The sequence below is a fragment of the Idiotropiscis lumnitzeri genome, chromosome 13 (assembly GCF_059441095.1).
Source record: "Idiotropiscis lumnitzeri isolate Australia: NSW breed Sydney's pygmy pipehorse chromosome 13, RoL_Ilum_1.0, whole genome shotgun sequence".
Taxonomy (NCBI): Eukaryota; Metazoa; Chordata; class Actinopteri; order Syngnathiformes; family Syngnathidae; genus Idiotropiscis; species Idiotropiscis lumnitzeri.
Genome location: NC_142403.1, coordinates 2,199,797 through 2,271,885, shown reverse-complemented (window position 1 = coordinate 2,271,885; position 72,089 = coordinate 2,199,797). Strand labels below are relative to the sequence as shown.

General features: G+C 42.7%; 2 protein-coding genes across 4 annotated transcripts; one reads left to right on the top strand and one right to left on the bottom strand.

Annotated features, from left to right (window-relative positions):
- Nucleotides 1-19,620: 19,620 nt before the first annotated feature.
- On the top strand, nucleotides 19,621-56,266 carry eeig2b (EEIG family member 2b). 3 transcript variants are annotated; one of them, XM_088312945.1, is made up of 11 exons: nucleotides 19,621-19,883; nucleotides 28,257-28,377; nucleotides 36,230-36,259; nucleotides 37,676-37,792; nucleotides 38,459-38,505; nucleotides 39,264-39,334; nucleotides 43,002-43,103; nucleotides 44,131-44,365; nucleotides 45,580-45,716; nucleotides 47,669-47,738; nucleotides 52,393-56,266. In XM_088312945.1, the coding sequence occupies exons 1-11, from the start codon at nucleotides 19,738-19,740 to the stop codon at nucleotides 52,433-52,435; spliced, it is 1,119 nt and encodes a 372-aa protein (XP_088169071.1). In that variant the 5' UTR covers nucleotides 19,621-19,737; the 3' UTR covers nucleotides 52,436-56,266. The 3 variants fall into 3 exon arrangements, with proteins under 3 accessions (XP_088169071.1, XP_088169070.1, XP_088169069.1); XM_088312944.1 differs by having other exon boundaries at nucleotides 39,264-39,358; nucleotides 43,005-43,103; XM_088312943.1 differs by having other exon boundaries at nucleotides 39,264-39,358.
- A 2-nt stretch (nucleotides 56,267-56,268) lies between these two features.
- henmt1 (HEN methyltransferase 1) lies at nucleotides 56,269-60,276 on the bottom strand. The gene is made up of 9 exons (XM_088312942.1): nucleotides 60,079-60,276; nucleotides 59,811-59,923; nucleotides 59,332-59,466; nucleotides 59,015-59,197; nucleotides 57,688-57,871; nucleotides 57,458-57,575; nucleotides 57,084-57,192; nucleotides 56,618-56,775; nucleotides 56,269-56,492 (listed from the first exon to the last, which is right to left on the bottom strand). Exons 1-9 carry the CDS (start codon nucleotides 60,160-60,162, stop codon nucleotides 56,422-56,424), a joined length of 1,155 nt encoding a protein of 384 aa, XP_088169068.1. The 5' UTR covers nucleotides 60,163-60,276; the 3' UTR covers nucleotides 56,269-56,421.
- Nucleotides 60,277-72,089: the final 11,813 nt, after the last annotated feature.

Sequence of the window (72,089 nt, the reverse complement as noted above, 5' to 3'; positions counted from 1 at the left end):
CCACCCCCCTTCCAAGCATAGGGGTGAGCTCGCCAGTCACTGTTCGAAGCTTGACTGAGGTAGATTCCAATTGTGCCCCGGCTGGGAATACATCAGGCCTCAACAGTGTTGCAGTGGAGCCGGTGTCGACAAGGGCTACACAAGAAGACCCTCCAAGCAAAATGGAAACATGACAGAAATCCCCCGCATGGGTCCAGCCAACCACCCTCACAGACTCTGCAGTATCATCTGCTTCTGGGGAAAATGGAGCCATCTTTGTGGTTGGGTTCCGTCTCCAGGAAACAACGCTTGTTGGGACACAGGTGCAGGGGTCTGTGGTGTCCACTCTACACAGACCCCGGCCCGTTTCCCTGACCATCTGCCTTCTTGGGGCACCGCACGCTAATGTGCCCAGGCTGGCCAAACACCCAACAAACTGGAGTGCCCCGTCGGGAACGAGCACCACTGCGTGGCGACTGCAGTGTGCTAGTGCGAATAAGCTCAGTCAGCTCATCCACCCACGATGGTTTCTCTTGGATTTGGTTCACCGGTGTGGCAGAGCGCACAACATGGCCGTCAACATGGTCAATCCGTGTGGCGTCTCCTATGACCTCTCTCTCCACGGCCAGCTCCAGTGCCTCCTGAAGAGTACAGGGATGCGCCAATTGAGTCTGTATGCGCAGTTCTCTTGGGGTAATGGCCCGGATAAACTGGTCCCTGGCCAGCTCACTCTGCACATCAATCGGCATATGGGCATATGCACGCCTTGACAGGGTTTCAATGTCATTCGCTAATACACGCAGTGGCTCACCAGCCCGTCTTTGCCTGTTAGAGAGCTCCGAGCGTCGAACATTAGGTTGACTGCATTGTCCAAAACGCCGTCTTAGGGCACCAACCAAAGCGCCATTGTCATCTCTTTCGGCTGGGCTGAGCAATAACAAGCAGGACAAAGCTTCCTCCGTAAGACACATGGCCAGCTGCAGTGCTTTATCCTTCTCAGTCCAGCCAGCAGCCCGTGCCAAAAGTTCAAATTGGGCATGGAAAGCCTCCCAGTCTGCCCTACCGGAGTATTTTGGAGTCTTGACAGGCTGATGACGACAATGGCGGCCGTCAACGTCGTTCGCGCTTGTTCCTCCCCCAGCGTTCAATGAGCCGAAACCAGCATCGAACGCCAGCTTCCTCGCTGTCCGCCTCAGGTGGTTAACATGCTCCGAAAAACTTTCGGGCTTCATATCACGGCCGCATGCGCCATCGTAAGAATCGTCCACCACCTCCTCCTTGACTCGCGGGCGGCCGCCGTAACTTTCTTTACTCGTTGCCATACTTTCGTTTTCACTTCTGACACCAGTGTAACGTTGTATAATAAATCAGGCCAATTTGTCCATCAGCGAACGCTTTTATTATTAAGCCAAAAACGGCTGCTGTTGGCCGCAACCACGCCGATCAGAGAGAGCGCAACACAACGACAACAACATAACGTTCACTCCCCTGCTGCCTTCTCAGCCTCAACAGAAAAGAGGAAAACACAGAACCCTTGAACTATTTACAAAGTCGCTACAATAGTTTATTTTTGAGTACCATTGAAGACCATTTTTTTAAAGAGATGATCACTTTGAGCAATAAAACAGCAATGATAACTGATAACTTTGACATTAACCCGTAGTATTTCTGCATACTACTATCACTAACATTGATGCTGATTGCTAGAAGGTGCACGCACCCCTCTGCAAAAAGTAAAAAAAAACAAGAAATTAAATATCCAGAATAAGTGTCACACTTATACATAACTGTCCAAATGACATTCAGCATCACACACACAGACCAGATGTCATGACCCGTGTCGGGCATGTCTGTGTTTTTGTTGTTGTTTTCTTCCCTCCTTCCTGCCATGTGCCTTTTTGTTCTTGTTTTGTCAGCTGTGTAGGGGCGTTTCCCTCTCAGCCGTCTCGTCCTCACCAGCCACGCACCTGTTCCCCGTTATCATTAGCGCACCTGACTCCCATCTGCTCCCCTAATCAATGGGCTATGTAAGCACCCCTTGCCGACAGCTCTGCGTCGGAACATTTCTCCTGCTACTCCCTTTACGGACTGTCACGACCGCTCCCTGATCTCGTTCACGCTCATGTTCTCGCTCTCGCTCCCGCTCATGTCCCTGGTTTTTGTCACTGTCTTTATTCCTCGGCTTTTGTTCTGTTTAGTCACTGTTGGAATTTAGCTTTATATCAATGTTAGAATTTAACTTTAACCCAATGTAAACTCAAATTAGTAATCTGACTCCAATTCGCGACCTTACCCAACTCTCACTCATCCAACAATATGCGCGCTCGTTCTGCAATAGAAAGGTATCAGGAAGCCGGCATTTTCACGCACAAGTGGGTTTATTCCCAATACACAGATTTCTACATGGCACCTGGGTCTCGGGTCCCTCTCAATACAACTCTACACCTCTCTTGCCACCAGTGAATGTGTTCTACCTCCGAGTTGCCCAGTAATGATTCATACTATACAACATGCAAATGGCACAGAGACAAAGGCATCCTGGCATGATTCTATTGGCTATGTGTATTGCAGTTAACTTTAGCTCGCTCTCATTGGTCTTTCTCCTCCCGCCGAATCCCGTGGCTCCTCCTGCGTGCGATCCCCCGATGGCCGCTCCTTCCCGGAGTCATCTCGTCTCGCTCAGCACCTTCTGCTTCTAAAACATTCCATTCTTGCACAACCCCCGCAACCAGTTTCGCTTCACCAGTCACACTCTCAGCATTTTACAATATCACATTTTCATACATTGGATGCACCAACATCTAATGAACTATGTTAAGCTCAAACTCTTATATTCCTTTAATAGTCAAATGTATGAAATCCTTTAAGTGTAACCGAAGTTTAGACCATGCTAATGACCAGACCCTCAGGAGAGGAATGCAGGAAGATTGGATCACAGCTGCACCACAGGAGGTGTGAACGAGACCCCTCTGAAACAATGGACTTCCATGCCAGGATCACAAAAGTGGCTCCGAGCAGTCTACCCTTTGTTCTGTTTTAGATTGACTGCCATTTACATTATCCTTTATCACGTTTAGTTCGTCTTCGTCATTTTTGCACCCAGCCACGTTTGTTTGCCCCAGTACCTTGTTTGCCTTTTGGTTTTGTTTTGTTAAATAAATTCCCTTTAAGTTACCCTTATCCCTGCTTCCTCACATTTTGGGTCCCCCTCCTCTTCGCCGAACGGCGAACCCTGACAGAATGTTCCGACCACATCCGGACTCAGCGGGAGGCTCTCGGCGGCGTCGCCGTCGTCGTCGCTCCGACTATACCCCTCCGTCATGCCTCCTCCCGTGCAACTCGACTCGGATTCAGACGACGACTCCGAGTCGGAATTCATTAATGACTCTCCCTCGGACGATGACTTCTGGGCACCCCTTCGGGTTGACCCTTTCTCCCCTTCTGCCACCGCGAGCCCTTACTGGGGCACCCGGTTGGCCTTCCGGGCACCCCCACGTGGCGGCCAACGATGGCGCCTCAGTGGGGGTTCGGCTACTCCCCACGGTACCACGCGCACTTCACTCCCCGAGTCGCGCAAGTCACAGCCACGTCGTTCACCTCTTCCCCCGTCAAATTCTGCACCTAGTCACGTTCCCGTTGCGTCTCACAGTTCACGTACACCTCGTCCCCCATCGGTTTCAGCACCTGGTCACGTTCCCGTTTCGTCTCATAGCTCACGTTCACCAGCACCCCTAGTCTCGGTCCCTCGCGTCTCCCATTCCCCTGATCCCCTATGGCGGCAGGCGGATAGGGATCAGGTTCCCCGTCTCGGCTGCGCCCGGCCCGCCTGCTGCGCCCGGCCCGCCGCAGCCTCCCCGTCAGCGGCACAGACCATGCCGCCTCCATGTCAGCGGCGGCAGACCACGCCGCCTCCACGTCAGCTGCAGCCACCCACGCCGCCTCCATGTCAGCTGCTGCAGACCACGCCGCCTCCACGTCAGCTGCTGCAGGCTACGCCGCCTCCTCGCCAGCTGCTGAGCCTCGTCCCGGCTCCTCGCCAGCTGCTGAGCCCCGTCCCGGCTCCTCGCCAGCTGCTGAGCCCCGTCCCGGCTCCCCGCCAGCTGCTGAGCCCCGTCCCGGCTCCCCGCCAGCTGCTGAGCCCCGTCCCGGCTCCCCGCCAGCTGCTGAGCCCCGTCCCGGCTCCCCGCCAGCTGCTGAGCCCCGTCCCGGCTCCCCGCCAGCTGCTGAGCCCCGTCCCGGCTCCCCGCCAGCTGCTGAGCCCCGTCTCGGCTCCCCGCCAGCTGCTGCGTCCCGTTCCGGCTCCTCGCCAGCTGCTGAGCCCCGTTCCGGCGCTTCAAGTCCCTGTTCCGGCGGCGCATGTCCCGCGTCCGCCCCAAGTCCACGTTCAGGCGGAGCAGACCCTGCGTCCGCCCCAAGTCCACGTTCAGGCGGAGCGGACCCTGCGTCCGTCCCAAGTCCTCGTTCAGGCGGAGCACGTCGTGCGTCCGTCCCAAGTTCACGTTCCGGCGGAGCACGTCGTGCGTCCGTCCCAAGTTCACGTTCCGGCGGAGCACGTCGTGCGTCCGTCCCCAGTTCACGTTCAGGCGGAGCACGTTGTGCGTCCGTCCCAAGCTCACGTCCAGGCGGAGCACGTTGTGCGTCCGTCCCAAGCTCACGTTTCGGCGGAGCCCGTCCGGCGTCCGCCCCAAGTCTATGTTCCGGCGGTGCACGTCGTGCGTCCGCCCCAAGTCCACGTTCAGGCGGAGCAGACCCTGCGTCCGCCCCAAGTCCACGTTCAGGCGGAGCGGACCCTGCGTCCGTCCCAAGTCCTCGTTCAGGCGGAGCACGTCGTGCGTCCGTCCCAAGTTCACGTTCCGGCGGAGCACGTCGTGCGTCCGTCCCAAGTTCACGTTCCGGCGGAGCACGTCGTGCGTCCGTCCCCAGTTCACGTTCAGGCGGAGCACGTTGTGCGTCCGTCCCAAGCTCACGTCCAGGCGGAGCACGTTGTGCGTCCGTCCCAAGCTCACGTTTCGGCGGAGCCCGTCCGGCGTCCGCCCCAAGTCTATGTTCCGGCGGTGCGCGTCGTGCGTTCGCCCCAAGTCCAGGTCCCGGCGGTGCACGTCCTGCGCCCGCCCCAAGTCCATGTTGCGGCGGAGCACGTTCCGCGCCCGACCCTATTCCATGTTCCGGCGGAGCCAGTAGGGCGTCCGTCCCAAGCCCTTGATCCGACAGCGCTTTTCCTGCTCCACGTTCCTGTCTCGGCGGGGCTCGACGACCAGCCGCCGCTCCACGTTCCTGTCTCGGCGGGGCTCGACGACCAGCCGCCGCTCCACGTTCCCGTCTCGGCGGGGCTCGACGACCAGCCGCCGCTCCACGTTCCCGTCTCGGCGGGGCTCTACGACCAGCCGCCGCTCCACGTTCCCGTCTCGGCGGGGCTCGACGACCAGCCGCCGCTCCACGTTCCCGTCTCGGCGGGGCTCGACGACCAGCCGCCGCTCCACGTTCCGGTCTCGGCGGGTCTCGACGACCAGCCGCCGCTCCACGTCACTGTCTCGGCGGGGCTCGACGACCAGCCGCCGCTCCACGTCCCTGTCTCGGCGGGGCTCGACGACCAGCCGCCGCTCCACGTTCCTGTCTCGGCGGGTCTCGACGACCAGCCGCCGCTCCACGTTCCTGTCTCGGCGGGGTTCGACGACCAGCCGCCGCTCCACGTTCCTGTCTCGGCGGGGTTCGACGACCAGCCCTCGCTCCACGTTCCTGTCCCAGGTGCGCCCGGACGTCCGCCTGAATGGCCACGGGTGGACTCATGGATCTGGCCTCCCGGACGTCCGCCCGAATGGCCACAACGGGACTCGCTGGTCTGGCCTCCCGGACATCCGCCAGACCGGTCTCGAACTCGGGTGGTGGTCCCACCTCCCGACCCCTTCCGCCCACCCTCGTTCTTGGACTGTGTATTTGTGTTTTTTGGGACGTCTGGAATCCGTCCCTTGAGGGGGGGGTACTGTCATGACCCGTGTCGGGCATGTCTGTGTTTTTGTTGTTGTTTTCTTCCCTCCTTCCTGCCATGTGCCTTTTTGTTATTGTTTTGTCAGCTGTGTAGGGGCGTTTCCCTCTCAGCCGTCTCGTCCTCACCAGCCACGCACCTGTTCCCCGTTATCATTAGCGCACCTGACTCCCATCTGCTCCCCTAATCAATGGACTATGTAAGCACCCCTTGCCGACAGCTCTGCGTCGGAACATTTCTCCTGCTACTCCCTTTACGGACTGTCACAACCGCTCCCTGATCTCGTTCACGCTCATGTTCTCGCTCTCGCTCTCGCTCCCGCTCTCGCTCCCGCTCATGTCCCTGGTTTTTGTCACTGTCTTTATTCCTCGGCTTTTGTTCTGTTTAGTCACGTTTAGTTCGTCTTTGTCATTTTTGCACCCAGCCACGTTTGTTTGCCCCAGTACCTTGTTTGCCTTTTGGTTTTGTTTTGTTAAATAAATTCCCTTTAAGTTACCCTTATCCCTGCTTCCTCGCATTTTGGGTCCCCCTCCTCTTCGCCGAACGGCGAACCCTGACACCAGACAGCTATCAGCAGCATTTCTATAACCTGGTTCGAGTTGCTATTTTTAGGACTTGCGTCTTGCTTGCCAGAAACATGGCAATGATTCGTCTTGGAACTTGGTATCTCATGACTCGACCCGACTTGACTGAGACTAGAGCTACATGACTGACAAGTCATCTTGTTAAGAGTTTTAAATGTGAATTTTAACACCATTTGCCTTTTTAGCAAAGAAAGAACGAAAGAAAGAAAAAAGAGGGGTTTTGTTCATTCACGCCAGCCTGGCAACCCAGTCAGTGTAAAAATCAACAGCGTCAGAGCAACTCAGAGGATTGTTTACTTTAATAAATTGATTATTTTGTCCATGACATTGACACACGCCTCACAGAATGAAGACAACGACATCTAACTTCACCCATCATTACAAAACCCACACAAAGTTAACGCCACTGTTTAGCTAGCAATACCAACACTGGTTTGGGGGTAATATATATATAAAAAAAATGGGATTGTGAACATTTATGTGGTGTTTTATTTTGGCGGGGACTGGCTCCTGTGCTCCACCTTGTCTGTAGGGCTTCACGTTTCCGGTTGGGCGTGGCTCTTTCCGGAGGCCATTCACACCTGCATGCGATCCTCAATTAACATTGTTTAAGAGCCAGCTGGACCAGCCTTCAGGTGCCAGATGATTCCTGCTCTCAAAGTGGTACCTTGGCCGACACTACCGTCCTTGCTATTCAGTATTTTGAATATCTACCTCCCTTGTCTTGAATTTGCTCTCCCCCTCACAGTGCAGATCACTAGATAATTCAGGAAGCGCTCCTTTTCCAGCCTCTCTCACCACGCCATTGCAAGGCCGACTCGTCTTCTAAGGATCCCTTGGGTCACCCCTCAAGTCGTCATGGGATTGCCGCCTCCCAACCACTCCGGAACTCCACCAACTCCTACCTGGTTTTGGATTCACAATTGATCACAGCTATTGGACCATTTAAAAACCATTAAATCTTATCCCAACTTTCTCCCGGTCTCCTACTCGCACTTGGGTCCAACTTGGCACATTTCTAGCAAGATACAGCTCAGTAACAGAACTCAGTTGGGATGGTTTGTGAAAACAGGTTTTCATTGCTTTTAAAACAAAAAAATAAACTTCTGAAAAACTCACATTCAATCCCCTGTGAAATTAGGCCAGGACTTCAAATTGCAGTCTGTGCAAACTCTACACCAGACTGAGGGGAAATTCAAGGTTAACGTGCATGAGGTTCTTTAGTTTAATATGAAACAATTAAAAACGGTACTTAGTGCAAATTACAATAGTCACTGATATTGCAGTCAGTGAGTTCTGGTTGTAGTCACTTTTCACTTCATCAGATGCGATAGGCTCTAGCTCCCCCACAAACGCTGATTAAGCTAAGCAGTACACAAGAAGAGATAGATAGATGATAGTAAATGTAACAATATCATATGCATCAGTTTAGAAAATAATTTGCACAAAATTTTGATTTCCAGAATGTTATTTTATTGTCTAAATTGGTAAACCACAATGAGAAATTAGAACTGGACAGCAGCATGTATTTTTATGCCAATATTTTTATATCCTCAAAACCCGAGATGGGGAATTGACAAAATTTTGCCGGTCCACCATTTGTCTGCGGTCTGTTCTCCTGTCCATTTTTCCAAGCTGAAACAAACTGTAATCGTCAGTCCGTTATCTCATTGTAACCGTCATCGCTAAGTAACAGCTAATCACTGTCAGGATCTCTTTCCGGCTGTTAGGGGTATTTCCCGGCGACCGCTGGGAAATACAAGGTGGACCCCAGAATCGCAGACACAGGGAGATATAATTTAACAATGTATTAATTATTATAATAGAGAGAACAAGTCAATCATTAACAATAAGCGCCGACAAATAGCAACGGAAAACGCTGGTGGACAAACTCACACCAGGAAAAGGAAAAACAGGCGGCGGAACAGAAAACGCTTGCAAAAGGCAAGGAACGGGAGTAACTTAAATCGCCTACCACGGAGGGGCAAGGAGAAAGCCATTTCGGCGAACGAAAACAGAAACGACAAAGCCTTAGCTAGATCAAAAACGAGGAACAGAAAAGCGTCAAATGCAAAGTGCAGAGCGACAAGGTAAATACAATTGGTAGCAAGGGTACATGAACGTGAGCGAGGCAGGAGAATATTCCGACGCCGAGTAGTCCGCGTCGCCGCCTTAAGTAGTCCCGTAATCATGGGGCTGACGAGCGTCAGGTGCGCGGCCGGTGGACGCATCTTTCCAGGCATGACGGCCAGAGTCGGGAAACGAGTTGCTGAAGGGAACCCCCACTCAGCTGGGAAAACAATAACAAAACAAGGCATGCCAGAACGGATCATGACACCGGCCTCGGCCGGAAAGCGGAGGGTGGACTCTTAAAACGCTGACAATGGAAAGTGGCTTTAACAAGGTATTTATTGGGACCGTCAGCTAAACAATCAATCCACATCAATATGAAGATATGAATAACTAGGGAGTATAAATGGAGTCAGGTATCTATAATTACAGCCGTCGCAGGGACGAGAACGAAAAACGCTGGTGGAGACAATCACACCAGGAAAGGAAAACGACGAGTAAACTTAAAGCGCTTGCACAGCAAGGGATACGAAAAAACGAGAATGGCTTACCACCAAAGGATAAGGGAAATCCAAACAGCGAAAACGAGAACGAAAAGCGAGCCGAGAAATAGCTGAGGCAAAAAACACAAAACGCAATAATCAACACACGGAACAAGAAGGGCAAAAGCTAGAGCAAGGAACATGAGCGTGAGCATCGCAGGATAATAATCCGACGCGGGCTGGTCCACGGCAGTGGCTTAAGTAGCCCGTAATCAAGAGCGCGATGAGGTTCAGCTGCGCGGCTCGTGGGCGCGTCTTTCCCTGCCAGGTGACGTGCGACGGGAACGAGCGCGGGAGGAACGCCCATTCGGCTGAAACACAAACAGACCGATCGTGACAATCACAGTAATTGAGGACCGTCACGCAGTCCATCATTGTTATTATAACCGTACTTTAACCGTTTGTTACAGCTAATATTAAAGTTCGTCGCTGCTCCCACTAATATTTACAACATGTTAAGCAGGATATCTACTGTTGGAATGAAACACGCCAGGTACCGCTAAAACCTAGAAAAAAAGAAGATTGTCCTACTTATGTCAAAAAGGTATTTATGACCCATGATTTATGTCCCCTATGATTTACGAACCCCAATAAAAGTGTTTATGACCCCAATAAAAGGTGTTAATGACCCCATGATTTATGACCCCTATGACGCTTTTTTCATAATTTTAATGTGATGTGTAAAAGTGTGTATGAAAGCTTTTCAGTAATATGTATGAGACCATTTTCAGAGAAATAATAATGTTTTGATTTTTATGATGTTTGAGGTATTCTGACTGAAATGCAGTGGAATTGAGGTCACCAGTAGTCATTTCCATTACCTGTAATTGTAAATTTGAATGTGAGTTACTATTGCAGTCAGATGCAGATGAGACGTCATTTAGTTGGCACGATTTTGATCGCCACTGTTTTGCTTGTTGAATAACAAATGAAAAATGAGTCATACATGGCATTTCAAAAGATAATTGTCAATGTTTTATTAAATGAAATTGCAACCTAAAATTGTGTAATATTGTATTATTATCTAAAATGGTTCTACATCAATTTATTTTGCAGACAAATATATTTTTTTCTAAAGAAATGAGACGAAAAACAAATGTCTTAGTAAAAATAAATAAATAATTATAATAATAAACAGGTCATGTCTTATGGAAGCATTAAAACCTCATTGAAGATTCCTGTGCATTGATGGCGAGCCTCCCAGCGTAAAGAACCAAGCACCATGGTCATTGAGGAAACTCGACGGTGTGGTAGGAGACTTTTTTTTTGGAATGTGGGAGGAAACCAGAGGACCCGGAGAGGACCCATGCAGGCATGGAAGAACATGCAAACTCCACACAGGATGGCCGGAGCCCCGATTGGAATCCTGGATCTCTGCACTGTGAGGCAGACGTGCCAACCAATCGATCGCTGTGGCGCCCATCCATTAGATGTTAAATAAATTTACATTTTTTTAAATGTTGGATTGGTAAGCGAGCTTGTCATAGTGTTTGTTTGTATGAGCACATTTCACCCATGTGTATGAGCGCATTTCACCTATGTGTATGAGTGAAATTTCACCTATGTGTATGAGTGAAATTTCACCTATGTGTATGAGCGACAACATTTTCACCCATGTGTATGAGCGCATTTCAGTAATGTGTTTGAGCGCAATTCACGATGTGTTTGAGCGCAATTCACAAGTGTGTATGAGCGAAAACATTTCACCTATGTGTATGAGTGCATTCTACTAGTGAGTATGAGAGCTATTCCTGAATTATGTCCCGAACGGCGCCTCATACTTTTTAGCGCGCGTATACGCACCAGAGACAGAGAGACACACCCTTCAGCGGGAGCTCGACCGCCTTACGTACTGCTGAGTGGGTATGGAGGACTGAAAGCGCCAACATTAAATAAATAAATACACCATGAAATGTTTCACTAAAATTGTCATTAATTAATTGTTTCATTCTGTCATTATATATGGAGTTAAATAAATCAGATAAATACATAAATGGCCCATCAATTAATTAACTAAAAGAGTCATTAATTAAATATTTAATTTATTAATTAAATATGGAATTAAATAAATGCACGTGCCCTTACTAATTGCATCACTAATGATAATATCTAAAAAATATGTATAATTATTTCTGTATTTAATTAATTATTTCATGGTCAGTGTCATGTCATTATCCACACCACTTATCCTGTACAGGGTCTCGGGAGGGTGCTGGAGCCTATCCCAGATGACGAGCAAAAGGCACACTACACCCTGTACTGGTCGACAGCCAGTCACAGGGCAGACATAAACACAGTCACTGAACCCTCGCTGCCCGCACACAACTCAGGCGAGTGTACCATTACACCATTAGTGATGGTTAGTGTTTACGGGTGCTTGGAGCCTATCCCAGCTATCTTCATGCAGTAGGCGGGAGACACCCTGAACTGGTTGCCAGCCAAATGCAGGGCACACGGATACGAACAACCATTCACGCTCACACTCATAGGGGCAATTTAGAGTGTTCAATCGACATGCCATGCATGTCGCATGCATTTTTTGGGAGGGATGTGGGAGGAAACCGCAGTACCCAGAGGAAGCCCAAGCAGGCACGGGGAGAACATGCAAACTCCACACAGCAAGGCCGGTGCTGGGATTGAACCCACGTCTCTCACTGGGAGGCCATCGTGCTAACCAGTCAGGCCACTGTGCCGCCCTCGTGTCTGGGCTGGGAACCTGGACTGGGCGATGGGGGGCAGGCGCGGGGACCGGGCGGCGCCCGCGGGAGACGGCCTCCCGTGGGGTTACCCTGGGCGGCAACCCTACTCGTCCACTGGCGGGGCGGGCGGGGGGACCAGGCGGCTCCCGCGGGAGATGGCCTCCCGTGGGGTTACCCCCGGCGGCACCCCAACCCCTCGTTATAAATGAAACATTTAATTAATTAATGACAATTTTAATTAAACATTTCATGGTGTATTTATTTATCTAATTTTGGCACTTTCAGTAGTCCATAGGTGGCTGGCTACTATTTGAAAACAATTAAGGGAAGACATTAAATATTTACATCATACCAATTTAAAATGACAAAATCATTCAGTGCACCATGGCAAGAATTCTCAAAAGGACAAAAATTTCCACACAACAAATTTTCAATATGTTCACCTTTAAAAATCCCATAAAATGTTCATCATCCAAATTCATTCATTCCTAATGACACGTTCAGCCTAACAGATTAACATCACCCACATTTGAATTTTCATCCTGCCACAAATTCCGACTGACAAAATAATTCAAGAGTTTTATCATTAAACTCACCAAACAAGAAAACCCTTTTCATTCCCAATGACACATTCAGCAGTGTTACCTTCCTCGATTAGGTTTGTGTCAGTCTTCTCAGCTCTAAACTGTGGTGAGGGTCAACTGACAGGAGCCAGCGCGGTGAACACGACACAGACGATGAAGCGTCAATTCGCTTAGCAAACGGGTTTATTATAAATTGTCATCTCTCCTTTCATACAACACACCTCTGTCTTCCGGATCCTTCCTCCCGCCACCAACGCACATCACACGCCACATTTCTGTCCCAGGCTAAGCCTTGTAACAGCAGTCACAGCAGTCCTTTTTGAAATTCAAACATTCGGCTTATTCCATTGGCCTTGGGAATGATTTTCAAAATGCCCCAAATTGTCATTTACCAAATTCAACATTTTCAAAATTCAAAATCCCTCCAAATATTCATTCCATTCACAATGAGATGTTCAACATAATCGATTGACATTGTTCCCATTAAAAATTCAACACATTAATCTCATTCAATTCACCTTGGGAACAATTTTCAACATGTCTAAAGTTCACATTTACCAAAAATTCAACATTTTTATACCACTAAGATTCCCACAAAATAGTCTGTATTAAATCCCAATGACTCATTCAACAAAACAAATTTGCATTATTCCCGTTCTGTATGGTACATGTTCATCTTATTCAATTCATATTGTGAATTTCAGCAGTTTGTTAATTTTCTGAGTGCCACTCAAAGATAAGTCTGCATCATTTTGTCAGAACCATCAACAACCAAATGAAAGCATGGCAAAGTAGTAACCTAACCTTTGTCAGTCACAAATGGTTCTTGGAGAGACTCTCATTACTCCATACAGGCATCTTATCTGAAACCATGCACTGATGACATTATTTTCAGCGAAAAAAAAACATTTGTCAATTTCAATGGCAACATAGGATGGCTGCCTTCTGGCTTCAGCCGTGAGGTGGCCTGTGACCAAACCACACCATTTTCTTTTGCTTTTCCACTTCCCCCAAGCCGCCAGACAGCATGGGGGCAGGATTAACTCTCGCAGTGAGTGGGGTTCTTCCGTACCATTTCCCAAGCGGCCTGTATTAGCCACTGTTTTTGCGGCAATTCAAAATATGAATACATCATGCAAGGGCAATTTGTATTATGACTTCCCGTTGCATGATGTGGCAACGTCACAAAGTACTGAATAGCACATCAAATGCTTTGAAGCTTTCACAAACAAAAAATCTATTTTGGGATTCAAGCCAGCGGGGACACAGCCGTCCCCCCACAAGGTGGCACTGCAGGAGCACAACTTCCCATCTACACGCACAAACAAACCACAACAATGCGTCATATCAAGTGCATTGTAAAATAATTTAAAAAAAAGAAAGCTGACTACTTCGCGGATTTCACCTATCGCGGGTTATTTTTGGGACGTATCCACCACGAGAAAAGAGGGATTACTGTACAAATATTCTCTTGAATGAATGTCAACAGAATGATACACAAGTTAATTTATTAATTATTTTGTCAGAGCCTGTGCGGTAGTTTGAAATCACAAAAATAATAGCTGGTCAAGGTAAGGAAAGAATTTAGTGTGAACTACCTCAGCCTCTCTTAAACCCAAATGGAATGTAACTGTCTGTGTCTTCCTCTTAATTCATCTACCCATTCATCCATATTCCTGTCATCATCGGGCCTAACCCAGCAAGCCAATTTGGGGCAAGAGTAGGGTTGGGGTACATGCTGTAACCTAACCTAGCTGACATTTGGCGTACCCTGGTCAAGTCACTAGTCACATATAAACGAGAAACATATAAACAACAATTTCACCTCACCTTCAAATAATCTAACATGTGCAGAATGAGGGGGGAAATACAGGTAAAATATGCAAAGGGTACACAGAGAGAGAAACTTTAGAACTGGGGTCAGTTCTGATAAAATATTCCAGCGCATTTTAAGATTTAGCTGGAATATTATTTGTAATCCATCATTTTAGTTTTGTGACTCGTAGGCAGGAATCTGACAGTTGGTCTTCGCTATATATAGACCTAGGCTACCCAAATGTTGTAATTGAGGGGATCTGTCAGGGGATGCTGGGTGGGCTGTCGCAGTGAATGGTAAATTTTAATAACAGTGCCTGAATTATGTGGCGCTACATTTTATTCCATTACTTCTTAATTCCTACTTTTTTGGTGTTTAACCTTGTTGACATCCATTGTGATGCATAACCTCCACCTGTCGATTTCCATGCTCACCACTGAGCAATTATAATCTGCTCTCTAAGTATCAATTTTACCCGCAATTCTATTTTCGTAAATAAGTCCTCTGGACCTCATACAATTGAATCATAATTACTAACTTAAAGTATGTGTCCAGCCAAACTGGCCTATTCTTCACTAACAAGGTCAGTGTATATATTTTTTTATATTGTTTTTAGGCCGTGTCAATTTGTCGTGAGTCTCATAAAAAACAAAAAAATTAAATAAAAAACTAAAAAAAAACCTTAAATCACTACACAATGTTTTGGACAGGGGGGCATTTTAGTACTGACGTCATTTTTACATGCAAAACCAGTGCCAATTTTAAGATCATCCAAGTGTCCCGTTAAAATCAAGGTAGTTCTTTCAACCACATTAGGTATTATTCCTTGTATTTTTTTTTAAGTCCTTTTCATGTCAAATCAAGTCAAGCCAAATGTATTTATATAGCCCTTAATCTCAAGAAATTCTCAAAGCGCTTCACATGCTCACAGTCAACATCCCCTAATCTTAATCCCCAGGAGGAGAAGGAAAAATTTAAAACCCCATCTGGGGAAAAATGAGAAACCTGGAGAAGGGACCACAGATGAGGGAATCCTCCTTCCAGGATGATCAGGCTGCAATGGATGCCAAACAGGCAAGATTTACACATATTATGATGCTGCACAATGTTAGTTGATATAATGTGAAAGTCAATCAAATGGAGTTCTGCAGGAAGATGATTTCAGTGGAGTGCGTCCGCACCCAGAGGACAGAAGTAGTATACTGGCCAACAAATAATTCAACTAAAAGCTGAAGTATGTAAATAAGTAAATCAGGAAGACGACTTTGTTGGCGTAGGTCCCTGCCCAGTTGGCCAATATCTTAAGCTCCATAGCGGGTCACAATCACCTAATTCCAGAGTTGGGGAAGAGGGCGCAGAAAATAGAACAGACGTGTCAGTAAACAGAGCAACTAATAGTTCAAATAACTGCAGAAGTAATAAATAAGTCTTTAGACGTGTTTTGAACCTTTCTACTGAGGCAGCGCCAATAATAGTGTCCAAATAGAAAACACTCTAGAACCTGCGGACTTCTTTATGGCTCTTGGGATCACTAAAAGACCAGCATTTTGTGAACGAAGGTTCCGGGACGGAACATATGGTACCACGAGGTCAACGAGATAGGAAAGTGCTGAGCCGTGCAATATTCTAGGTTATTATTATAAGTAGCAAAACTTTGAAAATGCATCTCAATGCAAATTGGCAAGTATCAGGATGATATCATCGAACTTTATCGTCCTTTTCAGGAGTCCAGCTGCCACACTTTAAACTAGCTGCAGACTTTTAATACTAGACATGGGGAGACCAGAGGGCAAAACCGTTACAATAATTGAGGCGAGCCGTAACAAACGCATGGATTATGATTTCTGCGTCACTGGCAGATATAATTGTACGGATTTTAGCAATAGCGCAGTTGAAAAATAAACGCAGTTCTAGTAACATTTTTAATGTGCATTTGAAAAGACATAGTTGTGGCAAATGTAACACTGAGATTTTTTTGGGCTGGATCGCTCTAGAATCACGCAAAAGTACATTTATAAAGACTTTGAATGGTGACTAAAAATAGGTGCCGATGGCAAGCTGGACCAATGATAAGCATCTCGGTTTTATCTGTGTTAAGAAGCAAAAAATTTGGAGACATCATTGTTAATCTCGGCAAGGCATGCCTATAGATTCCAGCAATTATGCTGGTTTGTTATTAAACAAATTTTATATTTACGTATAATATCACAAAGCCGTAGTGTAGATGTAGATGCAGATGCTAAAAAATAAAGGTCCTAGTACTGATCCCTGTGGAACTCCACATGTACCATTACAAAACTCAGAAGTTGCATTGCCGTGAATTACACAGTACGTCTTCTGCAAGAGCTGAGAATTAAACCAAGGACGTTCTGAGCCTGAAATGCCGACACACTTGTCAAGGCGTTTTAAGAGTATGTTATAATCGACGGTGTTAAAAGCGGCACTATGATCGTGTAAGAGTAATATTGATGAGGTATCGACGTCCGTAGCCAGGAGAAGTTCGTTAGTCACTTTAGCAAGGGCCGTCTCAGTAAAGTGGTGGGCTCTAAATCATGATTGAAGAAGTTCAAATCGATTATTTCAAGAATTTTCGCAATAAATTGGAGATTTGAAACCGGCCTATAATTATTCAGCTTCTAAGGGTCGAGGTTTGGTTGTTGAAGTATGGGTCGAATAACAAAAAAAAAAAAAGCTGCTAGTACTGTGCCAGTGGTGAGCGATAACTTAATTATATTCAAGACAAAGGGCCTAGGATCATAAATAATTCTATCATAAATTTGCCAGGAAGCGGATTGAGCACACAAGACACGCACGAACCAGTTTTGTTAGGCGAGAGATCGCCTCTTTATCAAATATATATTTAGGGTTGTTTTTATTTAGTACAATTAATCAAGAGAAATAATTAGTTCAAACTACATGGAGTGCTTCTTTGTATATTTATATATTAGTAAGCTATCGCACCATGCCTGACGGAAGACCTCAAGTTTAGTTGCACGCCATTTGCATTTAAGCTTCCTTACATGAATGTTAAAGTATTTGCCTTTCTTCTGTAAACCACAGAGTACCACACTTTGGCCAAGTTTTAAAGGTGCTACCGAGTCAACGGAACAATAATGAACTGGAGCAGACTCACGTCTATGGCCCTTCCGACTACCACAAAACATTCATTTGTAGCACTTTTTACAACAACTGCAATTTTTTCTGCTCTATATTTCACTTGTTGGGTACAATTAATCACTTCAGCAATAAAATACAGAAAGTTGACCTTATTCACAATCATCTGTCACTTTATCAACTTCTTTCCAATTTCCTGATCTTGCTTGTTGTCACTTTGCATTTCTCGCACCATCTTCGCTGCCTCTGCGAAAGATATTTTTCCTTCATTTTGATTTGCTGTATTAATGTAGCCTATTTCTACCACTTCACATTCTCTAGGATTGACCCTCTGGTGCCCTCCACAATTCACACATCTCACCTTGCCTTCATGTGCAAAGTTGCCAAATGTATGCTCTCCTCCACTTACCTCACAGGTTTGTCTTTCTCTACATTAAGCCGCTATGTAACCACACTTTAGTCAACTAGTACCTAAGCTGCGGGGTGACACACTGCACAATACAGCTGAGTTTACTTTGTCTTTAGGGGAGCTGTTGCACTCACGAACCACCAGGGAGAGACAGAATGACTTGGCGGGCTTATCAAATCAAGTTGAGTGAGCCAGCAAGCACATCCGTTTTGTCATTTGTCTCAACAAAATAAAGGCACGATCGAAGTTAAACGTTCAAAATATAGTGTATACAATACAATACATTACAATTTTATTTATATAGCGCATTTCACAACAGTTGGAGCTGTAACAAAGCGCAAAGGCGTCATATAAATTAGCAGGTAATTAGAACACAAATATATATATATATATATATATATATATATATATATATATCACATTTTGTACTTAATACTTGGCCAAAATTGTCTTGAAGCATATCCAGTTATCCTCTGTCATTTATATATTTGTACACGAGCGAGCATACAGCCGTAGTGTAAAGCAGGGGCGTGGTAGCCATAGGATATTTTGGGAGATTCCCAAACGGCTAGTCCATTTTAGGGTCGGTCGACATCCTTCTGCCCCCGTCCAGCACCCAACCACCCTTCGATGACGACTATGTTTCTCTGCTTGTTGGTAGCTGAAGCACTGTGCCCACTAGAGATGGAATTGAAAACCGGTTCCCTGAATTTGAAGTTCTTGGCATAGTTTGCCAATTTTCTAAATGATTCCCTTAACTTTGACATGCACATTACGTACGCACATTTACTCACACAGATAGCAAGAAACAGTTTGTTTGCTTTTTACATGATACCAACGGGAAAACTAGCAAATGATATGAATATTTCATCAAAGGGAGGAAACACAAAAAAATATGCTAAAGCATTTGCACACACAGACAACTTTTAGATTCTTGTTGTGCTTTTGATCTTTTCCGGAGTGCTCAACCCAACAGTAGCAGCAACGTAACCCCGTCCTTAATTGGCACAGAATAGTCTTGCTTGTATTTGGTGAATTTAAAATGATTGTAAGGTCATGCTTTGATGTATCTTGTTTACAGATATTATTAAGACATAAAACAAAGGGAATGCGAATCTACTCATTTAGTCTTCATTTTTACAAAAAGTATCAAGAAGATCGTCAATAAAGAAGTGAATAGTTAAACAGAATTGATAATGGCGGCGACTATATCTGGGGCCTAATTTTGATCACACTACATCCCTGGTATACTTAAACAGTAGTTCCACATATGGGCCTTCAGTGAAGTCCTACTTAGTCCTACTTGAATAAATCCCCCTCATAATACCATAATTTATGTCACCACGGCTGGACAAATAATATACAGAAACACACACCGTACTGTGAAGAATATGATAATTTTTTTATAGATTATGTTAGGGCAGCAGGGAAGGCCGTGATGAAGGCCTTGTCCGCCGACCAACTGTGTAGTTTGAAAAAGCCTTCCTTGGCAAACATTTTCTTTTTTGTTTTCATTGTCTTCATTTTATTATCTCTGGTGTACATTGAGCAACCCCGCTGCTATTTTGTGCATTATGTATTTCGCAACTTTTTTTGTTTTATTTCAATGTTCATTATAGCTCCTTTCATTGCACTTTGGGAAATGCATTTTACAAAACATAAAAAAAAATCAGCTATTTAAAAATGCGGCTGTATCGAAGACATTCTCAAAAGAATTGGACATTAACGGAAATATGGTTTCCAATTAAGATTTAATAGACAATTTCGTGTATACCATTTTATTTTATTTTGAAAAGTCAACGAGGAAGTGCTTTGTGTGCATCTTTTAGTACCTGGCGACTGTTGCGAGCGCTGAGCAGCTTCCCCATCCTCCCACAACACATCACTGTGTTGTTACCTCTGCACAATGGACGGCAGACGACATTAAACAATCATCTCAACACTATCGAGCCCGTGTATGGATTTAATGATGATGAAAAAGAAGAAATTCAAATTTAAGGTGGATTTTGAGCTGGACGAGCTCTCGTCGGTTCCATTTGTCAATGGGGTCCTCTTTTGTAAAGTCAGACTCCTGGACGGCGGATTCTCCGAGGAATCTTCGAGGTGAGATATTTGGTGTTATTCTGGTTAACTGCGCTGAATGGACCTTTTATTTACACTACCTAGACTTTGGCCCAATTAGCTCAAAGGCTAACGATACCAACTTAAACGAAATGGTTTCCTCACGAAATGCACTTTAAGCAACGAGGCTTAAGTAAGTAACCAAGACGTAGGTAAGGGTTATGTAACTAAGTGCTATCTATGTAAGATGGTGACAGGTCAACCCTCTCCTGGCTGCCACCCAGCTGCAAAACTAACCATATGAAATTTCAGAATAGAATAATAATTAAGTTTGAGACAATATGAACAGTGGGGTTTTTATTATTGCGTACAAGTATTATTAGTTCATTTTATAGACCAAATGCCTAAAGTAACAAAATAACCTCATTGGTTTATTTCAAGGATGGGCAGGGCAATTAATTTAGCAAAGGAGCCACATGAAAAACTTGAACACTTGCCTATCATTTTTAATGTATTTAAAAAATCTTATTATCTTGTTTAAATGCATTGCTTCTGTGTGTAGCTATCGCATGTATTATCAAAATTAGAAAATACAAAATTATAAGCAGCCATTAAAATGCTAGCTTTACATTTAACAATTGTACATTGATTTTGTGCACCAACTGCAGCTCAAAGTAGCTGGTGTCAGTACTAGATTCATGTCTGCTGATAACGTCACGCGTTATAATATATTTTTGTAATAGATTTCTCTGACTCAATGTTTGTCACCCCTGTTTGTTGTGTTTGTATGTTCAGAGCTACTAAATAATAATATCCGTCCATCCATTATCTGGACCACTTCTCCTCACTAGGGTTGCGGGGGTGCTGGAGCCTATCCCAGCTGTCTTCGGGCAATAGGCAGTGGACACTCTGAACTGGTTGCCAGCCAATCGCAGGGCACACATAGACGAACAACCATCCGCGCTCACGCTCACACCTAGGGGCAATTTAGAGTGTCCAATCAACCTGCCATGCATGTTTTTGGAATGTGGGCGGAAACCGGAGTACCTGGAGGAAACCTACGCAGTCACGGGGAGAACATATAAACTCCACACAGGAAAGCCGTCGCCGGAATTGAACCCACAACCTCCGTATTGTGTGGCCATCGTGCTAACCAGTTGTGCCGAAATAACAAAGAATAATAATAATAAAAATATAAAGCACATTTATTGCTACTTTTGTGAAGATGATCCTTTTTTTTCAGTATCCTGCGTGCCCATCGAAGTCGTCACGTCAATGTTCCGTTGCTATGGGAATAAGATTGTTTAAGGGTCGGAGTGAAAACATGGATATGTTTTATTAAGAAATATTTCACACTGTACATACATATGTTGCAGCCCGAGTGAACGACAGCATTGTTGCAAGTTTGGAAGTAGAAACGTAAACGTTCCACCACTGTTGCAGTAGCGGCTTCTTGGGGAATAGGCGGAAGTGATGTAGGAACTGCTGCGCCATCGTGACAGTAATGCAGTTTTTTAATTTATTTTTTATTATTTAGTGAATCAAAATATGCAAATTGAACAGTCGTGCGTAAAAAAAACAAAAAAACACTGAGGCAAAGAAATCTGTTTGAAAAATACGTTGTTAATGCGTGACATCATCAGCAGGTAACAGGCCACCGAAGGACCCCGAGCACATCTAGCAACCCGTCCACATCTAGTACCGACATCGTTCCTACCCAGGACCACCAAATATATAGACAAGTGGGAAGTATAATATTATTTACACGTGATGTATAATGATACAGTGATGATTTCTAGTACACTCAATATCTACAGCAGATTTGCTTACAGTATTATCAGGCCAAATCTTGGCCCTTTTCCCTCCACTGTACAGGAAATCAATCAATCAATCAATCAATCAATTGAGCTTTATGAAGCTATTTTCATACTAAAGAATGCAACTGAAATTGCTTTATATTACAAAATCACCTCCCAGACTCCACCAAAACCCCTACAAGGATGCAAACTCATACCGTATGCAAACTAGGGCCGAGTATAAATTCAGATGATCAAAATTGATTTGATTCGAGTTACAAGGGCCCGATTTGATTCGATTCACTTCGATTTTTGATTCAGTTAAGGATTTCATGCAATACCAATTTTCCTCTCATGTGGAAGACATACTCAGGAGCTGCAAAATACAATACAATACAACTTTATTTGTATAGCGCATTTCACAACAAGTAGAAACTTTTTGCTCTAAATTGGGGCATCAGTAAAAATATTTTATTATTTATATATATATATATATATATATATTTATTTATTTAATATATACATTAAGATTTGAACTCAATCTAGTTACACTAATCATGTATGTTATTGAACATGACCTGATTAAAACAATGATAATTTAAATCAACTCCAACCAAACGACAGGGTGTGCAAAAAAAAAAAAAGTGTCAAAAACATACTGTAAACTCATGACAAAAAAGGATTGAGGATGACACTTAAACTCATCTAGTTTTGGAGAAGTAGATACCCTTAATATGACTTGCAAGGAGATTTTCAAGGAAAGTTAAACAGCATTTTGATTGCCTTCACAACACAATGTGGCAAACAAACAAAGTATATGAAAAAGAAAATGGTAGCACGGGATTACAAATTCCATTTTAATAATTGGGATGGATGAATACTTTCAATGAACTATGTACATGTTTCGACTTAATCTAACAAAAACAAAGGTAGCTTTTCTACATTCATAATTAGCATCCAATCGTGTGATCGGTTCTCTCTCAGTGATGGTATCTGTGTGTGCCATGCGACTGGCTGGCGACCAGTTCAGGGTGAAGTCCGCTTTTGCCCGAAGTCCGCTGGGATAGGCTCCAGCACCCTCCAGTGACCTTGTACAGCAGGCATCACCAAATGGCGTACCGGACCCATGGCCAATCTATGATGAATTTTTTTTCAGGGCGCATTCGCAAACGTTGGCGCTGCAATTCTAGTTAATACGGAAAAGGCGTCACTGATTTGAGCCAATCAAATCTTTTGTTTACGATCCACTGCCAATTGCGCAGCAGACCGGAAGAGAGTGGTGCTGACAGTATGCCTTGCTAAAACGTTAGCGAGGTCGATGCGTCTTGTTTTAAATGAATGGACGGAGAAGTTTAGTTTCGTTCTGGCTGCAGCCAATTCAAAACCAGTGTGCATAATATGCTCCGAAACCGTCGCAACATTGCGAAGTGCCACTACGAAACAAAACACCGCCCTTTTGTGCACAGTTATCCGCTGACGTTTGAGGTGAGCGCATGCAAAAACATCGAACTTCGAGTGCAGTACAACAGATTTTTACATTTTGGTTTACATCCCAGCGGCATGCAAACGAATGTTCACTAAAAGCATCATGGATTTTGGGGAAACATAAAAAAACATTCAGTGATGGGGTGGTTGTGAAGGAGTGCTTAAATGTGGTTGCACAAACATTATTTAAAGAAAAACAGAAAGCCCAGATGTGTGAAATAGTCTACCAAATCACAATGGCCCTGACTTCGTTCCAACCCAGATTTAAGTCACTGGCAGGGCAGTCACAAGAATAAGTGGTGTCAAAGCTCATTTTGAATTAGTTTTTCATGAGGACAGCCATTTTTATTGATTGTGTACTCAACATGTTGACCTGTTTTACTTGAATAATTAGGCTTTCCATTTTTTTTTAGGCTGATAACTCTTTGATTTAAAAAAAAAAAAGGTAAAAGATGTTAACTCAATGCTTAGCACTTGATATAGTTCTGCAGGAGATATTTTACTGTTTTTTCTGGAAGTGGCACCCTTAAATTCCCGGAGCCACATTTTCTTGAATGTGAAATAAACGCCTTATATTTGTTTGACTGGCAAAGGTGTTGAATGGGAACATTGCTAAATATTTAGTATATAAGTGGCTCTGTTGAAAATGACTAAATATTGAAACTACTTAAAAATGTGAACATAGGCTAGACATTTCGGGAAGTTGGACTTTGGTTCGGACCTTTTAATTGGAAGAAATTTTCGTCGTGGACCTCTGTGACTTTTAATTGACTACCTCTGTTGTATAGGATATGCGTTGTTGAAGATGACATGACATTGCTTAGTTTGATCACGATATCGACTAGACGTGTTTTTTTGACCGTCCACAGGAAAACAGGTTGTGACGAACTCAACCTGCGATGTTTCGACTTCACGATGGCCTAAGCCTCGCCTGACATTTTAGGTTCACACTGCAAAAAAATGCAACCCAGATCGTATTTTTTTTTTTTGCCCGTATGCGACCTGTATCAGTCTTTTTTTTTTTTTAATGACAGGCTGAACGTCTCTATTATTTTTTTTTCAAATCTGACTTGGGCCACTTTCATATGTGGTCCAAGATTAGATACGTATGGGATTTTTGGGGAATGTAAACACAGCCAAACGGCTGGATTGCATGAGGTCAGACAGAGCCTGAAATGCGCTCCGCGTGGGCGTAAGGGAGAGTGCAGGCAGCTGGGAGATCAAATCTGAAAAAAAATATTTACTTTATGTTTAATGGCGCTTGAAACATGAAGCATAAAGTGGACGTTTATGGTGATAGTAATAACTCAGCCACAATTTTTTTATGCACGGCAATGACATGACGTCGCCATGAAATGAGACGGAAAAGCCTTGCCTCACCATTACTGCCAAATACTGTATTTCTACCTCCTATGGAATCGCTCCTCTAAATGCCCCGACTGGACCACATTTACTTCCGTAAACACTATGTCGTGAGTGACATAATCTCTTCTGCACATGCGGGTTGGTCACTGGGGACACATATCCAAAGTCGCATTTTTCATGTAAAGTGAACGCTTACACAAAAAAGTTTTTCACATGATGGCCCCACTTCTCGACAATGTTGGTAAAAACAGTATCATATTTTTTTTAATTAATTTTATTATATTTTATTGTAAGTATATAACATCCACCCATCCATTATCTGTACCACTTCTCACAAGGGTCGCGGGGGTGCTAGATAAAGATAAAGATAAAGATGTCCTTTATTAGTCCCACAATGGGGAAATTTGAGCCTATTCCAGCTATCTTTGGGCAGTAGGCAGCACTTAGGACACCAGTTGCTACTATCTGGCTTGAACTAGTGTCCACACATTTGCACATAAAAATAAAAAAGCACATCTTTCAAAATAAAAGAACCACACATTTGATGTTCTTCTTTGACTTCATTGTCACTCTGAGGGTCGGTCAGAGACTGTGGGCGGGCCAGATGTGGCCACCAGGGCTTACTTTTTGTAGTAACTTGTTTAATTGTACGTACTGTTATTTATTGAATGATTATTGTCATTAACTAAAAACTATGCAACAACAAACCAAATCATAACCTTTTTTATGGTGTGAGTCCAAGCATTGCCATTTACAGATATATGATTGCATTTGAACAAATAAACAAAATTAGACTCTCTTTAAATTGTTACTTTTTCTGAAATAAAGTGAAAATCCTTAACTGAACATAATTCACTATTACGCCATCCCAAGTTCATCTGGACTACGCCAAGGAACGACCCGTTTCATACTAAATGCTGCAGCCGCCAGTTTTCGAAGTCGGGAATAATGAAGTTAACCTAGAATTGAGAGAAAATGTCGACATAAAAAGCCAGGCTGACAGCATCTTTTTATTATTATTGCATGCTTTTGCTAAATTCACATACTGGCAGAAATGACTCAGGTGATTTGGCGATTTTGATGACTCATTTGATGTCAGCCTGCTGTTCAACAGTATCGCAACAGTTGACCAAAGACAAAATAAGATCAACTCTTTCTTTTAGGGGGGAGGGAACTAGTGGCGCTTGAGGTCGATTGCTCATCTGACTTAAGCCCTAAAGTTTAGCCCTGGTTTTAGTTCTGATATATATACACTGTGTCCCCCCAAAATTAAACTCTTTAACTAATTGTAAACTAGGTGTTTATTATACTTTATACTTTGTTTAATTTTCAACATCAATCAATTATCTAACCGCTTCTCCTCACAAGGGTCGCGGAGCCTATCCAGGGCAGTAGGCGGGGTACACCCTGAACTGGTTGCCAGCCAAGCGCTGGGCACACTTATACAAAAAAAAAATATCCACGCCCACAATAATACCTATAGGGAGGTCTCTGCCCTAGGACAATGTTGATGCATATTAAGTTTTGATCCTTGAAATATCTTCCCTAACCAATTTGTAGAAATACTATTTTTTAATTGGCAAAGCTGTAAATAAAAATGGAATAGAGAAGCAAAGCAAACGCAACACTATATTTACATCCAATCATGGCTCGGTCTACCTCAATGTTGGTGCTTAAATCCGAGTTTACTCACTTCGATTATTGATTCCAATGTGCCAAGAAATGTTGTGAGCTGTGGTATGTACATTTTAACAAATCTGAATTCCCCAAGCACACAATATCCAGCTGGCAAAGAGTTCTCTGAAACTTACCAGCCTCAGAATAAAGCACTCGTACAGCTGCTGTTTTTTATTTCAAGTGAAAGTGGCCTTCCAGTTTCCAAAATGATCTTTTGTCCTGTCGTTCCTGTGATTATTTCAGTACCGTATGCATACTCAACATCAACAACACAAAACCACGTTTGCAATTTATGCTACAGTTCTAACCAGTAGTTTAACATGGAAAGCAATGATCCATTTCTCCCATTTACCATGAATGGTCAACATATACAGTTAGTTTCAAGTGAATGAATTTGAATCCAGAACATCAACAGAAGGGATTCAGTGTGGTGCGTGGGCAAGGTTGCCTGCGAGAGAAGTCATGCTGGTTATAATCTTGCTGCCCACGCAGGCAGACCATTTTCGATCACTACCAGTTTTCTTTCTCATCATTTCACAGAGAGTTGGCTACACAGTTTAACCCCCAGTCAGTGGTTGAAAATGCATTTCTCTCAGCCCTCTTCAGTCAGCCCCCTGATTCGTCGAGGCCTGACTATCAAATTGCAATTCATTATCTAATCTCAGAATCAGAATCTTCTTTTTTGAAGTATTGAAAAACACCCAAGGAATTTGTCTCTGGTAGTTTGAGCCACACTAGTGTTACAACAACAAGCAATTCTAACAAAAATAATAATTAGGAGTTAACAAGTAAGTACAGTCATGAATTAACCAATGGAAGGATAGCATTAGTGGAATAGTACGGAACAATGACAGCTGTACAAATGATGCCTAGTGTCATCAAGGAAAATAAAGTGACCAGTAGTGCAGTAATTAGAATACAAGGATGACCGTGCAAATGATGCAGAGTCCCTGAGCACTTTAAAGTGTCCAGTGGTGATGAATAGTTAATTTGTTTATTTAGTGCACAGACAACAGTGATAAGCACAAAAGCTGCCTGTTATTATCGTTTTCGGCTGTGACTGTGGACGTGTGTAGTGTGGTGTGGTGACATAACCGTCATTATATGAAGCTCTACCTCAGCAGTTGAGTTGTAATGAATTCAGGGAACCAGAAGCTCATGTCAATGCAACAATCCAAAGTCTTTTTCTTTTAATGCAGTAGACAATTTAGGTAGTTGTCTCTTGCTGTTTTTCTTAATAGAGACAACCGCCAATTTCCTGTATTTTATCTTGTTCATCTTTTCAGGGAAGCTGGACTCTGTATTAGTTTAATTGGGGCAGAAAGGGGGGTTCACCCTGAACTGATCATGACAACTATTCATACTCACATTCACATCTTTTAGCAATTTCAAGTCCCGAGTGAGCCATGTTGTTGTGGTGCAGCTCCGTGAATAATATGAAAGACACTGAACCCATTTTCAAACCTGAAGCATATCTAAACACTGCACCGCTATACAATTGCCCAACCGGCAATAGCAGTTGTGGATGAAGTGGGGATGCTTTGTTGGTGTGGTTACAGCCATGGAGAACGTTGTTTAGTCATCCTTCGTTTGTAGTTAGCAGCATAAAAAAATAGGGCAAAAGTGTGGGACAGTTATTGCATGGGCAAACAATTAATTTCATTTTTTATTTATTTACTTTGTATTCAGTGTTTCAGATTAACATTGCCCCTCTGCAGGTTAGAGATGAGATCGTGCCTCAATTGGAGGAATTCAACTACTTTTTTCACGAGTGAGGGAAAAATGGAGCGGAGGTTTTTCAGGTGGATTAGTATAGTGCCTGGAGTGATTCTGACTGCATCGATTTACTGGTCAATCTACATTCCCACCCTGACCGATTGCAATATGTTTCCTACCTAAAAATTGTGGTGAGAAGCACTGTCATCTGGGAGGGAGTTCTCAGCTTTGGCCTTCCTGTGTTTGTATGTTCTCCCTGTGTATAGCATATAAAATCCAAAAATAGCAGATGGAATATTCATATATAATGATATGCAAAAAGCACCAACTCAGAATTTGACTCAATAATTGACATCTTTGTGGTTTTCTCTCACAGGGAGGCAGTCCAGGCCAACAGTGTGCGATGGAGGAAGAGGTTCTCTTTCCCCTGTAAAATGAGTGCCAATGTTGGGACTGGTGTACTGGACCCTTGTGTGTGTCGCGTATCAGTCAGAAAGGTACATTATCAAAGGGACGTTTTATTGACGTTAACATTGGCACTTGTATAATAAGTTTGGATGTAAAAATGACATCAGTACTAAAATAGCACACTTAAAATGCTCTGGAGTGATTTAACATTTTTTTATTGTGATGAGATTTACAACAAAATGGCATGGCCCCTTTTGGAGCTCGGCTTGTTATTTTTTTGGGGGTTTCAGCGTCTACGTAACAGCGGGAGGCAAGCGAGGTAATAGTGCTCAAATGGTCAGTTCTGTTAGGGCTGGGCGATATGACCTAAAATCAATATCGCGATAAACTGAGCAATTTTACCTCGATAACAATAAATGCACAATAAATTTTCGCCCGTGGACCAAAATCAAAATAAATGCAGGAAATGCATATTAACTTTTTTTATTTTATTGACCAACTGGTACACATTACTTTCAATGGAAAATAAAAGTACAAAAATCATTTGTATAAGCATTCCAAATATCTTGTTTTGCATGACTTGAACAATGTCACAAAGAACAGGAGAAAAAGGGTACCTCTCACAAAATCTTTTCTGCAAATGGCTTGCGCCAAGATGCTGTAATGCCATGTGCAAAGGCCTAGATTTGTGTGAAGGTCTCTTGTAAACAATATAAATAATGCCATGTGCAAAGGAGCTAGTGTGGTCGTTAAATAAAATGCGAAATAAAATGGGGAAAAAGTCAATGCAAGTAAACAATTGTACATCATCAGAAAAATGTGCAGTCTCGAGTACTCTGGTGCGCAGTCGCCACTTGTCCTTTATGTAATGCACCGTCAGGCTCAAACAGGGATCCATGTTGCGACTCGACCACAAGTAGGATGTGGGTGTAAAATGCTTGACATGTCTAAGCTACCGTCCCGATATTGTCCATATTGGGAAGTACGGTTTGCGACAATTATTTTCGTACCTCTTGTCGACTACTTTCATGAGGCGTTTAAATCCTGTGCGCTCCACTATAGCTAGATGAGCTCTATCTTTTGTATGGGCTAGGCCAGGCATCACCAAATGGCGGACCGCGGTCCGGATCCGGACCTCGTGATGGTTCGGACCGGACCCATGGCCAATCTATGATGAATTTTTTTTTCAGGGCGCATTCGCAAACATTGGCGCTGCAATTCCAGTTAATATGGAAAAGGTGTCACTGATTTGAAGCAATCAAATCTTTTGTTTAGATCCACTGCCAATTGCGCAGCAGACCAGAAGATAGTGCTGCTGACAGTATGCCTTGCTAAAAAGTTAGCGAGGTCGATGCGTCTTGTTTTAAATGAATGGACGGAGAAGTTTAGTTTCGTTCTGGATGCAGCCAATTCAAAACCAGTGTGCATCATATGCTCCGAAACCGTCGCAAAATTGCGAAGCGCCACTACGAAACAAAGCACCGCCCTTTTGTGCACAGTTATCCGCTGACGTTTGAGTTGAGCGCATGCAAAAACATCGAACTTCGAGTGCAGTACAACAGATTTTTACATTTTCGTTTACATCCCAGCGGCATGCAAACGAATATTCAGTAAAAGTATCATGGGTTTAGGGGAAACATAAAAAAACGTTCAAGTGATGGGGAAGTTGTGAAGGAGTGCTTAATTGTGGTTGCACAAACATTATTTAAAGGAAAACACAAAGCCCAGATGTGTGAAATAGTCTACCAAATCCCAATGGCCCTGACTTCGTTCCAACCCAGATTTAAGTCACTGGCAGGGCAGCACAAACTCATTTTTCTCATTAAGAGAAGTTAAAAAAATATTCAAAAGAAAAAGTGGTGTCAAAGCTCATTTTGAATTAGTTTTTCATGAAGACAGCCATTTTTATTGATTGTGTACTCAACATGTTGACCTGGTTTACTTGGATAATTAGGCTTTCCATTTTTTTTTAGGCTGATAACTCTTTGATTTAAGAAAAAAAGGTAAAAGATGTTAACTCAATGCTTAGCACTTGATATATTTCTGCAGGAGATATTTTACAGTTTTTTCTGGAAGTGGCACCCTTAAATTCCCGGAGCCACATTTTCTTGAATGTGAAATAAACGCCTTATATTTGTTTGACTGGCAAAGGTGTTTGTGAACATTGCTAAATATTTAGTATATAAGTGCGTTCTGTTGAAAATGACTAAATATTGAAACTATATAAAAATGTGAACATAGGCTAGACATTAAGGGAAGTTGGACTTTGGTTCGGACCTTTCAATTGGAAGAAATTTTCGTCGTGGACCTCTGTGACTGAAAATTGAATACCCCTGGGCTAGGCTATCGCGTCCTCTTAGACGTTCTCTCGTAGGGTGTCGCCTCCGTTAATGGGCTGTTGTCACTTGTCCAACCTTGCTTCTCACTTTGAACTTTCAGCACAGCGTGGTTGTGTTGTGGGTGGTGAAAAAGAAAAGGTTGGACGCGCTGTTTGGGGTGCTTACAACGCACTTTGTAGTTTGTGTTCTTTTGCTCAAACATCGTCTTTATGGAACCCAAAACATTTCCAATCGACAGATGTCGAATTTCTTTTCGGGACAACCGCAGCAGGAACAACTTCAACTAACGTTACTTCGTCTTGAGCCGTGTCAGCCGCTTCTGGATTGAATCGCCAGCTACGAACGCGTCTTCTGTTTACTTTCTAGTTCAGCCGGGTGGAGTCACGTGGCTACACGCGCTGTAGCCGTCTTAAAGGGGCATGAACATAGCCGCAGACAGAAAAGACTTCTTTTTTTTTTAAACACAGAGTTTACCGACATGGGCAAAATGATGTCGGTCATTGTATGAAATTTCGGTCACGGTAAATTTTTGGTTTACCGCCCAGCCCAAAGTTCTGTTGTGTTAAACGGCGACCGATCACTACCATTACTACTCTTGTCCAATTCAACTGGTGAAAGTATAAAAGCCTTCTGCACAATAGTTTGGATTTATTGACATTAAATGTGATTCATGCGATCACCTGCGCAAATCAAAAATACTGTGCCGATCGATTCTCCACTACACAGACTGAAGCGGACAAGAGCAAGAATGCGCGCACGAACCCCAATTGGTTATATTTTGAATATTTAGCTACGCTAATCCTTTGTTAAGTGTGAGGAGGCAGCGAGGCATCGAGGCATCGACGTTTACGGGTCCTACCCCCCTTGGGGAACAAAAGTACTTTACTTACAAAAGGAAGTAGGCCATTTTTAATTTCCTTTCAATTTTTGGCCTTTTATAGAGATTATATTTGATCAAAAGTGATTTTAATCTGATTTTCTAAATAAAAAAAAAAATGCAATTCTAAGGTGCCATTACCACAACGTTGCCAGGGCTGCAAGTGCCCTTTATAGCTGCTTGCAGCTCTAGTTGTTTTTATTATTAATCTGTCCATACCTTAAAGAACTCTACCAGTAAGCTACCAATGGTCATATAAAAGAGCAGCTGCTTGCTGATGCGATTATGCCGCAATTGACATATTATCCCATTTGTTGACGAATCGCGTCTACTGTTGTTGATCAATCCACTAGCAAAATAATTGTTTTTGGCAGCCCTACCTAGCAGAGCTGCCAACCTATAGAAATTCACTTCATGGACAATTTGTCGGAATTTCCATATTTTTAAAATTGTGTCCAGAACATTACAGCGCAATAGTTATTGCATTATATGACGTAATAGGAGAAAAAGAGTTCTATATATTGTTAAACTGCAGAACTTAATCATTTATTAATAACCTTAATTGTAGATAAAATATGGCTTACATATTTATACTGACATGATAAATCTAATTAAAATCATGCACAATATAATATCAATTAAAAAAAAAGGAAAAAATTAGCCAACCCGGACTTCAGCATTCAGCGTGCTGTGGGAAGAGGCTCCATCCATTATGACGTTAGATTTGTGTACCAAAGAGGAAATTTGGAGCACAGTGTGTGTCCGCCTAACCAGTTCAGAAGACGGGCCGAACATCCAAAAAACAAGTACATGCATGCACACGCATGCGTGAGCACTAGCGGGCGTGTGTGGCAGACGCGTACAGTGAATTATATGACGAGAGATTTGTCTGAAAATATTTCACACATATACATTTGCAATTTTCCCAACTTTTTCAGATCCATAAACATAATTGCTATTTTCACGAATTTTTCACATTCACAAATATATTTGCGATTTTCACCTGTTTTTCAGACCCGCAAAATTATGTGCAATTTTTACATGTTTTTTTTCATGTGTGTGCATTTATCATGACTTATCATTTGAAAATATTGAATTGTTGAATGTCTTGAAAGTGCGATTGTTGATCAGCGGGCAAGCCCATTTATTTTTTTGTCAGGACCGCTTTCCAGCCTTGGCTGAAAAAACAATGCTTACCACAAAAGGGTGAAGACAAATCCAATGCGAAAGAGAACTTAAAGCGAGCCGTAACGTAGCTGAGCAGAAACCAACATACAAATACGCAAACAACAAAACGAGATCAAATCACGAGGAGCGCAAACTATGAACATGAGCATGAGCTAAAGCATGAGCAACGCAGGATAATAATCCGACGCGGGTCTGTCCGCGTCGGCTGTTTAAGTAGTCCGTAATTAGTGTCCTGATGAGGCGCAGCTGTGGCGATCGTGAGCGCGTCCCGCTCGTGGCTGCTTCCCTGAGCGCAGCCGCCGGGCCACGCCCACTCTCTGGAACCACAACAGACTGATCGTGGCATTTTTTAGGCAAATGATATCATGCCGTGTCAAGATATTCACATACAAGTCTCTGATATTCATATGTGGAAAAAGACAAAACACTGTTTTGCTAAGAAACAGTATTCTTGTCTCTATTGAACAAGAACAAGCTCCTGTTTTTCGTTTAAAAATTTGAAATTGAATAATGGAAAATGGAATGGCCTTTAAATTCCGAACAGGACTAATCATTGATACATAAATGACATGCTAGTTAGCCAGCTCCAACCGTCAGCACCGCACTTCACAGGCAAGTAAATTATTGTTTTATGACAATAATGAGACAGCTAAAAAAGTGAAGTCGCTCTGAGATGGATGGTCGACTGTGATCTCCAAGAGAGGATTAGTTTGCTATGGTTACAATAAATAATAAATAATAAGTAAAGATCCATGCCCGCCTGCTGGCTGCCCGCTGCCAGTCACCGTCTGCCTCCTGAGAGTTGACAAGACTAGCTTAGCTAAATGTCCCAAATAATACCCGTAGTGGTCCATGTGCGCATTCTTTCTCTTGTCCGCTTTAGTGTGTATAAGTGGAGGAGAGAACGGCACAGTATTTTTGATTTTGTGGAGATGATCTCCTGAGCTCACGTTTGATGTCAATAAATCTAAAATATTGTAGAACACTTTTATACTTTCACAGGTTAAAGTGAACAAGAGTCGTAATGTGCATTTGCATTTTGGTGGCGATCAGTCGCCGTTTTAGACAACAGAACTGACAAAGAGAGCAATATTACCTTGCTTGCTTCACTGCTATGACGTAGACGCTAATACCAGAAACAATAACAAGCCGAGATCCAAAAGGGTGTATGCCAATTTGTTGTAAATCTCATCACAAAAAAAGCCCTTAAATCACTACAGTATTTAGGTGGGTGAATTTCAGTACTGATGTCATTTTTACATACAAAACATGTTATAAAAGTGCCAATGTTAAGCTCATCCAAGTGTTTCTTTAAGTAAAATGAGTAAAATTTTACCCCTAAATTCAGCCCTTTATAACTGTGTCCTTTTTAAAAAAATATATATATATTAATATTGCCCAATATGAAATACTTATTTATTTCATGACATATTTTTCAGCCTATGACTGAACCATTTTTCATTTTGGGATTGACAATGTGTTTTCAAGATCGTCAAAGCTGTAGTTTTTTTATATGGCTCAAATCCCCCACAATCAACAATCAACAACATGCTACTGTGGACAGGTCACACTAAACAAGCACTGAACTGGTTGAAAAAAAAACAAACGTCTTCAGCTGTGTCCAAATTCACAGGCTGAGTCCTCCGAAGGCCTTATAACGTCACTTCCAGCACGACCGCACGTGGTGTCATATTCACATTAATCCTGTACAAACTCGCCTCAGCTAATGCAGTCCACGGAGGATACACGAGGAGGATCTTTTGAAGGTATCGAGTTACCCAGCCTTTGAATTGTCTTTCTTGAATTTGGAAGTGAGGTCATGCAGCTGAATAAATGCGGCCGAAAATGTGGCCTTCGGAGGATGGAGCCTGTGAATTTGGACACAGTCGACGTCACGCTGTCACCCATACTCCCGCAAGGTATTTCTTTTGCGGTAGCCTGGCAATGTTAGGCTCTAAACTAACTTACGCCGCCGCAACACAGACTTTATTTATATCGGATGTAAGTCCGTGCACAGAAGCAGCAATGAACTGCGTGATGCGGATCCTCTCCTCCGTGTTGACAAATAAACTACCCCACCAACAAGTGCCGCTTTGACCGAGAAGGTGAATGAGGTGTCGCAAAGCATGGCAGTTGTTCAAGTGAAATGCAGAAATGGGAAAGACCCAAAATTAGTGCTGAGGTGTATAGTAGACTTCACAGAAGTCTTTCTAGAACCGCGTGAGTGTGGAGAGCCAGCATCTGGGAACAGAAATTTTGCATTGCAATTAATATGTATCTTGACAAACTTAAACAAATTTAGCACATGCTCTAACACTGGAACTCAGTCCCTCTGTTTGACGCAGTTAAGGCTCTAGCAAAAAATATGGGATTAATATTGACACATAATCTTTGATTTATGTACAAAGACCATGTACATGAGTTCAAAATGTACATTTTTGGGTTATTTTTTTTTTCTATACATGACGACAAGTGGTACAATACAATATACAATACAATACAACTTTATTCATATAGCGCATTTCACAACTGTAACAAAGCGCTTTCCATATGTTTTAATAAAAATTAGCAGGAAATTAGAACATTAGATGTTTTTTCTCTGCTTGAGCTCAGTAACAGGTGCACAATTAAGAGATATTTTCAAAATGTTATGTATATAAAACCATTCTGATAATTCAGAGAAAATGACATTTACTCACACCTGAACATTTTAGAACCATTCATTATAAATTTGAAATGTTTTTTTTTCAGTCTGAAAATGTTGAGTAAATTACTAGTCTGTACGCAATTAAAGTATATAACTACAAAATTACAGTGTGTGTGCTTGCCTATTGATGTTTGTTTTAGTGGAGGACAAAATCAAGGAGTTAACATTTTTCCCCAATTTTGCCTCATCGTTATGCTTTATCCTGGACGGCATGACTAAATACTGTGTGTTTGTAGGTGTGCCTGTCAGTGTATGCGTGTGTGTGTGGACCTACAATAGGTCTTGCCTTACTTAAAAAACAAAACAAAAAAAAAAAAACTCAAAAGGACTACCTCCCTCATAATACCTCTTTAGTGTCCCTGCATTATTAGAGTATGGTAATAGCATTTAATGTTTTAATTAAATGGCATTTTCTTTTTTGTTAATGTTATTGTACATCGTGAATTGCGCACTAAAGCTTGATTGGAAGAAAATTTCAGATCGAATCGAAGTCGCAACATAATGTAAATAAATAAATAAAAACATACTAATCGCAATTCTTTTCCTAAAATTGTTCAGCCCTATTTCAGCAATATCTCCCAGCCCAAGTCCCAAGTCTCCCTGTCTAGTATTTCAGTTGTGAAAAATATCCTATAGGGATGCAGTGTACTTGCTCCCTCTAACTAAAAAATCTCTACACACTCATTCAACGTTTACAATCCTCACTCTTGGCTGTAACTCTGTGGTAAATCGACATAAAAATATGTTGTGAGTCACCAGCTGTGTTTACAATGTGGATACGACAAGAATGTAGGCGCTCATATTTGGAATATATGTTTCTGTTTTTATAGGAGCTGAAGGGGGGGAAAGCATATGCAAAGGTAAATTAATACTTGTTTTGCTTTAATTGTGTCATTTTGTATTTTTTGTGACAGAATATAGCATGACACTTCCCTTACTTGGCAATGGACTATACTATTCAATTTGTGATGTATTATATTGAATAACAATGTCTTCGCCACCGCTTCTTTGCAAAAGCCAAAATCCGAAAGTTCTGAACCTTTGCCCCTAAATGTATGCTTTGGGTATTTGGCATGCTAAATGGCTCTGGGGAAAAAAACAAAAAAACCCAACAAAAACATATTCCCATTTAAAAGCGTGTGTGCATAATTATGCATTCATTTTTAATTCAGTGGTTTCCTATTTGTATTACCCCCTAAAATATCTGCCATAAATTAGGGCTGCACGATATTGGAAAAAAATGACATTGCAATTTTTAGGGAGGCTCCGATGTACATTGCGATATTGAAACTTGAAAAAATTTCACTAGATAGAAATACGTGCACCACGGCATTTTATACCTTTTGTCCAGCGTGCGGATCATTTTTTTTAACGTCTCTTTCGTGGCGCCGTTGAGTTGCTTTCGGTTTCGCTTTCACCCTGTGAAAAGTTATTGCTTTTGTGATTTGTTGATGCTGTTCGGACTTCTTATCATAAAGTGTTATAATAAAGGCGTCTGCCATTGTTTTTTTGAGTAGATGGTTTTACATGGGGTCCCACTAATGAGTCTGAACTGGTTATACGGGGGCTCGTAATAGCATTCAAATGATCGGACAGGTTTGTTGTATTACCTCGTGTTGCAGCAACAATGGCGAGGCACTGTCGGCAGAGGGTTTTATGTGTGTTGTATATTCCTTTTTATGGACGAAATAATTCCATATTTCGAATGTTGACTTCCTTTTGGGGACTAAATGCCGCCATCGTCTCTTCCATGTCGCCTATTAGTGTTTTCAGAGCGCACAGAGTGGAGGGGGTGGGGGAGTGGCCAGTGACTGGCAGGAGGGAAGGGGTGATCGAGACAGGCTTTGTAGAGCATACAGTAGCTTGCTGATTCTATGAAGCTAAACAAATTTTGCGTGCTCTAAGAAAAAAAAGACAAAAACATTGCACGTCCTACGATGTGACAATCGCGCATGCGCACATTGCTAAGATCTTTCTAAGATCTGAAATAATTTATCTTTGTCAAAAAATAAACAACAACAAAAGAAACCACAACTTGTCATTCTGGATTTGTAAACAATCTAGCATTTTATCGAAAGACAATGTGGAAAGTATCAGATTATGACAACGCAAACACAAACAACACAAATCATACAAGTGTTATGACATATGGTCAATAGACTTGGATAGACATATTTAGCATGCTAAATGTTTTTGGTCCCCTACTCTTTTCTGACCTTTTCTATTTCATAGTCACGTCATCACAAAAAATAAACCTGTCATGGTTTTTCCTACAGCTTGGTTTTGCAGATCTGAATTTATCAGAGTTTGCCGGCTCTGGAAGTACAACGCGTAGATGTCTGCTAGAGGGTTACGATACCAAAAATACTCGCCAGGATAACTCCATTCTTAAGGTAACTTTTGTACGCCAAAATTGTCTCGCTGGACTTCAACAGGACAATGGCTCATTGACTATGTTTACATAACGCCAATTTTCAGGTTAAGGTCAAAATCCTACTTTCTAGTCCGATGGCCTCACAGTGCAAAGGTCGTGGAATCGATTCCAGCTGCGGCCTTCCTGTGTGGAGTTTGCATGTATTCCCCGTCCCTGTTTGGGTTTTCTCTGGGTACTCCCACATTCCAAAAACACACGTGGTAGGTTGATTGAACACTCAAAATTGCCCCTAGGTATGAGTGTGATGGTTGTTCGTCTATGTGTGCCCTGCGATTGGCTGGCAACCAGTTCAGGGTGTAAAGTGCTTTGTTACGGTTACAATTGTTATGAAATGTGATTTACGAATATTGTATTGTTATAATATAACATTCGTGTTTTGAAAAGGTTATTGTAGTTATATTGTTTTGAAAATGTCAATCTGTCTTTTCTTATTTGTTACATTATGTGCCACAAAGATCTCATTTGGGACAAAGTCACTCAATAAGAGGCTTTGCAAATAGTATATTTGTAGTTGTCATGTTCATATCTAGGTCAAATATTCCTTGCTTGTGCTAATGCTGTTGTATGTACACGTGTATCCTAGGCAAGTAACATCTGACAAGTGTAATATTTTTGGGGTTTACAGGTTATCATCAGTACTCATCTTATGTCAGGAGATCCCTGTTTTAAAACGTAAGTATATGTTTTGTCTATTGTAAATGTGAGCTATACTGTCAAATGATTGTGTTGTCTACTCTAGCACTTCACATAAAATACCATTTCAGCTAAATGTACTTCAGCCCGAGCCAAGAAAGAACCAATTACAGTCAATATTAAACTGTAGGAACAGATCCGTTTAACAGAGTTAAAGCAGTGTTTTATTACTTTGTCCTTGGCAAAGTGCAAGCCAATGGACGGGGGAGGACAGTATTAATGTATGTTCTCAAAGTGGACGTTTAGCTCAAATAATTCAAACACCTTTTTTGAAACCAAAATAACTTGCATCTATGAATGCATCATAAATTAAAGGTCATTTTAGAACTTCCAGCTAATTTATGTCCTCTCACTTACTTATAATAGAAATTCGTATTAAAAGAACCAGTAATATGAATATCTTGCCTCTGGATCTGTATGTAACCTAAACACACTTAAGTCTCTTCTTGACTCAGCACACTCTTGTTTCTTGTTCATCCTTGTTTCTTCCTGTTGTTGAGGTTAAAAATTTAACAGCGCCGAGAAACAAATGTGGATCAACCCGAGGGAATGTTTTGACCTAGAAGAAAATCAGTAGTCAGTGTGTTTTTGCCGAAAGATGTATTTTTTTGTCATATTTATCTGGTATATACTGCATATTAACTTTTAACATTAGTCTTTTTCCAGAATTGTTGTTTGAAATTAATGTCATTATTATGAAACATTTCCTGACAAGTTAAAAGCTCTGTCATCATCAGGCCACCTTCTACTGCGACAGTGATTGGGATTCAAGGTGATGGAGACAACCTGCTTGAGGAAAGGAGGCGAGGTGATCCGCAAAAAGCCCCTTGTGGTGAGCCAAATGACTCCCACATTTAATTCCTGAGCACTGTTTAGTCATCCCACTCACTTTTCAAGATACTTTATTTACATGCCCCTTCAAAAACACTATTTAGCCCTTCTACTGAAAGGAGAAATCCCTTAAATAGAACGTGTCTGACATTGAAATTGGGCAAAATAATTACAAAAGCTGCATTACTGCCACAATTCAAATTCATGTGTCTGGAAAGAGTTACAATGACATTCCTAAAGACTTAGGACTTCAGAAGTCCACGGTTGTAGATCATTTTTCACAAATGAAGAAAACATGGAACATGAGCGACTCATCCAGGTTGCAAAGCAACCCATGATGACATCTAAAGAACTTTATGGACAATTTCAACAAATTGGATTAGCTACAATATACTCTGACGCTGTTTGCTCATTCAGGGCTGAAACTAGAACTGTGTGAGCCTCTTATGTGTTTGTGATGGTCTTTACCAATCAATCAAAATGGGTGTTAATTGTATGACATTTTTGCACTTTGTCTTTTGGTCAGAATAGCAATGTCTGTTTTGAACATTTTTCTTGTAGAGAATTACGGCGCTACGGTGTTTTTGTGACATTCATATTTCGTATACAGTACTGACAAATAAGTGGCTTGGATATTTTGCTATTAAAACGGTGGCTTACACACATACAAGCTTAAAAGGAAAGTTGTGTCAAACATTTTCTTTACAATATGTTCTAAGCAGCCATACGAGTCTAAAAATGGTATTAGGATTAATAACGCGTTTGGAATAAACGGCAAAATCCACCCATATTTATCCATCTCGGGGGGCGGCTATTTTTGTCATTTGCTGTTGACTGAAAATAACATTACAGCGCCTGAGCGCTCAACTTGTCAACGTCACATGACCAAACCCAAAAAGAAGATGGGCTGTGACACTCGGCGATAAACCGAAAATTTACCGTTACCGAAATTTATTAGAATGACCGACATCATTTTGCCCATGTCAGTAAATTCGGTGTCTAAAAAAAAAAAAAGAAAAAGAAGTCTTTTCTGTCTGCGGCGATGCTCATGCCCCTTTAAGACGGCTCCAGCGCGTGTAGTCACGTGACTCCTCCCTTCTGAACAAGAATGTAAACAAGACGCGTTCGTAGCTGGCGATTCAAATCCTGAAGCGGCTGACACGGCTGCGGACGAAGTAACGTTAGTTGAAATTGTTCCTGTCGCGCTTGTCCCGAAAATAAAGTGGACATCTGTCGTTTGGAAATGTTTTGGGTTCCATAAAGACGATGTTTAAGCAAAAAAACATGAACTACAAAGTGCGTCGTAAGCACCTGAAACAGCGCGTCCAACCTTTTCTTTTTCACCACCCACAACACAACCATGCTGTTGACTTGGAGCTTGTGCTAAAAGTTCAAAGTGAGGAGCAAGTTTGGACAAGTGACAACAGCCCATAACGGAGGCGACACCATACGAGAGAACGTCTCAGAGGTGGACGCGATAGCCGAGCACATAGCTAAAGATAGAGCTCCTCTTGTTACAATGGAGCGGACAGGATTCAAACGCCTCATGAAAGTAGCCGACAAGAGGTACGAAAATATTTGCCGCAAACAGCACCAGGTACATCAGACTTGTAGTCAAGTCGCAACATGGATCCCTGTTTGCGCCTGAATGTGCATTACATAGACGGCAAGTGGCAATTGCGCACCAGGGTAATCGAGACGGCACATTTTCCTGATGAAGCACATGCGTTTATTTGGCATTGGCATTCCATTGACATTTTTTTCCCATTCTATTTAGCATTTTGTTTACAGGCGACTAGCGCCTTTGCACATGGCATTATTTAGATTGTTTACACATACCTTCACACAAATCTAGGCCTTTGCAAATGGAATTACAGCATCTCGGCACAATATATTTACATAAAAAGATTTTGTGAGAGGTACCCTTTTTCTCCTGTTCTTTGTGACATTGTTCAAGGCACGCAAAGCAAGCTAGTTTGAATGTTTATTCAAATGATTTTTGTACTTCTATTTTTCATTGAAAGTAATGCGTACCAGTTGGTCAATAAAAAAAGCAGTCAATATGCATTTCCTGCATTTATTTTGATTTTGGTCCTCAGGGGGAATTTATCGCGCATTTATCGTTATCGAGGTAAAACTGCCTAATTTATCGCGATATTGATTTTAGGTCATATCGCCCAGCCCTAACCTGAGCCCTGTGAAGCCACCGGTGGCCAATTTACACTGCCACTTGCTAATCTCGCCTAATTTGAATGCATTGAATTCTCTCTTCTCATGTTATTTTCTGTCTCAATGCCAACAATGTTATAGTGTGTAGCGTACTGTTCTACCGGTTTGGGAGAAGTGCCGTATGTATATTTCATTGGTAAGAATGCAATTTTCATATTCTTCCTGTAAGTATATTTCAGAGTGCTACTTAATGATTCGTCTGCATCATGTCAGAACCACCAACAATGAAATTAAAGCAAAGCCCATCAGGAAAGAATTTGCTGCAAAATGTAAACCGAACCTCTGTCAGTCACTATTCATGATTCTAGCTAATATACTCTTGAATGGTCAATGCAAACACTGAAGGTCGTTTTTTGAAAAGCTCTCATTACTCCATGGAAGGATCCTATAATAAAACATTCAGTGTTTTCAGTGCAAAAATAACAGAAGTGGTAAGTAACAATGGTAACATAAGATGGTTGGCCTCTGGCCTCAGCCACAAGGGGCTAATTTTAGTCCATTCATTTATAGATTTATGCCACCGATGGCAAAAAAGGATGGATTTTGCTGCTTAATTCATCCTCCGCAAACATAATATGACTGTATTTCCTGGACTATAAGGCGCACATGCACAGAAGCCGTAGCAACTATTTTTTTGGGGAAAAAAACATACAAACAAAAAATAGATAAGCCACACTAGATTATGAGCCGCAGTTTTCCATGCTGGAAAAATATTAGTTGTTTACTGCATGTGCAGAATGATTTTGTACTGTTAATGCACATAAAGGTACATAAAGTCATTCTTAAAACAGTGCCATTTAAGACGGCAACAACTTTGCTAATTAAAACAGAACAGACCCAAGAGAAAAAAAAAATCTAGATTTATTTAGTGTATTTTCAGAAGAACAGAGCGCCCCTCCCGACGAAAGAAAAATCCACAGAAAAGCCGCTCCGTTGTATTCGCCGCATGGTTCATAAGCTAGGAAAAATTAATCAGATCAAATACAATAATCAGAATGCCGTGTTTAGATTAGTGGGTGCGCATAGAATATATTGTAAAGGAATTTTTTGACTTGACTTCCTGTACTGTGGTCACATAATGAAGAGAAACGTTTTATGGTTAGCTCTTTCTCAGGGATTCAAATTGAAAAAAATTAATAGAATGTCAATTTTCCCCCCAATCTTTTTTTAAGCATTTGTGTATTTACATAAATGAATTTCAAGTTAAGAAAGACAGCATTGTACTTCATATTTATATATGAAGGCTGCACTTTCAGACACAATAGCCTGTGGTTTGGCAGCTATGTGATGTGAATGATTGTTTATGATCCTAAAAAAAAGGCTGAAACTTACTAATTGTTCAAGAATAACCATGCCAGTGCAAGACTAAACGATTCGCACGGCAATTTCAAATCCTAATTCTTTTTGCAACATAGCAGAGAGTCGAGAAGTCAAGTGTCCCGTGGTCTCTGATGATCTTGGTGGCCCTTGCCACTCACGAACTTCCAGCTACGCCAGCCAACAGTCCAAACTCTCAGGTAAGGCCATTATGCTTTGACACAAACGATAAACTCTGGCTGGATTATAACATGATGTTTTGCACTTGAGCAAATTTGTTTTGAAGTTTCCCCAGTAACTTGGTCAGACATGAGGATCAGGTTTTCAAGATGAAAACTCAATCACAGAAGTGGAGAGTGAGTCACTACAGCTTTAATCGCTCAATAATTCAAGATGTTGACACTGTATTTCCTGCAAAAAAAAAAAAAAGCTTTCATAACCACCTTCAAGCTCCTTGGCAAGAGTGCCACATTTTCTCCGTTGATGTTGCTTTAATGGGGTTGGGTTCATATCTTTCTTTTTTAGCTTCTTGTTGAGAGGCAGTTTACCCTGATTTATCACCTGTCAATCGCAATACTCATGAGAGACAGGTAACCAGTAACTCTCACATTAATACCTAACACTGATTTCTGGTCTCCAAAGAACTTACCTGGCATATTTTTGGAAAAAGGAAAGATGTCAGCGTTCCTGGAAAAGGTCCTCAAACGCACCGTTTCCCAATCAGATGGAATCATAATGTCCTGAATTGCCTGTCGTGTTTCATCAGGATATGGCTATAAAATTAATACTTTTCTCTGACCAGTCCAAACTGACTCTTTTGCTGCAAAACAAAAGTAACACTTTTATTAGTTAGTTATTGTAAAGTCAACTGAGTATATGTTTCTTAAATGGTGTGATTGATAATTGTAAAGAGCTGCTTCTGTGCACAAAATAAAATTACTCGGGTGCATGGTCACAAAAGACCCCTTTTTTGGCTTAAAAAAAATCAACATTGTGACATAATAAATTGTCATTTATCTCATAATATTATCAGTATTATTAATATGATCAGTATTGCTCTTAGCTGATTGGCTGGAAAAAAATCGCTTTTGTATAGTAACATAGTGGATTCATTTGGAACACGCCCTCAAGTAACCAAATATGTTTCCTTTCTCATGAAGACCTACCATGTCAAAGCAGAGGAGATTGTTCTAACAACATGACTACATCATCCCCATTCCATTTCAGGCTACAGTACAGGCCATTCCCGCTCGTCCAGCATGTCGGACTTCAGTCATCGAAGGAACCATTCAGTGGGAAGCGCCTCAACGGGTATCGGGAGCATCCCCGAACCAAGTGAGGAAAGAGACAGAGAGTCCAGAACATGTCCTGCTCTGCCTGAGCATCCACTTTCCACCACCAACCCTACCAATTCTGTGGGTTCTCCAGTCCGAAGCGCCTCATCCTGTGAGCGGCTTAACAGGTGCGCTTTGTCATATTTCAGTGAGTAGCTGTGAAGCTGTCATTGGAAAAAAAAACAGTTCAAGTTTTGTCGCCATGCCTAAATGCAGCGCGTGGGCACAGTTTCATACGTAATGAATGAAGACTGATAATACATAAATAAAATATAATAGTATAACAAAATAAATATGGTGTTCCTCATTATTATACAAAGTGCATTTTACTTAAATTCCCATGAATAATTGATGCAAATGTCAGTCACAAAAATTTCAAATCATCTAACTTTATTGTTGATTTCAAATTTCATTGAACAAATCTCCATATGATAACAATATTTTTAGAATAAGTACAATAATTTTGGAGTCAGTCAGTCCTCCCTCAAGCGCCTCCAACTGGTGCAAAATGCTGCTTCTCGTCTTAACTGGATCTCGGAAGACGGATCTCATAACTGCAATCTAGCTCCCAGTGCACTTTAGAGTTCATTTGAAGATACTTCTGTTCGTCTTTAAATCTTTAAATGGCCTCGACCCAGCATACCTCTGCAGGCTCCCCCAACCCTACGCACCTACCCGCTGCCTCAGGTATGCGGATCACATGCTGCTGGAGGTACAGAGGACTAAGCGCAGTCTCAAGGGGAATCATGCCTATTCTATTGCTAGTTCTTCCCTATGAAATGACCTACGATTGAATGTTAGGCAAGTCCCCTCTCTGTCCACTTTTTAAACCCGTTTGAAGACACATTTTTATTCTCTAGCTTTCGACTCAACATGAGACTGCCACTGTTCTGCTGTTCTTCTGGTATCTATTGTTTGTGTTTCAGTTTGTGTTGTAATTACCTGCTAATTTATATTACCTCATATGGAAAGCGCTGTGTTACAGCTCCAGCTGTTGTGAAATGCGCTATATAAATAAAGTTGTATTTCATTGCATTGTAGTGTATAAGCCTTGCAGCAAAGCGGCTTTGGTAAAGGATGGATTGAGTATACTGCCAACCTCAAAATGCCCTTTGCTGCCCAATTGTAATAAATTGAAGAAAGCCTACTATCTGGATGTGATTTATTTGAGAAGATCGCATGCAGTCTCAGCAACACTATTTCATGCTAAAAATAGTTCGACAGCTTTATGAAATGTTTTATTGGAAGAATAAAAATAGCCATTTATGTGGAAGCAACTTTCAAATAGAATTCATGTGTTTAAGGGGCAGCACAAAATGACTTCCACATATCCTGTGCTCAGGCATCCAATGAAGCAGGACTCCATGGAGTCGCAACTAAAAAGAATGGACGATACTCGAGTGGATGCTGACGACGTGGTGGAAAAAATCCTCCAAAGCCAAGACTTCACACCCAACCTTTTAGACTCTAGTGCAGAAGGTAACACACACACAAGCACAGACAGTATTTCATATATTCTCTGCATTTTGTGTGTTACGTTCTCACAATCTGGATGGACAAAAGGTGTCAATACATAGCAACCACAAACTCACACTTGGAAAATAGTATACAGCATTTTTTTAGATTTGGTTATGTATTCATTAACAATTTGCTGCATTTAATAGTTCTAATTTGCACTTTTATATCTTTGTGCAGTTAATCGTTCTGGGACGATGTTGAACTGCTGTGACTTTGCATGACAAAGCATTTAACTTGACATTATCCATTTTTCTGTGATTGAATGTAGGGATGAATAGAATTCAAATAGACTTTGCATTATACTTGAATGCAAAATTTAAATGGCAAAGGCTGCAATTTGGAAAGGGGAAAAAACAACTTCATTTGAGCTTTTTCTATATATACATCATCATTTCTGGACATCAAAACGGACCTGATTAAAAGCCACCACAGCTAAATGTAGTCGGTAAAACAAATTTGTACATATAGTGACTGTTTCATATGAACATACATAGAGCCAAGGAGGTCACATAGATGGATTTTTAAAACTTGTATTTACTTTAAACACTGGGAATTTTTTTTTCCCCCCAAACAATGTTGACTGCAGCAAGTTGCACAGTGGTGTCCCAGAATCTTTCTCTGTCACTCTTGTTCGCCGACGAGTTTCATCAGGCAGCAGTGCATATAAGACCGTGGCAGTGCAGCCTTTGGCAAGCCGTTTTTTATGTGTTTGGGAGATGTAGGGGATGTGTATATTCTCTCTTAGGTAGGGTGCACTTTGATTTTTATACATGTACATTTTTACAAATGTATTTATCCATCTAGTGCACAAGTTGAGTGGTTAAGAAGTGAAGTCCACATTTATATACTGGATCATGTTTCATGAAACAAAGTGATTGTAAGAAGTGGTGAAGTTATTGATTTGTTCGCATTATTGTTGTAATCTGCACTTCAGTGTGTGCTTTCATCGTATAGAATACTTACGTTTACGTCACATCTGTGGGGCAGAATTTTGTTGTCATGGTGAACGGTTACCAAACTGCATGTTGAAGTGTTTTGTAAGTTAATACTTGTAAGTGTAATACGTACACTCTTTCATATTAATTTCTGCTTCTTTTGTATTTACCTTAGTATCTATCCTTTAATACAAAATAGAGCTGATATTGGTTGTTGCACTTGGTAATAAAAATTAATTGTTCAAAAATACATTGGAAAAGAACCTTGAAATCTAATGACTCCCTAATCAATAGTTGACACTGTTAGTGTACCGAAAAGGCCATTACGTTACATCAAACACACACCTGAGCTGGTTTCCAGTCATGAATGAAAGCAAGCATCAGCCACAACGTGCTTCCTTTTTTAGATTCTCTTTTGTCACAGGCGTGCTGCCATGAAAGGGAGGTTTGCAAAGTGTGAATTAGTTTTGTTATGCGCCCTAACTTTCAGACTCTATTGCTAACATGGGTCAGCCATGCAACTGCATTACCCACGATGCTTCTGTTTACGGCACAGATTACCTCGATTCACGCCACTGTGCATGTGCTTCAATTAAAGCCAGCTGGAGAAGCACAAGACAAGAAGGCAGTTTCAAGAGAAAAACAAAGCGCCATATAAATAAATACATAACTGGTCGACGATGAGATTAACTGTCAACGATTTTGGTCGTTGTGAGTATTCGACTAATCTTGGCAACACTATTGTGGACCAATCTTTTAAAGCATTTAAATACATACATTTTTTCCATAGGCTTGTTCCTTACACATTACCCTATTTTTAGTAAGCTACTTTTCATTTATTTATTTTTTACTTTTGCTTTTAAATGTCTTTAACTGTTGTTTGTAAATGCTTTGAAATGTGATGTGGAGCACATTGCGTTTCCTTGTGTATGAAATGTGCAATTACAAATAAAGTTGCCTTTCCTTGCCTATTTTCAGAGGAGGGTTTACGTCTGTTTGTTGGCCCTGGAGGAAGTACAGCTCTTGGAAGCCATCATCTTCCGACCAGGTCAGACATGAACTATTCTTTGGTTGCTCATTTAATGTTTACTCTTTATGTGTGTGAAAAAAAACTAAAAATAAAAATACAGCTGAAAGTCTAAGGACGTTTGGGAACTGTCACCAACATAAAATCTCAAGTTCCTCCCTCCATCCATGTTTTGGGTCATTGGTAACGTAGAGGCCATCCCATCTAACTGTGAGCAAAATTCTGATTACCGTCCGGATTGGTCAATCTAGCTCAGGTCCAGTTCTGTATTTTTCAATGTGAACTAGTTCAAAGTTCAGCTCACAAATTTAGAACTAGTTCATAGTTATTTCACAAAAGCCCCCACTCCCATTGTTTTTTTTTTTTTTTTGGTACAGCACGGAGGCCAATGCTATTTTTAGATTGATTGGTTTGATTTGATTCTTTTATTCTCTGTACAAACAGTAAATCTTATTTCAAAAGATGGCTACATCTGAGTGATGCAATGTCCATTATTCTTGTCTCATTTATTACATTAGGCACTAATGGCCAAATTTAAATGCGTTATTTACAATGAAGGGAAGGGAACAATCTCAGCAAGAACATGCAAGCAATAGCGGCTATGAAATCACGCCTCATTTAATTACATTACAGAGCTCTAAACAAACCTTCTCAATGCGTTGCACTGGTGCAAGAACATTACAGCGGGACTGCGCGCGGTACTTTTTTTTTGTTTACCTCCACTGTGAGAACTAGTTAGTTGGTACTTGAATACAATCTCGATTACATTAAAGTTGAGAGGAAAAGCATACTTCCATTGATTTTGATGGTTGTGAAAAAAACTGAAATCGTGACAACTCTATTGGCTGCCAGGATGGCCGAGTGGTCTAAGGCGCCGTGTTCAGGACCCAGTCTCCCCAGGAGGCCTGGGTTCGAATCTCGCATTTCCCCATTGTGGGACTAATAAAGGACAAATTATTACAAATTATTGGGAGTGTCATTGATGGTGTAGTGGTACATTCGCCTGATTTGTGTGCGTACAGTGCGGGTTTGGTTCCCACTCAGTGACAGTGTCTATGTAACCCTGTGACTGGCTGGGAACCAGTTTAGGGTGTAGAGCGCCTTTCGTCCGTAGTCAGCTGGGATAGGCTCCAGCTCTCTCCCACAACCCTATACAGGATAAGCGGTGTGGATCATGACATGACAACACTATTGTCGATAAATGTGTATTTTTCTTCTCCTCCTTCTTGTATTTCATTGGCGGATATACAGCTCTTTGGTGCATAGCGTCACCTACTGAACAGGCAGCACAAAGCGTTTCCATATAGAGTCAATGGAAACAACCCTGCTTGTATTTAGCCCCGCGAAACAGCACACAAGAGATGTGGGGCATGTTTCTGTCAGCGTCAGTGCTTAGTCCGTCATTTTCAAATTTTCCTGTCATTTGTTAATCATCAATAATATGGGCGTCCGTCTGTGACGGTCTGAGTGACCTTCCAACACTAATGACAGAATGCCCACCATTATGAATTGCTTTGATGATTGGTACAGTTCTTTAAGCCTCACTTATAGTGCCCTCTCCTGGCACAAAAAAAAGCAAGACTGTAGTGGATTTAAAATAATGGCTATGTATGTAACTTCACTTCTGAGTCCCAAATGACCGCCATGGGAACGGAATACACCTTTGCACAAGTGCCAGACGAAAATCAATAATTAGTGATCTCAGGTGAAAATCCGCGGCAGCCGGAAGACAATCCCTCAGAACCTTCTCACGCAAACACGAGGATTAATGGTTTTTATTTTACTTCTGTAAATCTGATATTTTGTCATTCTGTTATCCAAAAATGTCAAACTAAAATAAATATATAAATGAATGGAAATGATCAGCTCACCAGCTAGCTCTGCAGGAGCCTGATAGCAATCCTGGTCATTTGAATCAGGTGTGTTGGAGGGGGGAAACATCTTAAACGTGCAGGATAGCGGCCCTTGAGGACCGGAGATTGAAACCTGTGCTGTATAACTACATCATTGTAAATTTGGTAAAGTGCCAAGACATCATATTGAATAAATCAACACTGAAAATAAAAAATAAAAAACCTTGTCAATGTTTTGCCACTCCAAATAACAAGAAACTCTGATACAAATTCAAAGAAGCCATTGACCTTTGGATTCGATCTGATGGCTGAGACAAATGTGTCTGAGAAAGTATCTAGAATGTTTCTGAGAGTTCTCCCATGTGAGGAGAAGCGGCTTTAAAAATGGATGGATGGACAAAAGAAAACTTGAAACCTGTAGAAAAAACACAGTTGTACGTACAAAATGGCAAACCAAGACGACAACTGTCAAGATGGAATACTAACACTAAAGCACGATAAGGAATAAACAATCAAATTCTACAAATGCTAAGCGAAAGTGGATGCAATTTTTAAGCGCCCTTAAGAAAAGGTTACTCCTTACCAACCTTTTTCCAAAGGATATTGTTTAATTCTTTATGGCAGAAACATTTAAAGCGACAGGACATCGAAGACTACACGAAGACGCTTGAGTTTCACGCTCAAGTTTTTCATGTTACAAAAAATAACACTCACTAATAAAACTTTATTTTTGTCACCACTGGATAAGGCCAAGAAGTGTACGTTCAAATCAAAAGGAAAAGCGTGGCTTCAACACACACCGAAATAAAATGATAAAAAGCTTTCCATAATTTATTAGAGAATCATCAGTGATCCTTCTCAAAAAACTTTCGTATCTCCTATTTTTCATTCCACTCTTCACCTAATTTTGCAAGCAAGAGTCCAAATGGAGTCAAATTAATTTGAAACAGGTGTCCTTTAGTATGTTGGAAAGGAAGCACTTCTTCCATCTCAGATGACATAATCCTACAAAGGTGAAGGAAAAGTGGTCTAAAGGTAAGGAGGTTTGACTTTGCCAGAGGGCCATGGAGATATATTATATATATATATATATATATATATATATGTGTGTGTGTATATATATATGTGTATATATATATATGTGTGTATATATACATATATATATATATGGATATATATATGGATATATATACATATACACACACATATATATATATATATACATACACATATATATATATATATATATACATATACATATATATATACAGGGTTCGCGGTTAACTTTAAAATCTGCTTGCCCATAGGGCAAGTGCCACTAAAATTTGCCTTGCCCGAGTGACCAAATTACTTGCCCGACTTGGGCAAGTGACAATTTTTTTTCTCTAAGAATAAAATGTTTATGGTTGTAAAATGTGCGCCACAAATGTAAATAAACATATAATCTGATAAGCATAAATTAATCTTGTTTTCATCATCAACCATGAAACCCTACTCACAACAGCAAATGTATCATCCTGTGCAGTTATTGAAAATGTTAATTGTAGTTTTAATAATTAACAAATCTGCATGTTAAATTGGGAAAATGATATTACAGCAATCCAGATGATCAATTTTAAATCCAGGAGAGCGTATTAATTGAGGAATCACATGAGTAAATTATGAGTGTGGGAAATTTGTGTATTCCTTTAAGACCAGTGCCTGTGGTGCTGCCTCCATAAATTTCATAGCATAAACAGAACACAGTCACTGACACTATGTCAGGTCACATCATGGAGCTAATGAATTAACAGCCAATAATCAAATATTACTCCCTTCCTTACTCACAACTGAATTGTCTACTTCAAAATATTCGAGCTATTTTAGTCATGTCAGAGGAATCCAAAATGTTCGGATTTGAACGAACTCGTCGCCACTTGTAAACATGCGCAGAAGGTAAGAAAACTTCCGGCTGTCAATTTTCGGCCGAAATATCGTAGGTTTTTGTTGTGTTTTTCAAACTTCAAATGAGGATGCTACTACAGCGAGTTCCAATACTGCGGGATTTATTGACGTCCACTTTAACTTGACATTCACTGAACTAACTGATCCCAATAGCGCCCGCCCATTGCCCCCGATAAGGCCAATGGACCATACCACAACATAAGGGGGTGTCTGGGTTAAACCATCACCATACAGTGCACACAAACAGATCACACCACCGTTTTCGTCAAAATTAAAGATATTTGGCTGCTTTAAAAAATGCTTGCCCGGTCGGGCAAGTTGCCCATAATTTTACCTTGCCCGTGGCCAAATTTCACTTGCCCCGGGCAATCGGGAAGCGGTTAACCGCGAACCCTGTATATATATATATATACACATTATATATATATATATATATATGTATATGTGTGTGTGTGTGTGTATATATATACACATTATATATATATATATATATATATATATATATATATATATATATACATTATATATATATATATAGATATATATGTATATATATCTAAATATATATGTAAAAAAAAAAATCATCTTCTGCAATGCTTATTAATCTAAATTAAAAGTTAGAAATTTATGAGCTAACCTTGAATAGGATCAACTTCAGTCACCATTACAGTTATTTTATTCTTAAGTTTGAATTGAACTATGAGTATTTGGCACGTGACATCATAACTTTGCTTTTTATGCGTGGCTGAACAATTAAAAAATGCTGTCTTGGAATATGTTGGCAAGAAAATACATGGACAAGGCAAAACATGCAAGTACGTAGCAAGATTACACATTGTTTTGTATAATGTGTTTTATTTTGTCTCATAAAATTGCAGAGTTGGTGCTGGAGCATACGAGCAAGTGGTGATCAAGCGCTGAAGTGTAATGTGCCCCTCCCCACACTCCCCAAAAAAATGGAAGCAGGCTTGTGACCATTTCTTGTCTTCTTTCCGCCACATCACATAATAATGATTTGCAGTCTTGTATTTGGTGTGCGGTGAGTGGCAGACGTCACAATAGCACCTCCACATGTTCCTACTTACAACTGAACACTATAATATGTAGTACAATACAATAATGTCCAGTGGTATCACATTCATCGGTCAAAAATCTTTTTGGGGTCTCTCTCTTTTATTGTATGAAGGGCTGCCTATGTTGATACGATCCACACATTTCCACAGTGATCATGTGAATTTTGATCAAAACTCCTTGGAACAATGTGAACTGGAAAAAAACTTGATCAGAGAATAGGGTGCAAGCAGAAGATAACATTCAATCCATTCATTTTAATTACTGAGTAAGTGTTTTGTTTTTTTTTACTTCCTTTAACGTTTTGTTTAATGTTTTTGCATTGAAGCTGCTGAGAGGCTGTTGCAAACACTTTGAAAGAGGACAGAATAATATTTTGCCATAAAGATCAGGTGCCCGACTTAAACCAGGTGTGCGTGTGTGTGTGAGTAGACATCTTTTAATGTATTTACAGTAATTGTGTCAGCGCTGGGATAGAGTACATTTTATATGTAGATTTGCCCTGGCTACAGCTCTTGATATATTTGGCTGCAAGAATAGAAACCCCAAAGCAACATGGTCATTTTCGAGGTACATCGTAGAGCACATACCAACATCATTCCAGAGGAGGCAGATATTGTGAATCACTGAGCACGTCGGTGGCTAAAACAAGCACTTTGATGGATTTACTTCAAAACAGCAACAAACCAGTGTTACTTTTTTGACTATTCTTATTACAGAACTCAAGAGCCATGATACCAGTTATAGTATTCTCATTTAGGGGTGTCCCGATCTGATATACGTTATCGGATTGGATTCCGATATCAGCCAAAAAAACTATCAGATTTTATTGGACTACATCCAAAATGTCCAATATTAGCACTCATAGACAAACAGTCCATTCAAGAATCCACTCCTGTTCTTGTATCCAGCAGCGTCGAGGGCGAGCATGCATAGCCCACGTAATCAAAACAACCACTCGTCTAAAGGAGCTAGTGAAGACAGTCTGGGAGTCACCATATTTGTTAAAAAAAAGTATTGAAGATTATGGTTAAAAAAATTAATAAATACATCACACGTGTATGCACTGCAGTCATTCACTTGAATGAGATGTGTAGCGCAGGCTCGCCTCCATGGTCAGCCAGCACGTCTTCGGGGTGACGGCTTTAGGCGGCTGGCTTCCCGAGGGTTTGGATGAAGGAGTGTAAGGACGAACGAGCCATGCCTTTTCTTGTTCAACTTCGCTGCAGGATATTAAAATAGTGTAGACTTAATCGACATTGGATGACTGTACAAATTGACAAGCACTTTTAACATCCGAAGTCATGTGTAAGGTGGACTACGCAGGACTGGTGTCGGTACGAGATGTGATCGTCTTGCTGATTGGGGGTCCTTCACTATACAACAGTGTTGTTTTGGGCAGGCTTTTTAGATTTAGTCTTAGTCTTTTGGACGAAAATTCTTGTAAGTTTTCATCACATTTAGTCTTTTCTATTTGTGATCGTTTTAGTCAAGAGACACTCAAAAAAACGTTTTAGTCTTGGGAGACACATCTACCTCCGTTATGTATTTAGGATACAAAAAATATCTGTAACTGTGTTCCATTACTGTTGCAGAAAAAAAACGTACTCAGATTACAGGTACATTTAAGAAAAATGTGGATAATTTTTTCTGTAAAATTTATTTTTAATGTGTAAGAAGGGAGTGGATGGAGACTGATTTTGATATATATTGATTCATTTAAAATAAGATTTACAAAGAAACGTGTCAACTGTCAAAATCATCCGGAGTTCTTGCTATTGTGGAGGATTGTTAACCGCTGGCATGCTAGTGCTACGCTTACAACTTGTAAGTAAAAAGTATTTTCTAACAATTCATACGAAAAAAAAAAGAAAACAATTACATCACGTATAATACCTGTTCCTATTGTATCGGACGATATCGGATATCGGAATTAATCTGGCAGCAATATCTGTATTGGATTGGAAGTGGAAAATGTATCAGGACACCCCTATTTTCGTTGTACTGTATGTCAAATGTTTTGTTGTCAGCATTAACCCTTTACACCTAAACGGAAGTCAACAGACAAGTAGCAGTGATCACTTGTAAAGTGCAGTAGTTTCAAATACAAATGCCTAATGTTTTTATATCTACAGCTCTAAACTGCAAAGGTGATAAGGGATTATAATTAAGACATAGTCTACATTTCAGAAACTGACTTTCACGGTCCATGCACTGTATAATAGGTTTACTGCAGTGGAACACTGAACCACAACAATATGACTAACACACAAATAGGACACATTATGTTATTGAATGAATGTATGGTGTGGTATATATTCATTGGTCAAAATTCAATTGAAAAGGCCCAAACGTTACTCATGTAGGGATTTTTGGAACAAAAAGATGGCAGCCAGAGACCAAAGAAAAATGTGGTTTTTACACATTTGATGTGGGGGGAAAAGTCACATATCAAATATTTGGTTGTGTCTATTTAGAATCAACCAAACACTGTCACGTTTCAAATACGGTAACTGAGGGTGAGCTTTTCTGTTAGGAATTTTTTCGTAACAGCTTTAAGCAAAGGCCAGAGCTGGGCACTTGACCCTTTTTTGCCGGACAGTCCGCCCGCCTTCCGGCCGCAGTCTTTGTACTGTTCCATCACACGCACAAGGGCCTTTGTTAATCAAACTCTTTTTTTTATTTGTCAACCCCCGCCCCAGAAATTGGCGTCCGGTCGGGCCGGACCGTTCCGCCCACGGGACGTACTGCCCAGCTCTGAAAGGTTGCTAGCTACAAACAGCATCGAAGGTATCAATGACATGACTTGTTGAAACGTGCAGAATAATGTATTTGTGTTGTGCCAGTAATTAAGGATGTGGGAATCAGAGAATCAAAAATTAATGTCAATTATGAAAAATGTTCAGTTTGTTGCTGTTTATTACTCATATACATTGAACTCGCTCCTGCTACCAGTGATGTTATCAAGCCTATACCTAATACAAATACCAATTTAGCTAGTGAAAAAAAAAAATCCATTCCAGGCAATCTTACTTGCCATCGAAGTCACATCCCAGTGTGGTGTTTGCAGTATGTGCATCAATTGAGCGTTCATGATTTGCACTAAAGTCCTGTTGTCATATTTATTTGCAAGTATCTTCTTTAATTTGATTTTGTGCACCTTCTTATTCAGAATATGACTCAATTGATCAGTCAGTTGAGATATATATGATGACTGCACAATATCAAGTATTTTTGAATCAGCATTTTTGTTTCAGTGTTCAGCATGATGTAAATGTCATGTTGAAAATGCCAAGATATCAGTTTGATGTTTGTGACATTTTTGCTATGTTTTATTCTTTATGAAACATGTTCTTGACTCCCAAAATTGTATTGAATATGATTTTAGTGCTGCCAAATATATCTGTTTAGAGACAGTTTATGATGTACTTGTTTTACCTGTGTGTGACAGGTCAAGTCATGTGGCTAAAAAACATGTTGTTACAAACATGGTTGCTTCCTCTCTTCTGTGAAGCTGTTGTCTATATAAAAGTGCGACTTGTATTTTTATGTAAAGTGATGTACTGCGCTGTTTAAACTCCAGTGGTCCTGTTTCCCTTCAGATAATTTTTGTTTCCTTAAACTGTGCTAAATGAAATGTACCATACACTGTTGAATAAAATAAATCAAGTTACTCAAACACATGTGCGACAGAATTTTTATTTTATTTTCTTACTTCTTTTTAAATGTGCATTTTCCTTTTCCAGTTTATCTGAAATCAAAACTGTAGATGACCACACTTGTGCTGAAACCAAAGTTTTACTCTCCAACTGAGTGAACACTAACAACCCATCTTCTCAGAATTCTTCATCCACGTAACTGCTCTCTGCATAGCCACTATCCATAAGATCATTCGGATCTTCGTCTCCTAGGTTTGGAAACACAACGTGACCACCACAGGTTCCACTGGCTTTACATATGTAAGATCATCTTCATCTCGAAAGGTTGACCTGTTAATTGTAATTCAAAGCTGTAGACAGAGGCCAATGGTACCTTGTTCCAGACTGCAGATAATTACAGCAGAGCGCGGCCGATTCATTTTAATTTGGGGATCATCCATGATTAGTTGATTTAGATTTCCCAGACTTCCACTCAGCTCACGTAACTTGGCACAGCAATTCCACAGCAAGTGCAGGGGAATGGACACATGCCTGAGGCAGAGATGAAATGCAGCAACATTTGTTTTGGTTAAAACCAGCAAAAGGAACAAAGTATAATGCCAGTTGACATTAATAGTGGCATCATCTAATAGATGAGCTTTAAAATAATAGAAGGAAGATTTTGAGTTGCAATTAGACGCACACATATACACATAAACATACGCGCACACATACATACAGACACACATATATATATATATATATATATATATTCATATGCGCAGATTTGGTTGAATTAATATCCCTCAGACGCTGCCAATCAAAGCTAAATTTCATCCCTTTAATTAAGATACACACACCTGTGTAATGTGTGGCACGGCGACTCTTGACTATTTGTCCAGAAGATCTCGCCATACACACTTCCGTCTTGCTTGTCCTCTTCCACTGGATTTACCCCTTCCGGTTTCTCTTGAGTTTGATTAATTGTTACATAAATCAAGGAAATATTCAGAAATTGTTCATATACTCGGCCAAGTCTATTAAAGATTCAATAAAACCTAGTAGAACAATTGCTATAGCCTCATAGAACATACTGTAGCATAAAACAAATACATACAGTAGTTCTGCCTCCCACAAGCTGCAAATGACTTGTGAACAATGGTGTGAGGATCATATTAAAAAACTCATGGTTGGGACTTAAAATCTGGCACTGTTTAATTCAAGTGACTCTTACCTGTCAGCTTTTCCAGCCATTCATTTTTCATCTTTTCTGCACAATACAGCAACTCACTAACCAGGGTCTTCCGCAGGATGTTGTGGTCACGTAGGCTGGGATAATTTGCAGTATAAAGCTATTCGGAAATCACATTTACAATAGTTGCACATGTGCACATTGTGTTTTACAACTAAAACAACAAAATGGTTAAACTCTACTCTGAATTGCTGCCTTGTAAATCTACTTACCAGCGTGTATGGGGAAATATTTTCTTCATTATCATCTAACATGTGGCCATCTGTGTTCACCGCGAGTCTGTGAAACACACCGATCTGGGTGCAAAAGCCAATGCTCTCCTCTTGGCCTAGGGGAGCACGCCCCACACCAGTGAACTCTGCTTTATAGCCAAACTCTGAACATATATTCAGGGACCTGAAAACAAACACTGATTTCAGCTCTTATTGCCTATTCACTCTTTATACAAAATCAGGATTTTTCTTCAAATACAGATCGCAGACGTCTCAATTTGTAGCAGGACATGTTGTCCACTTCAAGTAAACACACACCCAAATAGACACGTCACGGAAAAAGGAAACACAAGTGGATGGGTGAAATGATCTAATTTCATATACGCCACGGTTAAGACAATTACATCAAATATTAACTGTTGAGCCTGTTTGAGACCAATTCTGTCCTGGCTAGAGGAAATCAAACTCTGGATATCACCAAATTTCAACCAGTTGGCCCTTCTACAGGGCTGAACGATTTTAGGAAAAAAAATCGTATTGTGATTTTTCTGACCGATATTGCAATTCCGATTTAATTTGCGATTTTCTTCACAATGTACAGTGACATCTAGAAACATGACAGAAAATGCCATTATAGCATTAAAAACAATAAAAGTTATTACTGTAGTGATGCAGAGACACCAAATGGGTTATGTCAGGGGGGTAGTTCTTTCTCAAGTTTTTAAAAAAAATACTTTGTCAATTTTGCATTCATTTTTGCAACTGTGTACATGAAAATAATTTTTTTTAACCAAAATGTTTTACATTCTGTTCTGATGTACATTTTCTTTGAACATCAATGTCAGATTTTATGTAATTAAAATCACTGTCCCATAGCAAAGCTAGACCGATTAAAAACATTATTTTGAGATCTATTATTGTGTAGCTCTCAAAACCCAGTACTCAGTGGTGCAAAATAGGGCAAATATTATTGACGCAATGATAAATATGTAATATATGTTTGACATTGAACCGCTTCATTATGATGACGTCAGCCGTTTCCGTGTCCCGGTCTGAGGGCGTCTGCTAAATTGCTAATGTAGCCGTTGTCTTATTTTATGTCTAGGTATGTATTGATTAAAATAACATTTCTGTTCATAGCTGGTGGCTCTCCACCCTAATGAGGTTCTAAGCAGACATAAATGAAAAGTTGACTGTATGCCAAAGTACTTATTTTGGGTTAAAAATATAATAATTTAATAATAATTATCTTAATTTACATTCTGCACGCGGTCCACTTTGAATCGACATGAATATATTTCAATTGAAAAAAACAAAAAGCACCTACCAGGATTGGAACTCCACTCTATTCCACTCAAACTTGTGGTCACTGTGCCTGAAACCAGACATTCCAGGAAAAAGCGTATTGAACTCTGAATTTGGTGTGCTGATGATCACTGTTTGCGGAGCCATGTATCCAAAGACCACTTCAGAAAACTGGTCCAAATCATCTAGGGGGAGGTGCTCAATGCTGTAGGCACCCAAGTGGCGGAGTGAGGGGATTTTAAAAAAAAGCAGTTAGATTATGTATATCAACAAATACACACATTGACAGATGACAATGCCCCACCACCCAAAGAAAACAAGGTAAAAAGATAAACTTACAGCTCAATACTGCTCACCAAGTCAAATCCTCGTAAGCGAGCATCTTTTTGCGTGACAGATCCCTGGTATAGTTGCACACACAGTTGATCACGACTTGGCTGCAGATAATCGGTAGATAAAGGAGCCAGTCCATACCTGTGTAAGGCCATTATTAAAAAAAAGTTTGAATTTGGATCATAATGTTCAGAGTGCATGACTAGTGACATTTTATCTTATAATACAAAAGTTGAATTTTCTTCAATGCAGTTGTGATCACACGGGGATTGGCCGAGTGGTGAGCATTGGCCGTGAGAGGATGTATTTTCTTTTTTGTGAGAGCAAGCAACACAGCTGATGTGAGAATCAAACCTAGGTGCAGTGATCATGCTTGTTTTAATATATTGTCTCTCAAGAGTCGAAATACATATCAAGGGCATACTTTCTAAACCTCGATGCAAATCGGTTGAAAAATAATGTGTCTATGTCGGAAGCACACTTACATTTTTTTTTTCAGCTTGGCGCCATTGAGGTCAACTCCGACCAACAATTCAATTTGACGGTGAAACCTGAGCTTTTGAAGGAGGCTGCAGTCAGCGCAGCCCAAGTCCACCACCTACTCAAAATAGAAAATTTGTGATTCGGTAGATTCGCTAACAATGTTGTTATCGTGGTAGGCTAATTAATTTACAACAAGGAGCATCGTCTCAGTCCAGAACTGTCTGAGTTCCAACAGGTGCTTGATGAGCTCGTCAAAAAATACAATCTTACCTTTTTGGGGTTATTCCTCCTGACAAAGTCAACGACAAAGTCATGTCTCTGCCTGTGAAGCGACGGTTTGAACAGCGGATTCATTTCGCCTCCGCCGTTTTTGTAGGTTTACTTCCAACTTTACCCAGTTACAAAATTCAATTGGCACTCCTAACGCTAGATGGCGATGTGCACTACAGATCAACTGTTTTTGTTTGTCTTGGTCTTTATGCGTCAGAAAGGTTCTTCTCTTTTCCATTTGGGGTATTATTTTTTCGGCCGGTATTTTTGTTTTTGTTTTTTTTTTATTCATTTATTTATTTATCATATGTTGTCATATGTTTTTCTATTTTTTATGTTGTTGTTTAAGATGTATATTTTGGTCATTCATTTGTCTTTTGCATTTGATTGTAAAAATGCTATTTTTGTAAGAAGAATGTTAAATAAAAACAATTAAAAAAAAAAAAAATAAATAAAAAGAGGACGCCGGAGAGCGAGGGAGAAAGAAAAGTCCATCCAACAATCCATTTTCGTCAGCTAATTGCCAGGCATATTCATTAAAGAACAGAAGTAGGCAAAGACGGTCCTCTTAGAGTAGAGTTATGTCACCATTACATAAACGCAATGCGAAATAACGCGTACAAAAGCATGTTTTGTTCTTACAAAAATATGTTTCGCCTGTACGATATGGAGGACTGAAAGCGGCAAAAGTAAATAAATACATATACCATTTATTAATTAAATAAATAAATGTGTAATTAATTATTCAAATTACCCATGATTATATCTAAACATGTCTCTAGAATTATTTCAATATTTAATTAATTTATTCTGTATTTAATCATTTAACCAAAGTAGAACGCTTGTCCAGATGCATTTACCCAGCCTACTTCCAAGCAATTCTAAGAAACTGATCATCCAAATTAATTTCAAATTTATTTAGCAAAATAAACCACTTTACATGAAAAAAAGTCAATTGTCATCTGTAACAATGGCATTGAAATCACTGACCAGAGGTTTTTTGCTTGTCCAATTGTACAATTATTCTGGAAATGTACACCTTTGGATCACTCCTATAATCGCATTGTTTCCCGCCTCATTATCAAGGAATCATTTAACATTTGGTCTCACTCTTCCATACAAGAATGAGGAGATCTCTACAAATCTCATTTTATGTATGGAAAAAATTTTGATTCACAAGAAAAAAAATATCAAACATCTAACTCTGTTTTTCAAACTTTCATAAACAAATTTGGTATTTACATGAAGTCATTAAAGTTAATAAAAACACAAAAGACAGTGATAATACATAACTTCTTGAAGGAATTCTTGTATTGAGTTGAATGAATTTATTATTTTTTTGTTTTTTTTACTTTTCAGTTTCGTTTATTTAATAATTAAATGTACACATTTACATGAATATAATATAAACATATTTATATTGTATAACTAATGCTCCCTTGGCAATTATGCTTGATTCTTGTTGAAAATAACTTTGATTGTTGCAATTTTTGTATGTTCAAATGTGTTGGTCAAATAAATGTATTGAATAAAAAATTATAATAATAAGAATAAACTGTCCAATAACGCGCACTTAAAAAAATAAATAAAATAAATAATTTACTGATCACTTTATCTCTGCTCTTATGACTGTCCAAATTGTTGGACGGCTGTCATTGGAGTGGTTTTACTGTTCACTGGCTCCTCTACATTACTGAAAGATTTTCTATTTTTATATGTCATGTCTTTGTTTATCGTACTTGCCTGTTACTGTGCTCATAGTACTGGAGACCAATTCCTTGCGTTTTTTTACATAGTTGGGCAATAAAGATGATTCTGATACTGATTGATGTAAAATAATTATTTCTTTATGTGGGACCCCTCGCCCATTGAATAAATGCAATTGAATTAAAGCTTCGATTTTCCTCTTAAAAAGAAAACGTTATATCGACAGATGCTGAATTTATTCAAGGATAAAGAACACATCTAAACCAGGGGATGCCAATCAATACGGAGGGCAGCGTGCATAGGCTTTTATTTTGAAGTTGGCCCTCGCAGCAATTGTTGGCCACGGTTCCACTTACATGCACGCTTGAGTGTAACCTGACAGTAGTACAGGTAAAATAGAAGATTTTAAAAAAGTCCTCTCTGACCACATGGCTCATTGTGACTGACAAGGTCTCAATATTTTGCTGCTCACTTGCTTGAACACTCACCTCGAAACCCCTATGTTGACCAGCTAGCTTTGGCTTCAGGTGCTTTGCTGAAGATATTGGGAATAGCCACCCCACAAAGATTTAATTGAAAAATCTGTCACTTCACAGGTTTTAGTCCGGGCACTTTAATGTAATATAGATATTCAAGGGTTGTTAAAAAGGAATATTTATCATATTATATATTCATCCGAAAATATACTGCATGTATAATATAGTTTGCCATTTACTAGTACAGGTAAAGATCAGTCAAGTAAAGAACTATCTACAAAAAGAACAAAATATTTAGAATAAATACAGTGGCTGATGATTCCATATACTAGCCACAATAATGAGAAGATACAGAACATAGTCGAAGCTATGAGCTACCACAAACAATTACAACAAAAAATTTAAAGCATACACAATAAAGATTCTCTTTAGGTTCGGTCATAATTTATTATCAAACAAAACACCAGTGGTTCTGCACGTTGGCCTGCTGTAGTTGCTTTGGCTGCTGGGGGTTCTGGCCGCCAGCCTAATGCAATAGGTGGTCGCCGGCTTGAGCTCAGTCTCTGTGTAAAAATTTCCCTCTACGATTCTTACTCTGGGTTGATGATGCTGCGCTCTCTGTTCCTCCACCATGATGATGAGTGCATACTCAGTTGCATCTGTTACTGTTGTCCACCTCGTGTATATTGATGTTCCATTTACGCTTACATTTGAAATGTTTGGGATTTCCAGAGCTGAAAGTCGAAAGGAATAAAGATGAGTGAGAGTTTTAAAAACACTTTTCATTTTAAAGTTCAGAGGTTTTTGTTTTTTCTTCTTTCTTTCTTTTTTTTTTTAATATTATAAAACATCATTAACCTTTGTCAATGTTGGCATAGATCAGTGAAGCCCGCAAAGCTCTTTTCTTACGCACTCCTACCGGACCTGGGAATGGTAAGAGAAGTTGTCAGTTTTACACACAAACTAAAGACATGGTTTGTTTTAAAAATTAATAAATAAATCTGTAGTGCAGCATGAATCAAACAATATATTAAATAACACACACATTCATTTACTGGGAACAAACACATGACAGAGATTAATGTCCTTATAACTTCATCCATCCATCTTCTGTACCGCTTCTCCTCACTAGGGTCGCGGGGGTGCTGGAGCCTATCCCAGCTATCTCCGGGCAGTAGGGGGGGGGGACACCCTGAACTGGTTGCCAGCCAATTGCAGGGCACACAGAGACGAACAACCATCCGCGCTCACACACATACCTAGGGGCAATTTAGAGTGTTCAATCGGCCTGCCATGCATGTTTTTGGAATGTGGGAGGAAACCGGAGAACCCGGAAGAAACCCACGCAAGCACGGGGAGAACATGCAAACTCCACACAGGATGGCCGGAGCCGGGATCGAACCCACACCTGATGCTGTCTCTCACTGTGAGGCCATCGTGCTAACCAGTCGTCCACCGTGCCGCATCCTTATAACTTCATTAATTAAATGCATCGGGCCACTGTTTTCATTGACCAGTCATAATATCTCAATATTGCGAATTGTGACTGACAGAGCACATGTTTAAAATTCACAGCAAATTTTGTCCTCAGGGTCTTTGCTTTCATTTCATTGTTTGATGGTTCTGACAACATGATAAATATATATATATATATATATATATATATATATATATATATATATATATATATATATATATATATATATGAATCTTTGAAAAGCACTCAATATACACCTTATAAGAGAATATTTTAAATCACATTTTTAACAATAAAATGTGCATGCAGGGCATCTTTCAGACTTCTTGGCACAACCGTATCCATACACAGTGGCATTTTTGCCATAGAGGCAGAAAATAACATTAAAACTCAGCAGAAAAATCTATTTAGACAGTGAGTAAGTAGAATTGTTAGTCTATTCATATATAAGTACATGCACGCAATGTATTCTGAGAACCATATATATGCAAAATAGGACACTATGACAAAGGAGGAAGGAGACATGCAGAGACATAAAAGCTTATACAGCAAAGTGTTACCATGCTTTGCATGTTCGTGGTGGTCAACAAAACTAAAAAAAGAAAAGAAAATCATGTATCCCTGTTCTGTATAGGTAGCAAAAAAGTCAGTCAAGTGAAAATCAGTTGAGAGAAGTGAACACGTTGTTTTTTTTAACGAATAACAAAATAATATGCCCTCAAAACCAGTCTCAATGTTATTTTATGCATTTTTTATTTCTTCAGTAAATTGGCCATTTAATTAGTAATGGGTATTTTTTTTCTGCCAAAAGCAGCATAAGCATTGGCCTCGGCCTTGCCCTAATTTTATGTAGTACAGTGAAACCCCGCTACTTCGCAGTTCAGTGCTTCGCGGGTCTAAAAAATATTCGGGGGCATTGTAGTTTCGCCGAGCGGCACGAGGGGGCGCTGGAGCGGTTAGACGGCCGGCGTGCGCCGAAGAAGAGAGTGGACGAAGAAGAGCACGTTCCCCCGGGCACGATTCGGGGCGACGTTTCGCGCGGTTCGGACCGTACCAGAGCTCCGGCCGGCGTGCGTGGCAGTTAAGCCGTAGAGGAGCACCTTCCCCGGGCACGGGCGGTTCCAAGCGGCCCCTAAGTTGAACCGAATGGAAGCTCCGGAGGAGGAGGGCATGCTCGCGTCACAGTAAGCCGAAGAGGAGCACCTTCCCCGGGCACGGGCGGTGTCAAGCGGCCCCTAAGTTTAACCGAATGGAAGCTCCGGGGGAGGAGGGCGGGCGTGTGTCACAGTTAAGCCGAATAGGAGCACCTCTTCCGCCCGGGCACGAGCGGAGTGTGAGGCTGTCAGTTATGAATGAATAAATAAATAAATGAAGAATGCCACCTTTCATTTCACTGTCATGATCCGTGCCTGTCATGCCGCGTGTGTTTTTGTTTTTTCAGCTGTGTGGGCGTTCCTCCAGCGATCGTCTCATGCCATGCCGTCAGCTGCTGCGAGACGCGCTGATTACACTCACTATATTGTGATTATAATAAATATCTTTGTATCACCACCTTTTTTCCCGTGTCTGCGTTTGGAGAGTCCTGCTCAATCCTCCAGCTCTGCTGGAGGATCATAACATTCACAGGGCACACCGGACGGCGTACCAGCAGGTAAAAGTCGAAGTAATTAAATAAATACAAAAAGAAGTAATTGAATAAATACAAAAATAATGGCTGGGGAATAAAAAAATAAGTTTTAATAATAATTTGTTGTTTTATTTTGTTATAACATGAATTTCACTCTCTCTCTCTCTACCCATATATATATATATATATATGTATTTTTTTTTTAAGCATTTTTGAAGGTGCGCCGCTACTTCGCGGATTTTCAGTTTTCGCGGGTGGTCTCGGTCCCCATTAACCGCGATAACCGAGGGTTCACTGTATATATAAAATGTTCTGGAATGTTTAATCCCTCATTAAGGAGTTGATATGTGTTTTGATATTGGCCATATTGTCAGAGTTGAGGAAGGTGAGGACCCAAACGCAGGGAAGCCAGGCAGGGGTAACTTAAAGGGCATTTATTAAACAGAAAACTAAGGCAAACAAGGAACTTGGAAAAACTTAACGACAGGAAACCAACTACAGGGAGAGGCGACAGGAACTGGCAACAGGCACAGGCAACCGGGACAAGCGACAGGGACAAGCGACACTTAAAATGACAATGAACCAACAAGAACTGAAAGCAACCAGGGAACTAAATACACACAAATTGACGAGACAACGAGGAGCACCTGGACAAGACATGGAGGGTTGGAAGGACCGGATTGGTTAACACTAGGGCTTGGGTAAACGAGCACAGGTGGACACAATAGACAAGACAAGACACATGAACAAGGCCAAAACATGAAACCAAATACTAAACCAAAAATAACAAATACAAATCATGACAGTACCCCCCCCTTAAGGGACGGATCCCAGACGTCCCAAACACAAAAAAGAAAATTGTCCAAAATCAGGGTGGGCGGAAGGGGGCCAGGAGGCGGGACCACAGTCCGCAATCAAGGCTGGTCAGGCGGGCGTCCGGGAGGCCAAACCAGCGAGTCTAGCCGTGGCCCTTCAGGCGGGCGTCCGGGAGGCCAGATCAACGAGTCTAGCCGTGGCCATTCAGGCGGGCGTCCGGGAGGACATTGCAGCCGCATGGAGTGTCGCGCCGAGGGCAAGACGAAAGGCGGCTGCGGGTCGGGTGGCGCCGAGGCAGAGACGAGACGCGGCGGCGGGTCGGCGGGCGGCGCCGAGGCAGAGACGAGAAGCGGCGGCGGGTTGCGGGGCGCAGCCGAGGCAGGAGCTTGGAGCAGTGGCGAGGCGGGTGCAGCCGAGGCAGGAACTTGGAGCGACGGCTGGTCGTCGAGCGTCGCCGAGACAGGGACATGGAGCGGCGGCTGGTCGTCGAACCCCGCCGAGACAGGAACGTGGAGCGGCGGCCGGTCGTCGAACCCCGCCGAGACAGGAACGTGGAGCGGCGGCCGGTCGTCGAACGCCGCCGAGACAGGAACGTGGAGCGGCGGCCGGTCGTCGAACGCCGCCGAGACTGGAACGTGGAGCGGCGGCCGGTCGTCGAACCCCGCCGAGACAGGAACGTGGAGCGGCGGACGGTCGTCGAACGCCGCCAAGACTGGAACGTGGAGCGGCGGCTGGTCGTCGAACCCCGCCGAGACAGGCACCGGGAGCGGCGGCGCTTCGTCGGGCGCCGTTGTGGCAGAGACGAGAAGCGACGGCGGGTCGTCGTCCACCGCCCAGGCAGGAAACTGGAGCGCCGGCGGATCGTCGAGTCCCGCCGAAAAAGGAGCTTGGGGCGACGGCGGATCGTCGAGCACCGCCGAGGCAGCGACGGGAAGCGACGGCGTGTCCTCGGGCGCCGCCAGGACAGGGATTTGGAGCGGCGGCGGGCCGGGCGCAACGGGGACAGGGACTGGTGGCGGACGCAGAACGTGCTCCGCCGGAACAGGGACTGGTGGCGGACGCAGGGCGTGCTCCGCCGGGACAGGGACTTGTGGCGGACGCAGGGCGTGCTCTGCCGGAACAGGGACTTGTGGCGGACGCAGGACGTGCTCCGCCGGAACAGGGACTTGTGGCGGACGCAGGGCGTGCTCCGCCGGAACAGGGACTTGTGGCGGACGCAGGGCGTGCTCCGCCGGAACAGGGACTGGTGGCGGACGCAGGGCGTGCTCCGCCGGAACAGGGACTGGTGGCGGACGCAGGGCGTGCTCCGCCGGAACAGGGACTGGTGGCGGACGCAGGCCGTGCTCCGCCGGAACAGGGACTGGTGGCGGACGCAGGGCGTGCTCCGCCGGAACAGGGACTTGTGGCGGACGCAGGGCGTGCTCCGCCGGAACAGGGACTTGTGGCGGACGCAGGGCGTGCTCCGCCGGAACAGGGACTTGTGACGGACGCAGGGCGTGCTCCGCCGGAACAGGGACTTGTGGCGGACGCAGGGCGTGCTCCGGCGGAACAGGGACTTGTGGCGGACGCAGGGCATGCTCCGCCGGACCAGGGACTGGTGGCGGACGCAGGGCGTGCTCCGCCGGAACAGGGACTGGTGGCGGACGCAGGGCGTGCTCCGCCGGAACAGGGACTGGTGGCGGACGCAGGGCGTGCTCCGCCGGAACAGGGACTTGTGGCGGACGCAGGGCGTGCTCCGCCGGAACAGGGACTTGAAGCGCTGGCGAGGCGCCGGAACGGGGGTCAGCAGCTCTCGGGAGGCCAGAACGGGCCCCAGCAGCTCGGGGGGAACCGGGACGGGGCTTATCAGCTGGCGGGGAGCCGGAACGGGACTCATCCGCTGGCGGGGAGCCGGAACGGGGCTCATCCGCTGGCGGGGAGCCGGAACGGGGCTCATCCGCTGGCGGGGAGCCGGAACGGGGCTCAGCAGCTGGCGGGGAGCCGGAACGGGGCTCAGCAGCTGGCGGGGAGCCGGGACGGGGCTCATCAGCTGTCGAGAAGCCGGAACAGGGTTCTGCAGCTGGCGGTGAGCCCGAGTGGGACTCTGGAGGATGCGTGGTTTGCTGCAGCTGGCGAGGAGCCGGGACGGGACGCTGCAGCTGGCGAGGAGCCGGGACGGGAGGCTCCAGCTTGCGAGGAGCCGGGACGGGAGGCTGCAGCTGGCGAGGAGCCGGGACGGGAGGCTGCAGCTGGCGAGGAGCCGGGACGGGAGGCTGCAGCTGCCGAGGAGCCAGGACGGGAGGCTGCAGCTGGCGAGGAGCCGGGACGGGAGGCTGCAGCTGGCGAGGAGCCGGGACGGGAGGCTGCAGCTGGCGAGGAGCCGGGACGGGAGGCTGCAGCTGGCGAGGAGCCGGGACGGGAGGCTGCAGCTTGCAAGCAGCTGGGTCGGGAGGCTGCAGCTCGTGAGGAACCGGGTCGGGGACCTGATCCCTATCAGCCTGCCGCCATAGGAATTCAGGGGAACGGGAGACGCAAAGGACACGAGGGACCGGGACTACAGGGGCTGGTGAACGTGCGCTACAAAACGTGGGTCGAACGGATGGTGGTGCAGAAAACGACTGTGGACGAGGGACCGGGATTACAGGGGCTGGTGAACGTGCGCTACAAAACGTGGGTCGAACAGAAGGTGGTGCAGAAACCGACTGTGGACGAGGTACAGAAACAGACGGACAAGGTGAACTAAGTGAATCGGAAAAACGTGACTCAGGGTGTAAAAAGTGGGTGTTATTACGAGAGGTGGCAGATCCTTTACTTGGGCGCCGTCGTTGACCACCCCGCGGAGGTCCAGGATAGATGGCCAACCGGGTGCCCAAGTAAAGGTCTGATGGGTGTGATTCAGGGGTGGACTCAAAGGACTCGTAAGGAAACCGTGACAAAAACTGACTGGGAGAAGAAAACTCAGGAGAAAAATTAAAATCTGGGTCAAACTCTGAATCAGACAACTGAAAATAGGGGTCATCATCTAAATCTGAATTAACAAAAACATGGGGGGACAAAATGGTGTCGTAATCAAGGATGTTAACACGAGACGAAGAAGAGTGGCAAAATGGCTTGGCGGAACAGATGGAACTCACACGAAGGGGTTGGTCGGTAGGCTGAGGGGGGTAACAGCTTGAGCGGCGACGGCGAACTCGTCGCCGTGAGCTTCCTGCTGGGTCCAGTTCGGGTTGGTTCATTCTGTCAGAGTTGAGGAAGGTGAGGACCCAAACGCAGGGAAGCCAGGCAGGGGTAACTTAAAGGGCATTTATTAAACAGAAAACTAAGGCAAACAAGGAACTTGGAAAAACTTAACGACAGGAAACCAACTAAAGGGAGAGGCGACAGGAACTGGCAACAGGCACAGGCAACCGGGACAAGCGACAGGGACAAGCGACACTTAAAATGACAATGAACCAACAAGAACTGAAAGCAACCAGGGAACTAAATACACACAAATTGACGAGACAACGAGGAGCACCTGGACAAGACATGGAGGGTTGGAAGGACCGGATTGGTTAACACTAGGGCTTGGGTAAACGATCACAGGTGGACACAATAGACAAGACAAGACACATGAACAAGGCCAAAACATGAAACCAAATACTAAACCAAAAATAACAAATACAAATCATGACAGTACCCCCCCCTTAAGGGACGGATCCCAGACGTCCCAAACACAAAAAAGAAAATTGTCCAAAATCAGGGTGGGCGGAAGGGGGCCAGGAGGCGGGACCACAGTCCGCAATCAAGGCTGGTCAGGCGGGCGTCCGGGAGGCCAAACCAGCGAGTCTAGCCGTGGCCCTTCAGGCGGGCGTCCGGGAGGCCAGATCAACGAGTCTAGCCGTGGCCATTCAGGCGGGCGTCCGGGAGGACATTGCAGCCGCATGGAGTGTCGCGCCGAGGGCAAGACGAAAGGCGGCTGCGGGTCGGGTGGCGCCGAGGCAGAGACGAGACGCGGCGGCGGGTCGGCGGGCGGCGCCGAGGCAGAGACGAGAAGCGGCGGCGGGTTGCGGGGCGCAGCCGAGGCAGGAGCTTGGAGCAGTGGCGAGGCGGGTGCAGCCGAGGCAGGAACTTGGAGCGACGGCTGGTCGTCGAGCGTCGCCGAGACAGGGACATGGAGCGGCGGCTGGTCGTCGAACCCCGCCGAGACAGGAACGTGGAGCGGCGGCCGGTCGTCGAACCCCGCCGAGACAGGAACGTGGAGCGGCGGCCGGTCGTCGAACGCCGCCGAGACAGGAACGTGGAGCGGCGGCCGGTCGTCGAACGCCGCCGAGACTGGAACGTGGAGCGGCGGCCGGTCGTCGAACCCCGCCGAGACAGGAACGTGGAGCGGCGGACGGTCGTCGAACGCCGCCAAGACTGGAACGTGGAGCGGCGGCTGGTCGTCGAACCCCGCCGAGACAGGCAACGGGAGCGGCGGCGCTTCGTCGGGCGCCGTTGTGGCAGAGACGAGAAGCGACGGCGGGTCGTCGTCCACCGCCCAGGCAGGAAACTGGAGCGCCGGCGGATCGTCGAGTCCCGCCGAAAAAGGAGCTTGGGGCGACGGCGGATCGTCGAGCACCGCCGAGGCAGCGACGGGAAGCGACGGCGTGTCCTCGGGCGCCGCCAGGACAGGGATTTGGAGCGGCGGCGGGCCGGGCGCAACGGGGACAGGGACTGGTGGCGGACGCAGAACGTGCTCCGCCGGAACAGGGACTGGTGGCGGACGCAGGGCGTGCTCCGCCGGAACAGGGACTTGTGGCGGACGCAGGGCGTGCTCCGCCGGAACAGGGACTTGTGGCGGACGCAGGACGTGCTCCGCCGGAACAGGGACTTGTGGCGGACGCAGGGCGTGCTCCGCCGGAACAGGGACTGGTGGCGGACGCAGGGCGTGCTCCGCCGGAACAGGGACTGGTGGCGGATGCAGGGCGTGCTCCGCCGGAACAGGGACTGGTGGCGGACGCAGGGCGTGCTCCGCCGGAACAGGGACTGGTGGCGGACGCAGGGCGTGCTCCGCCGGAACAGGGACTTGTGGCGGACGCAGGGCGTGCTCCGCCGGAACAGGGACTTGTGGCGGACGCAGGGCGTGCTCCGCCGGAACAGGGACTACAAATCATGACACATATTCCTCATTTAAAGTAGGTGTTTTTCAAGTCATCACTTATTTCTCCAAAATTAATGGATAAAAAAGCTAATGATAACTAATTTCCTGATTTAAAAAAAAAAAAAAAACATAAACTGAGGTTGTTAGTGAAAAATGGGCCATCTCGGCTGGTTAATTCCTTCAATGACTCAGTGTATTAATTAGGTAAGCTTTATTTCAAAGATGGGCTTTGCAGAGGTGGCGTGTTGGTTGAGTATGTTTGCCGCTTCGTTGACGTCTGTCTGAATGACGGGGCTGGGTCAAATTTCTGTATCATTAATTTGGAGAATCATTCCATCCCTTGTTGCCAAAATGCTCCCACACATTACATTTTTTTTCACCAACTATTTCACGGATTGTGTTTGGCCCAAACCGTCGTGCTTAACTTAAGGATCATGGATTAAAGATGATCCATTGCTCCAGGATATGTTCTGTAGTTTAAACTTCAAAGGGGAAGTCAACTCAAACATTTTCTCTAAAATTATCTGTTGTTTGTGCCCCCACTACTCTAAACACGGCAATCTGGTTAATGTTGCGATTGTGGAACATGAGTTAAGCATCAAAATTCACTAATTTTTGTCATTGTCTGGGGGCGACCATTTTGCCACTTGCTGTTGACTAAAAATGACATCACATTTGCTTAAGGCTCAGGTAAACACCAATCACCGCTCATCTTCGGAAAACAAGTGAGCTGCGAATGGACATTCTGTTCTGAGCAACCGAGATTTTCATTTTTCAACATCAAGTGTAAAAATGGCCGGCCACTGA

Excerpts from the sequence above, each read along its gene's own strand:
- eeig2b (XM_088312943.1), top strand. The coding sequence starts at position 19,738 with ATGGATTTAATGATGATGAAAAAGAAGAAATTCAAATTTAAGGTGGAT. Across the intron at positions 37,793-38,458 it reads AGGATAACTCCATTCTTAAG|GTTATCATCAGTACTCATCT; the intron begins GTAACTTTTGTA and ends TGGGGTTTACAG. Across the intron at positions 44,366-45,579 it reads TCCTGTGAGCGGCTTAACAG|GCATCCAATGAAGCAGGACT; the intron begins GTGCGCTTTGTC and ends TCCTGTGCTCAG.
- henmt1 (XM_088312942.1), bottom strand. The coding sequence starts at position 60,162 with ATGAATCCGCTGTTCAAACCGTCGCTTCACAGGCAGAGACATGACTTT. Across the intron at positions 57,576-57,687 it reads ATATTTCCCCATACACGCTG|CTTTATACTGCAAATTATCC; the intron begins GTAAGTAGATTT and ends ATTTCCGAATAG. Across the intron at positions 56,493-56,617 it reads TATCTGCAGTCTGGAACAAG|GAGACGAAGATCCGAATGAT; the intron begins GTACCATTGGCC and ends TTCCAAACCTAG.